Raw genomic sequence first — 72089 nt, 5'->3', positions numbered from 1 at the left:
ATGGCGGCATTTATGAAATCATGGAATTCTGCTTAAATGCCGGCTTTCGAGGGGGATATTTCAGTTGGAAGAGCTTATTTTTATTGATACGCATCAATCGTTAGTTTATAGCACAGTCTATCTTCCCAGCTGCATTTTATCAGTGGGTTTTATTTTCCCTTAAATATATCCACCCAAGTAAAATGTGTTAACGTAGCCAGAAGCAGTTTTACCGAGTGACCTAAATGTTAAATTGTTGGGTCAACATGATGAATTTGAGTTACTGTTACTTAATTACCAACTAGATTTGTAAGGGTAAATGTAAAAAAGACAGCAAGTCCCTTTGGCTGCTCGCTTGTTTGTGCTCGGGGTTGCCACAGCAAATCCAAGGTGGATCTGCAAAAATTGTGCTGATCCAACACAGCAAAGTTAAGTTGACATGTAACTGTACTATTTTAAAAGTAGTTGTAACTACTTACAGGGCAGGGGTGGTGGCCAAGCGGTTAGTGCATTTGGTTTCAGTACGAAACCCATGCCACATTTATCCATGTAATGTGGCATAGGGTGTGAAACCTGTGCCAAATCAACATGCAGATCCACCTCAGATTTGCTGTGGTGACCCTGAGCGCAAACAAGGGAGACGCTGAAGGGACTTACTTTTTATTTGTGTTACATTTACCCTTACAAATCTAGTTGGCCTAAACCACAGTACAACCCCAATTCCAATGAAGTTGGTACATTGTGTGAAATGTACATAAAAACAGAATAAAATGATTTGCAAATTGTCTTCAACCTATATTCAGTTGAATACACCACAAAGACAAGATATTTAATCTTCAGACTGACAGACTTTTTTGTTTTTGTGCAAATATCTGCTCATTTTGAAATGGATGGCTGCAACGCTTTTTAAAAAATCTGGAACAGGGGCAACAAAAGACTGGGAAAGTTGATGAATGCTCAAAGAACACCTGTTTGGAACATTCCACAGGTGAACAGATTAACTGGAAACGGGTGAATGTCATGACTAGGTATAAAAGGAGTATCCCCAAAAGGCTCAGCTGTTCACAGCAAAGATGGGGCGAGGATCACTACTTTGTGAACAACTGCGTGAAAAAATAGTCCAACAGTTTAAGAACATCCATCCATCCATCCATCCATCCATCCATCCATCCATCCATCCATCCATCCATTTTCTTCCGCTTTATCCGGAGTTGGGTCGCGGGGGCAGCAGCTCAAGCAAAGCCGCCCAGACCTCCCGATCCACACACACCTCCCCCAGCTCCTCCTGGGGAACCACAAGGTGTTCCCAAGCCAGCCGAGAGATGTAGTCCCTCCAGCGTGTCCTGGGTCTTCCCCGGGGCCTCCTCCTCTCCAGCAAGGGATCCAAGGGGCATCCGGAAAAGATGCCAGAGCCACCTCAACTGACTCCTTTCGATGTGGAGGAGCAGCGGCTCAACTCCGAGCTCCTCCCGAGTTTAAGAACAATGTTTCTCAATGTTCAATTGCAAGGAATTTAGGGATTCCATCATCTACAGTCCATAATATAATCAGAAGATTCAGAGAATCTGGAGAACTTTCCACACATAAGGATTTTATTTTATTTTTTTTTTCATTTGTTAAGGGACTAATTTTGAGAGACTCTACACCGTGTAGGTTTACACCGGGAAGTTAGTTTTGCTATATTGCTTTTCTTGGACTGTGGATTACATTTCATTTAATATGACAACCGAATTATCACAATCTACTCCTGCACAGGAGTTTAAATTTAGAAATTTTTGATGACACTGAATATAGATCTCATAATATCGAAAATAATATTGATCCTGATTGTGTTTTTTTTTTTTTGTGAAAATATTACTCATCACTGTAAATACTTTACTGAAGAACAACTGAAGGATTATTCTTTGACGAATGGGATTTTCTCCATAATACATTTTAATAGTAGAAGTCTTCCCATGAACTTTTCAAAAATTCAGCACTGCTTAAAAATATCTAATAAACCTTTTTCTATTATTGCAATTACTGAGACTTGGTTGAGAGAGGAGCTGGTCGACTCTGTCCAGATTGAGGGATATGATTTTTTTTTGTGTGTGCCACAAATAGGATGAAAAAAAAAAAAAAAAAAAACAGGGCAGTGGTGTGGCACTTTATGTATGTTCAAATGATCAAAATGAAATTATACAAAACATGACATTTTCTTTGGAAAATATTATGGAATGTGTCACATTCCATAATATGTCAACAACTACTTTGTTAATGTGGGTAAAAACTTATCAAATTCAATTGTATCCTCAAAAATGTGCTATTTGGACAACAGCAAAACAATTACAACTCTGGATTCAATGTATATTAAAGAAACAGATGAAAATGAAATTATTAACAAGCTAAAAGGGGGGGAAATAATCAACTGACAGTGACAACCTTGATATGTTTTTGATAAAAAAAATATTATCGATTGTATTGTTAAACCCATGACATACGACATGACATCGTATTTGTAATTTGTCACTGATGACTGGGAAATTTCCTTTCAAAATGAAAATAGCTAAGGTGATACCACTATTCATATCTGGTGACAAACATTTCTTTTCAAACTACAGGCCAATCTCATTGTTACCACAGTTTTGAAAAATTCTGGAAATGATATTTGTAAAGAGGATGAACAATTTCATATCTAAACATCACATACTCAGTGAACAGCAGTATGGTTTTAGAAAGAAAATCATACTACTTCGCTGGCTTTAATTGATTTTGTTGAACAAGTTACAAATGCAACAGAGAAGAATTTGAAATACACTGTAGGAGTTTTCTTTGATCTGGAGAAAACATTTGATACCCTAGATCACACTTTACTATTGCACAAATTACAGAAGAACGGTCTTAGAGGACTGGCCCTTGATTGGATAGCTAACTATTTACGCAACAGGCATCAGTGTGTTCATTTTGGCTGGACAAATTCTGAATTTTTGAGGATTATGTGGGGTGCCCCAGGGTTCAGTCCTTGGGCCATTAATGTTTCTGTTGTATATTAATGATATAGGTCTGGTTTCCAAGTCTGTGAGATGTATTTTGTTTGCTGACGATACAACTGTGTTTGGAAGTGGGGATCATTTGGGACAGCTCCTGGAATTGATGGAGAGGGAACTACAAAAATTAAAATTTTGGTTTGATTCAAATAAATCATCGCTTCATTTGGGTAAAACAAAATGTATTATATTCGGAAATAAGCCCAGGAACTTAAGTAGAAACTTATTATTGAATGATGTTGAAACTGAAATAGTAACTGAAACCAAGTTTTTTAATCGATGATAAATTAAATTGGAAAACTCATAAATTTTGTTAAATCCAAAATGTCAAAAGTTATCGCGATTCTGTATAAAGCACAATACTTCCTCTCCCAGCATTCATTGGTTACGCTGTATCATTCATTGCTTGTCCAATACATGACCTACTGCATTGAGGTTTGGAGAAACGCATATAAAACAAACATAAACCCAATATTTCTGTTACAAAAGAAAGCTATAAGAGTTATAAGTAAAAAAAAACAAAAAAAAACATATCTTACACATGCTTACACATTTTGAAATTTTGGGACGCAGTTGATTATATAACGATACAGACCATGTATAAAGTTAGCAATAAACTCTTGCCTCAACATGTCCAGGAACTGTTTATAATGAGGGAGTCCTGTTATCACCTGAGAGGAACATTAGTATTTGACAACTTAAAGATTGGAACCACTGTAAAAAGTCACTGCATCTCCATAAAAGGTGTTAAAATCTGGAATAACTGTTGTGATAGTATTAAATTATCTGGTACTTTGGCTGGCTTGAAAAGACTTTATAAAAACAACATAATTACTTATTATAGTACAATAAATTAGGTTAACTGACTTTGTTACTGTTCTTCTGTTTTATCTATGTGTTATACTGCTGTTTGTTCTGCTGTGTATAGATAATTTAGTTTACTGATTAATCTATATTGTCTCTGCTTGTCTTTTTTGGTATTTGTTGTTATGAGTGTACATATATATGTATATAGCAACTGGTGAAAGGGGGGAGGTTTATAAGCTTTTGCTTCAGCCTACACCCTTTTGGCCGCACAAAACTGGGAAACTGTTTGAATTTTTGTTTTCTTTTGTTTTGTATTATGAAAGATTCTTTTGTTAAGTGCATGCCGAATAAAAATTAATTCATTCATTCATAAGCGGCAAGGCCAAAAACTAACATTGAATGCCCGTGACCTTTGATCCTTCAGGCGGCAGTGCATTAAAAACTGACATCATTGTGTAAAGGATCTTACTGCATGGGCTCAGAAAGACTTTGGAAAACCATTGTCAGTTAACACAGTTCGTCGCTACATCTACAAGTGCAAGTTAAAACTCTACCATGCAAAGCAAAAGCCATACATCAACAACATCCAGAAATGCTGCCACCTTCTCTGGGTCCGAGCTCATTTGAAACGGACAGACGTGAAGTGGAAAAGTGTAGTGTGGTCTGATGAGTCCAAATTTCAAATTGTTTTTGGAAGTCATGGACGTCATGTCCTTAGGACAAAAGAGGAAAAAGACCATCCAGATTGTTACCAGAGCTAAGTTCAAAAGCCAGCACCTGTGATGGTATGGGGGGGGTGTAAGTTGCCTATGGCATGGGCAACTTACACATCTGTGATGGCACCATGAGTGCTGAAGGGTACATCCAGGTTTTGGAGCAACACATGCTGCCATCCAAGCAACGTCTTTTTCAGGGACAGCCCTGCTTATTTCAGCAAGACAATGCCAAGCCACATTCTGCACATGTTACAACAGCGTGGCTTCGTAGTAAAAGAGTGCGGGTACTGGACTGGCCTGCCTACAGTCCAGACCTGTCGCCCACTGAAAATGTGTGGAGCATTATGAAGTGCAAAATACGACAACAGAGACCCCGGACTGTTGAACAACTGAAGTCGTACATCAAGCAAGAATGGGAAAGAATTCCACCTGCAAAGCTTCCAAAATTTGTTTCCTCAGTTCCCAAATGCTTATTGAGTGTTGTCTGAAGAAAAGGTGATGTAACACAGTGGTAAACATACCACTGTCCCAGCTTGAAATGTGTTGCAGGCATCCATTTCAAAATGAGCAAATATTTGCACAAAAACAATAAAGTTTATCAGTTTGAACATTAAATATCTTGTCTTTATGGTGTATTCAATTGAATATAGGTTGAAGAGGATTTGCAAGTCATTGTATTCTGTTTTTATTTACATTTTACACAACGTCCCAACTTCATTGGAATTGGGGTTGTAATTGAGTAACAGTAACGCCAATTCATCATGTTGACCCAACAAATTTACATTTAGGTCTACACTTATCGTTTCAAATCTAGTTGGCCTGAACCATGGTAATTAGGTAACAGTAACGCAAATCCATTATTTGACTTGAGTGGAAATACTTTGCATAATTTTTTTTGTTTACTGAGAAAGTTATTTTTTGAGTGTACTGGCGTGTTGCCTGTGGAATGGGTAGTGTTTATAAAATAGGTAGCTGACATTTTTCAAGGGTGGTAATAAATTGTGCAAAGTTTCTATGAGTTGGAATGGTGTGTGATTCCAAAATGTTTTTAGAGCCTTAGTCCTCTACAGTTTTTAGAAGAAGAATTCAGCCCTCAGTGACTGTTTACACCGTACCGAGACCCATATAAGACCTACAAGACCATGACATGTTGTCAACTCCCACAAGTCTTGGCTGGTCTCCAGTTTGATCTGTTATTTGCATTTACACCAAGCATGCATTGCAACTGAACTGTGCAAGTGAATTGTTAATATCCACAATGAGTGATGCAACCCCATGCAGAGTCAATTGAGCATCTATTACGACCATTAGGGTCAGGTTGGGAGTGGGTTGGGACCTGTGAGAGTTAATGTGACGGACTATGAGACCCGTTTATCTTTTAACCGGTTACACAACTGCTGCGAGTGTTTTAAACAGTTGAATACACGTGTTGGAGACCGATGGAGGGTGATGGAGACCAGGAGGGATCTTTGTCCTGACCATGGAGACCCCACTGTGACCAGCCTGCAACACTGGTGAGAGCCAGTGAGAGCAACAGCAGAAAAGTTTCTATACCCTTCTCCAGATTTGTGCCTCAAGATAATCCTGTCTTGGAAGTCTACAGACAATTCCTTTGGCTTTATGCTTGGTTTGTGCTCTGACATGCACTGTCAACTGTGGGACCTTATATATAGACAGGTGTGTGCCTTTCCAAATCATGTCCCATCAACTGAATTTACCCCAGGTGGACTCCAATTAAGCTGAAGAAACATCTCAAGGATTATCAGTGGAAACATGATGCATTTGAGCTCAATTTTGAACTTCATGGCAAAGGCTGTGAATAGTTATGTATATTAAGATTTCTTAGGTTCTTAATTTTTAATAAATCTTGGGGAAAAAAAAACGCTTTTCACATTGTCATTATGGGGTATTGTGTGTAGAATGTTGAGGGAACAAAAATTAATTTCATCCATTTTGGAATAAGGCTGTAACATAACAAAATATGGAAAAAGCGAGCACTGTCAAAGAGCCTTTTCGTATCGTGCACCCACCCTGTGGAACAGTCTTCCTGCGACCGTGAGGCAGTCTGAGTCCGTGGACATTTTTAAGTCAAGACTCAAAACCTATTTTTATTCTCTTTCTTATGAATAGTTTTTATTTTTATTTGTTTTATTCTTTTACTTCTGTTTTTATTTATGTATTTGAATTTTTTTTATTCATTTTTAATTATTTATTCAATTTTATGTTGACTTGTTTTATGTAAGACGCCTTGAGACAGCTTTTGCTGTGATTTGGCGCATTATAAGCTAATTAAATTAATTAAATCACTGTGAATACTGTCCGTGCGCAGTGCATATTATATATATATATATATATATATATATATATATATATATATATATATATATATACACATATACACACACACACACACACACACATATTATAAAGGCCTTCAGAGGTATACATATCACAAAAACATATAAGGCTGATGCAATGTGAACCAATTCTGTGTCATTTCAGTAATTTATGCAGACATTCACATATATTATCAGTGAAGCTTTACTCACCACATGTAAGCAAAGTGCCTTGGTGCTCATCCTTTTTCTTCAGAATCTCAAACACCACAGTCCGCAGTTCATCCACTGGCTACAGTAAAAGAGAAAATGAAAAGAAAAAAACTGAAGCAAAGTTAGGTACTCAACTGTAGAGCTGATTCTGACTGTGCCAATAAATGAAAATAGGAAATTTTGGCTGTATAATAAATAATGTGCTGGAAGATTACATTTTTAATGTTCATTAAAACCCAGACAACATGGGATTACAGATAAATGGCAAGAGCAGTAATGAAAGGTATCTGAGAGCTTATATATATATCAATCAAGTTTAATTTCTATAGCACTTTACAACAGTTTTCACTGAACCAAAGTGCTTTCCAATAGCACCAGCTAGAAATAAAATAAAAAGAACAGTACGAAAAACACAATAAAACACAATAAGAGCATCCAAAATAGAATAAAAATAGACAAAAAAGTGTCAAAGCAATTATGCGCAAAAAGCTGCCCTGAACAAGTATGTTTTTAACTTAGCTTTAAACAGAGGCAAGCTATTAATGGACCTCAGTTCAGGAGGTAATGCATTCCACAACTTAGGACCTGCTACTGCAAAAGAACAGCCACCCCATTGTTTGGACCTGGACCTGGGAACCTCCAGAAAGTTTTGGTCAGCAGACTGAAGTGATTTGACAGGGTTGTGTGTTTTTAACAGGTCACATTAAATAAGAAGGTGCAATGCCATTTACAGCTTTAAAAACAAACTAACAGTTTAAAATCAACTCTAAAATGGACTGGAAGCCAGTGCAGGGAGTAAAGTACAGGAGTGATGTGGCTGTGCTTCCTGGTGTTGGTCAACAGGCGAGCAGCAGCATTCTGGACCAGTTGGAGTCGGTTTAGAGAGCCTTGAGTGATACCAACATAAAGTGCATTGCAATAGTCAATCCGGGAGCTGATAAAAGCATGCATAGCCTTTTCAAGGTCCTTTTGGCTTAGAAAGGGTTTGACTTTTGCCAGGAATCTAAGCTGGAAAAAACTGGCTCTTACCACACTGTCAATTTGTTTCTCAAATTTTAAACAGTCGTCAAACAGCACACCAAGGTTCCTTACCACAGCCCTACGATAAGGAGCCAGGGAGCCAAGATCTGGATCAGAGTTAGTCTTAGCTCCAAACAGAATACTCTGTCATATATATATATATATATATATATATATATATATATATATATATATATATATATATGTGTGTGTGTGTGTGTGTGTGTATATATATATAAAATGTGTGTGTGTGTGTAAAATGCATTTTTAAAGATGCTTGACTTCAGCACGACTTACAAATTATTATTGATACCCTCTCGCATCCTATGCACTTGTAGATGTATGTATGTTGCCACACCATCTCAGGTTTTGTTCAAGTTTGTTTTCCTGCAAACCCTGAATAAAATATCCCACAAATCGTGAACACAAAACTCACAAAAACTTAAGTCACAAAATGTTAATATCCTTCATGATATATATTTTCTTTCACTTTAAGTAGCTTGCAAATTGCAGTTTACGGATCAATTACTTCATGAAATCTTAAACGCAAACCCTATCTCCACAACAATATTTTTTGGGGTGGGTTACTACACCCGGTGAGGTGAGCCCCGAGCGGGCTCTTGATTCTTGTGTTAAATGCCTGACTCCACTGGGCGTGACCCACTCTGGGGTGGGGAGTCTGGTACACCTGTCAAATGTCGATGTCCTAAGGCGAGCTCAGGGAGGACAGAAACCTCCCGTGGAGCAGAAATCTGTTTTGAAGCTTCACTTTTTGATCCTTCGATGTTGACTCTTCCCATCATCATGAATCAGAATTCACCAAGCGTTGGACTGTTCACCCACTAATAGGGAACGTGAAAGATTCCCCACACTGCCGCGCAATTCGTTGTGCCAATGTATCCCACTTTGTCCCCGTTGATGCCTTGTTACACAGAATAATCATTTCGTAGGCAATGACACATTTGCTCTCACAACTTGGCTGATGAAAGTGTTAAGACTGCGCGGGTGAGTTGAGGGTTAGAGTGAAGCCCCGTGGTGCAATCAAAGGGAGAGGCACACAGTCATAATCCCACACATGGCTCGCACCATTGGCTCCTCAGCCAAGCATGTACACCAAATTGTGAAGAAATTCACATTTTGTGAGACCTGCATTCACGTTTCGGTAGCTAATTTTTCAATATTCACATTTTGCAATTCACAGTTTGCAGATAATTCATGATTTGCAGCTGATTCACGTTTTAGGGTTAACATGAATGACACTATATGTTATGAAAGTAAAGAGTGACCCACTTTTGGCCACGGTGTAGTTAATGGTGGTGTTTCAAGAGTAAACCAATCTATCACGCCCTAACTATGACTTGGAAAGATATCTAGATGAGATTAGATTAGGGAGTAGTTTAACAAAGATCAAGGAAAAGATGGGCTGCAAAGCACCTTATTTTTGTATGTCTCAACAACTGAGAAGCCTAGATGGATGATCTAGTGCATACATTGATCAGCAAAAAATTTGTGATTGCCTGGTATGAAGGACTTCACAATGAAGTCACAGAATGAAGTCATACAGGTAAAAACACCATTACAGACATATGGATATTTACAGCAGTGTTCAGAATAATAGTAGTGCTATGTGACTAAAAAGATTAATCCAGGTTTTGAGTATATTTCTTATTGTTATATGGGAAACAAGGTACCAGTAGATTCAGTAGATTCTCACAAATCCAACAAGACCAAGCATTCATGATATACACACTCTTAAGGCTATGAAATTGGGCTATTAGTAAAAAAAAAAGGTAGAAAAGGGGGTGTTCACAATAATAGTAGTGTGGCATTCAGTCAGTGAGTTCATCAATTTTGTGGAACAAACAGGTGTGAATCAGGTGTCCCCTATTTAAGGATGAAGCCAGCACCTGTTGAACATGCTTTTCTCTTTGAAAGCCTGAGAAAAATGGGACGTTCAAGACATTGTTCAGAAGAACAGCGTAGTTTGATTAAAAAGTTAATTGGAGAGGGGACAACTTATATGCAGGTGCAAAATATTATAGGCTGTTCATCTACAATGATCTCCAATGCTTTAAAATGGACAAAAAAAACAGAGACGCGTGGAAGAAAACAGAAACAACCATCAAAATGGATAGAGGAATAACCAGAATGGCAAAGGCTCACCCAATGATCAGCTCCAGGATGATCAAAGACAGTCTGGAGTTACCTGTAAGTGCTGTGACAGAAGACACCTGTGTGAAGCTAATTTATTTGCAAGGATCCCCGCAAAGTCCCTCTGTTAAATAAAAGACATGTGCAGAAGAGGTTACAATTTGCCAAAGAACACATCAACTGGCCTAAAGAGAAATGGAGGAATATTTTGTGGACTGATGAGAGTAAAATTTTTCTTTTTGGGTCCAAGTTTGTGAGATGACCCCCAAACTCTGAATTCAAGCCACAGTTCACAGTGAAGACAGTGAAGCATGGTGGTGCAAGCATCATAATATGGGCATGTTTCTCCTACTATGGTGTTGGGCCTATATATGGCATACCAGGTATCATGGATCAGTTTGGATATGTCAAAATACTTGAAGAGGTCATGTTGCCTTATGCTGAAGAGGCCATACCCTTGAAATGGGTGTTTCAACAAGACAATGACCCCAAGCACACTAGTAAATGAGCACAATCTTGTTTCCAGACCAACAAAATGAATGCCTCACAGATGTGAAGAAATCCTGAAAAACTGTGGTTATACAACTAAATACTAGTTTAGTGATTCACAGGATTGCTAAAAAAGCAGTTTGAACATAATAGTTTTGAGTTTGTAGCGTCTACAGCAGATGCTACTATTATTGTGAACACCCCCTTTTCTACTTTTTTTTTTTTACTAATAGCCCAATTTCATAGCCTTAAGAGTGTGCATATCATGAATGCTTGGTCTTGTAGGATTTGAGAATCTATTGAATCTACTGGTACCTTGTTTCCCATGTAACAATAAGAAATATACTCAAAACCTGGATTAATCTTTTTAGTCACATAGCACCACTATTATTCTGAACACTACTGTACTTGCACATTTATTTTGTGGTGTGTAGAGCGTGCAGGGTATGCATCAGCCCTATGACTACAATTTCAGGAGAAAGCGCAAATAAAATCCTACTTCCCATGTCTTGATATTTTTAAGACTTTTGAAAGACTGATTTAAGACATTTTAATACCAATTTCGACCTTATTTTGATTAACAAAATTCAATGCCTTTTAAGTCTTGTTAGACTTCCAGCGAAAACTTATCTAACGAGAAAGTTGCTGAGCACAGAGCCAACCAACAAGGAGAAGAGGAAGGCTAAAAAAGACGTAGTTTATGAATGTGGTGATGGAGGACATGCAGGTGGTTGATGACAAGATGAGATGGAGACAGATGAGCTACTGTGAGTAGCTAAAAGATGACTAATGTATTACCTCTAAGACAACACGTATGGCCTCTTCAAACATGGGCAGAACATCTAGATTCTCCTGTTGCTCCATCAGACGAGCCTGACAGACCCAGTATTTTGCAAACTTCTGGGACACCGTTGGCAGCCGTGACAGAACCTCCTTCACCTGGTCTGGGGGACAGCCCTGTGGGTCCATGGCGATGCATGTTCATACCAATTACAACAGGTAATTAGTGCCCTTAGTTCATCACTATCAAGCTACATGGAAGAGTCCATCAAAGTAGTTTCCCTTATTGTACTGAGGAAAGCGTCAATGTCTCAATAGCGACATCTGCTGGGAGCCATAAATTATAGCAGGCATCAATACTATTCCAGAGTGTCTGGACACAGTAAGTTCTCATAATTACATTTTGCTGACAGATTAATGATTCAAATATATGAAAATATATGCATATGCTTTTCTTTGACAACTTAAACATAGCAATGTGCTGCTATAATAAGCAAGGCGCTATGGCTTATATTCAAGTTTGATTGTTCTGGCTGCTCCTGCTTTATTTTTTACAATTTTAAAATTAATAATAACTAAATAAATAAAGCCTAAGATGGTTCAACACAAGAACCTCATCCAGACAAAAGGCACTATGTCGACAGGTAGGTTTTGAACCCAAAACCTTCTGAGTGTGAGGCAAGATTGCTACCATTTATTGTTTTTTCTTTAAGCAGTGCAACCATGTCATCTTTAAATTAAATAAATTGTGCAGATGCAGTGGGGGTGGGAGGGGAGTGTTGCTATAATCACAATTTTTTCGGCAGTTGTTGCACATCGTCTTGTAACGGACACCTGGGGCTTATAACTCACAATTCCAGCGAAAACAATACAAGCCTCAGAACAGGGCTTTGTTTCCAACTGTGCTCTGTAGTCAATACAAGCTTCTTTTTCATGACACTAAAGAACCCATCGCTACATCAAATTGTCAGTGAACATCAGAGCCTGATGAACACATAAAACCAAAGGTCTTCCGGAGTTTGGTGACATATGAATTACCTCACTGAGCAATGTGATGCAGTCAGAAAGGGATCTGTCCACGGCGGAGATGAGGGAGTGTGCCTCATCTTCTTCAGTCATTTTGGCCCAGAAAGGATGAGGCAAAGACACAGTGTGCCTGACGCCAGGTTTCAGTGACATGGGAGGACGTTTGTAGGAGATTCCCTTTGCTTCCCGCCATTCCTGTAGCTTTCTCCTTGAGAACAAATCACAGGGAAAGGGACATAGGGAAAGTTAAAACTATTAAATTAGAATTTCCTCAACAGCATAATTGAGGAAGTAAGGACTTTGAATTTTAAAGGTAAGGTTTGCTTGAACTCCATTGAAATCTCAAGTGTGGCAGCACCAGTGAGAATATCACACATTGGATATGCTGAAATGTTAAAATTTGGTGGTTTTAAATTTTGGCTTCCCTGCCATAGTTAGATCTGCAAAGTCATACTCACATTCGCTCCTCCTGGGCAGTGGTAGGTTTCTTTTGTTCAGTCTGGGCAATGACCTTGACTGAGGCCTTAGACATCTTGTCTGTCGCCTGAACTGCTTGGCTGTTGGTCTTGGTAACCTGTGGTGCCCTCTGTGATGTTGCTAGAGCACCTGCTTTTTGTGTGCAAGTGTGTTTTACTTGGACATTTGTTGAACTGTGTACCTTCTTTACATCTGTCTTTTTAAGTCTGTTGGCCCTTGCTCCAACCTCAAGTGACGCAGGAAGTGTAACCCCTCTGACTGCTCTGGAACTGCAGTTTGTTGGTCCTGATGGTGGCCTGGAATTCACTTTACATGGTGGCAATTTACTTGCCTTCAGACTGTCGGATATCTGCTGTGTTGATTTGTTTTTAGGCTGATTCAAGGTCCTTTGTGCAGCTGAATTTGCCATTTTTGTCACAGTTACTGTCCCGGCTGGCTTGATGGATGCTACTGTGCACTTGGAGGAAACAGATCTTTGTTTCAGTTTAGTTGGCAGATAACTCTTACATATAGACTGAGGAAGTTTATCTGTAGCAGATTTACAATTATACTTCTTTGAATCCTCCACTTTAATTCCAGCTCTTGCAGTAGAAGCAGCAGGCATTATCTCACAGGCAGGCTTGTTTGTAAGTGTGGAAGAAAATGATTTCCTGTATTGTGTGTCAGACCTCTGGGAGGCTGAAGCTGATGAAAAGGTGCTGGATCGCACCCTGGCTGAAAGAGAAGCAGTGGCGGTGTTAGCTGGTGGGGCAGTGCTACGCACGTTTGACTGCGTGTTTCGTGGCTGAATCACAGCAGGAATTAGTCCTGTTTTAGTTTTTACAAGAGGGCCAAAACTCAGCCTAAGACTGATGCTCTTTCTGGGACCTGGTTTGGAAGCGTTTGTGGTGCATCGAGATCTCGTGCTTTGCTCGGTTGTAACTGAATGAACTGTGTTTGAGAAAGATTTGCCTAAGGATTGCGTTCTGGTGTCTCGTTGCTTCATGGGATGGACAGCTGCACTCTGCTTGGCTTTGAGGGACGCAATCGTGTATGTTCTGGAAAGTGCTGTGTTTTGTTTAATGTTTCCCTCTGCTGGGCCACAGGGGCCAGGTGGATGTTTGGAAACATCTTCTCCAGCCAAGACGTGACCTCTTACATTTGTTTTGAAAGTAGTACCAAGTACTCTTCCAGAGGCATGTGGGGTGGACTGAGCAGGGCAGCACTCAACATTTTTGTCCCTATATGTCAAACAGACAGTACCTGAAACCTTATTCTCTTTTCCCTTGGCCACCTGCAAAAACAAAAAAGTTAGTTACGAAGACAAAGTTACCCATGATCACATCACATCACAAGAAAACATCCTTTAAAAACTTTTTTGTCTTGTCTACACAAGTAAAAGTCAAATTTCCTCTCTTCACTGTACATGAAAGACTAGACTTCAAAGTTTTGCTGAGGTGGTAATTTTATTTTATTTTTTTTTGGTCACTACTTAAAACTCATCTTTTATTCCAACCAGTTATATTTAGCAGATGTTTTATTTTATTTAACTCTGTGATCACCTTTAACTGGAATGTTGATTTTTGACTCATTCCTTCCAGCTCTTTCTTTTCATTTGTATAATTTTATTGTCCAGTATTTGTATTTAATGATGTATATTGTAAAACACTGAGACATCTAATTTGAAAGTAATTCATAAAGTCACAGACCAACATCTGACTGTATTTAATGTACCACAAGTACCAGACATATGTACTTTCTTTTGTAGGTTAGAGAAAGATTAAAGAAGTCTCCAAACCGTTCAACTTCTGACTTAAAATTCATAATAAATAGGATTGCATCAACACATAGTTGGTATCATAAATGTTTGAATTGTAGTGTTGAAGCCACACAAATGACATGAGCTTAAAAGGTCCAGGACACTTACATGTAATGAAATCAACATATAGGCATATGAATGAGGTATTGTGCAATGTAAACAAGACACCATTTAACAATTTAAATCAGCTTTACTGCAAAACTCATTTTGTCAGATGCTCTGTAGTTTTTCATCACAGTATAAACTTATTAATGGCAAGTTATTTGCAACACAATCAAAATGCCACTTGTAAAATTAACTCCTATTTCCTCATCACATTTGGAATTGTGATGAGCATTTGATGGATTCTTTCTCACACAACATATTTGCACAAAATCAGATTAAACACTGAATCAATCACAGCATTTCGGCAGAGATCTGATATGAAAATGTGGCAAACTCACCTGTGGCCCACATGTTGCAGGTTTCTTAATCTGGCACTTATCACTGAACCTGCAGAGTTGATAAAATAATTTTTCTCCAAAACATCATAAAAAACATACAACGCACTGTGCATGGGTCATCAAGTAGATACATTTTTCTTACTTAGGGTTGGTCTTTCCTTTTGCTGCCAAATATTCCATCAACTTCTGCCTACGCAAATCTGAGAGCGAGAGAATCAGAATTCCAAATTAATAGCTTCGTCTGTGCACTGTAAAATGCAGTGAATGAACAGATAAATGATTATATTCCCTCCAGGTTGTTAAAATGGCCATTATGGTTGCAAAATTTTAATGCAACTGAGAAATAACCCATCTTGCAACATAATTTTGGTTAAAGTAACCAGGATTAATGCAAATTCAGTTGAATTTCTACCCTGAACTGTGCATTCCTCAATATCATGCAGATAATTTCTTGAATCCTATGCACCACCTAATTCAGCCTATCGCATCAGAATACTTTATTAATCCCAGGGGGAAATTGCATAAATGCATGCATGCTGTACAGTGTGGCCTTACGGTACATACGGACCTGCATACTGCATGCAAGAGAACCAGCGCAGACTCAAAATGAATATTTTTCTCTATGCAGTAGCTGATACACAATAGAAATAAATGTGCATACTTTATTGTTTATCCTTTTATTATCATGTTGTTGCATGTTTTATACAAGGACGTGGCTATCGTACCATACGTAGCCGTATTGTATAGTGAAAATCTATTCGTACGTAGCGTCTGTCTCATTGGTCAATATACAGTTGTATGCAAAAGTTTGGGCACTCCTGATCATTTTCATGATTTTCCTTTATAACTCATTAGTTGTCTGGGTCAGAAATTTCAGTTAAATATATCATATAGCAGACAAACACACTGATATTTGAGAAGTGAGGCAGGTGCATAAATTTGGGCACCCTTGTAATTTTATTGATTTGAATACTGTAACACTAATTATTGGAACACAAAATTGGTTGATGAACACACTGATATTTCAGAAGTGAAATGAAGTTTCTAGTATTTACAGAAAGTGTGCAATAATCATTTAAACAAAATCAGGCAGGTGCATAAATGTGGGCACCCTTGTCATTTTATTGATTTGAATACATTTAGAACTAATTATTGGAACACAAAATTGATTTGGTAAGCTCATTGACCCTTGACCTCCTTACACAGGCGAATCCAATCATGAGAAAGGGTATTTAAGGTGGCCATTTGCAAATGTTTCCCCTCTTTGCATCTCTTCTAATGAGTGGCAACATGGGAGCCTCTAAACAACTCTCACATGACCTGAAAACAAAGATTGTTCAACATCATGGTTTAGGGGAAGGATACAAAAAGCTATCTCAGAGATTTCAGCTGTCAGTTTCCACTGTGAGAAACATACTGAGGAAATGGAAGACCACAGGCACAGTATTAGTTAAGGACCGAAGTGGCAGGCCAAGAAAAATCTCATAAGCTGAAGTGAAGGATGGTGAAACAGTCATAGTCAACCCACAGACCTGCACCAAAGACTTACAACATGATCTTGCTGCAGATAGTGTCTCTGTGCATCCTTCAACTATACAGCGCACTTTGCACAAGGAGATGCTGTATGACACTGTAATCCAGAGGAATCCTTTTCTGCATACATGCCACAGAGTTGCTTGAAGTATACTAAAGCACATTTGAACAAGCCAGCTTCATTTTGGAATAAGGGGAAGTGGCCTGATGAAACTAAAATTGAGCTATTTGGACAAAGAAGGGGCGGTATGCATGGCTGAAAAAGAACACAGTATTCCAAGAAAAACGCTTGCTACCTACAGTAAAATTTGGAGGTGGTTCCATCATGCTGTGTGGCCAGTGCAGGTACTGGAAATCTTGTTAAAGCTGAGGGTCCCATGGATTCGAGTCAGTATCAGCAGATTCTTGAGAACAATGCTCATGAATCAGTGACAAATTTGATGTTGCGCTGGGGCTGGATCTTTCAACAAGAATGACAATGACCCTAAACACTGCTCAAAATCTACTAAGCCAGTGGTCCCCAACCTTTTTTATCACCGCGGACCAGTCAATGCTTGACAATTTTACCACAGACCGGGGGGGTACGTAGATTGTTTATATTGCGAAAATAATAATAAGCGTGAATCCACTGTTTACTCGTATGCAACATAACATCTGTTTAACATCAAAGTCTCTGTTAACATCCTCTCTGCCCCTAAATAATTTATTAAAAAATACACATGGAAAAATAAATAAAGAACAAGAACCAGCAATTCCACATTTCTTTCTCTATTATCTAAATATACCTACACAACATTTTAAATTTTATTATTAAACACTCCATGAATGTTAATTTCTTCACTGGGCCTTTTCCCGTTCAAAAAGAAACTTTCCAAAGACGTCTGTTTTTTTTACTCATTTTGCTAACTTGTGGGTTAAATTTTTGGCCCTCAAGTGATAGAGATGTAACCGAGAGAATCCGGTCATTTTTTAAAATAAAAGATTTTTCAAAATAAAAGATTATTCAGACTCAGATAATAAATACAACAGAAATAATTAATAATTTCTTGGCTGGCCGGCGGCCCGGTACCAACTGATCCACGGACCGGTACCGGTCCGCAGCACGGGGGTTGGGGACCACCGTACTAAGCCATTCATGCAGAGGAACAAGTACAACATTCTGGAATGGCCATCTCAGTCCCCAGACCTGAATATTATTGAAAATCTGTGGTGTGATTTTAAGCGGGTTGTCCATGCTCAGAAACCAACACACCTGAGATGTTTTGTAAAGAAGAATGGTCCAAAATACCTTCAACCTGAATCCAGACGCTCATTGGAAGCTATAAGGATGAGCAATGCAGTGAATGGGGTACTGCATACTGGACATGTTCAAAGCTGTTGCTGTCAGTCTAGCTGGAGTAAGAATGGCTGCACATCTTCCTCCCTGTTCTTTTTGGTCTGATGAAAGTGAATGTCATCACACTTCTTTCTGCAGGTGAATATTTTGATGATCTACATTTCAAATTTCTTTAAACAGACCAATAAACACTGAATGCAGTTTTTCTATTGGTATTGATCAGTCTTGTCAGAGTCATGTAATGCTTTTGAATAACACTTTTCAATTTAATGGTTTCTTGTAGGAAACAAGGGGTCAAGCCCATCACAGACTTAGATGATGCAACAAGAGAACTTCTGCTTTGCAGAACAGGCACATCACACAACATCACACTCATCATGCAGGTAGATATAAGCCTAGTAGCCGTGGAAACCTTGGAGAATCCCCCTGGCAGATCTATGTGCAAGCGTTCTGGGGTGTGCCATGAATCATATGAATGCAGTGTGTGCACACAATTAAAATGAAATTGTCATTTCAGCACTAGAAATACATTTGCGAGTGCACAAATTAGCCATAATTGGATGCTTAAATTAACCAGGAAGGAGTTTCATAAAGAAGGCCATATTTATAACACATAGAGTTTTATTTACTGCCCACATGAGCTTTTCTTCTAATAAAATTTGACCACAAAATATTTTATTCAGATTTCAGAGGTTTCTCCCACAATAACTGTTTACCACAGATAGGCCAAATTTACATATTTCATAGCCAGTACAGCTGGCATTAAGGAGCCAAGAAATGGAAAGGCTTCTTTGAGTGTAATGGTATGCTTCAGTGTCTCAAACATGGATGCTCGCAATAGTCAATGTAATATTTTCCATAGTTTGAGCATACATAAACTTCACAGTTTAGTGTCAATGTCTGTTGTTTGACTATAGTCCAAGTCTGGGTGTCCAAGACAACTGCCACAGAAAATTTCAGGCCTCTAAGTCCATTATTTGCTGAGATATTCTACCTTGAACATAGCTCCAGAAATGACGGCCATAATTTTTGCTTAAAAAAAACGGCAGACCCCATGCACACTAAATTGGCCATATCTCAGAAACTACTGGGCCTACAGGACTCAAACTTCAGATTTGTTGTTCTGAATAGTCTGGGAATATTTGATTAAAATTTGAAGAAAATCTGAGACAAAGTGCGTGAGGCCCTCATTGAATTGTCATGGAATGACCCGGTCTTGCCTAACTAACTTGTTAACTACTTATTAGAATCACCTTTATTGTCATTGCAAAGCAATCAGCACAACGAAATTTTCTTGTGCATCCTCAAAAACAGTGCCCACCCTCACTCATAACTTACCCACACACATACTTCAATAAATATTAACATCAGAAGATTCTTTTTAGGGGGGCAAGCTCAGAGACCTCTAAATTACACCATTCCAGTTAGACATTTGTCTCATATTGCACTGATTGCATATTGCACTGATCCCACATTGTCATTGTCCCATATTGCACTTATCCCATGCTTCGCATGTCCCATATTGCAGATGTCTCATACTGCTCATGTCCCTTATTGCACATATCCCTCTAAAACATCAACTAACATTTAAAATACCCAACTTTAATAAAAACCCTTAAATAGCTAAAGAAATAACCAACATTAATAATATACCTAAAAGTTAAAAATAGTTAAAAACAAATATTTAAAGGAATGGACTAGGTTATATGATGAGGGGTTACCCTTTGATACTTTGTATTTAGATTTTCATGCAGATCTCTCTGTTCCAAATGCCAGGTTAATTTATAAGTTAAATAAGTATGGTATTGTTGGAAAACTTAATGCGTAGATTGAGGAGTTCCATAGAGGAAGGAAACAATATATCTTCATAAACGATAAGTCGTCATCATTGAGGGTAACAAGCGGGGCGGAGCCCCTCAGAGATTGGTCCTAGGGCCTGTTTTGTTCCTAGTCTTTGTTAATAATCTGTCAACTGTTCTTTCACCAAAAAGTAAAATTTTTTGCAGATGACATGAAATTGTTTCACCCTATATTGTCAGTAGTCGACTGCAATTGTATTAACAATGACTTAGATAAGCTTTCAGACTGGTCTAATGAATGGCTGCTCCGGTTTAATAGTGAAAAATGTAAGGTAATGAACTTTGGTGGGAAAAAAAAAGCCTTGTTATTTATATGAAAGAAGAAAAAACAGACACTGTTATGGAAGAAAAAATGTAGGTATTTTGTTTCCCAATAAATTATCATTCTCCAAGTACATACGTAATGCAGCTGAAAAAGCTAATCGAGTGCTTGTCTTATCAAAAGGTCATTCAAATATATTAACAAAGAATCTTTTATAGTGTTGTACAAGACTTATGTTAGACCTCATCTGGAATATTGTGTGCAAGTGTAAACCCCTTTTTGCAGATATGTTAGAAAAAGTTCAACACTGCAACAAAAATTGTACCTGGCTGAGAACACTTATCTAATGAGAATAGGTTAAAGGAACTGACTTACTAACACAAGAAAATAGAAGAGTTCGTGGGGACCTTATTGAAGCTTACAAGATATCAAACTGTCATGAAAATGTTGATTAATCAATGTTTCCAATGTAGAGATTACACTTGTGTGTTTTTAGGAATCCGCTAGCTTAGCGCAGCTACTAGCTCTTAGCCGGTTTAGCATGGCGGCTTCTCCTGTCTCTCCTGCACTTTTCTGCTCTGGGTGTGAAATGTTTAGTTATTCCTCGGCCTCCTTTAGCAGTAATGGTACTTGTAATAAGTGTAGCTTATTCGTAGCTTTGGAGGCCAGGCTGGGCGAATTGGAGACTCGGCTCCGCACCGTGGAAAATTCTACAGCTAGCCAGGCCCCTGTAGTCGGTGCGGACCAAGGTAGCTTAGCCGCCGTTAGTTTCCCTCTGGCAGATCCCGAGCAGCCGGGAAAGCAGGCCGACTGGGTGACTGTGAGGAGGAAGCGTAGCCCTAAACAGAAGCCCCGTGTACATTTCCAACCCGTTCACATTTCTAACCGTTTTTCCCCACTCGGCGACACACCCGCCGAGGATCAAACTCTGGTTATTGGCGACTCTGTTTTGAGAAATGTGAAGTTAGTGACACCAGCAACCATAGTCAATTGTCTTCCGGGGGCCAGAGCAGGCGACATTGAAGGAAATTTGAAACTGCTGCCTAAGGCTAAACGTAAATTTGGTAAGACTGTAATTCACGTCGGCAGTAATGACACCTGGTTATGCCAACCGGAGGTCACTAAAATTAACATTGAATCGGTGTGTAACTTTGCAAAAACAATGTCGGACTCTGTAGTTTTCTCTGGGCCCCTCCCCAATCGGACCGGGAGTGACATGTTTAGCCGCATGTTCTCCTTGAATTGCTGGCTGTCTGAGTGGTGTACAAAAAATGAGGTGGGCTTCATAGATAATTGGCAAAGCTTCTGGTGAAAACCTGGTCTTGTTAGGAGAGACGGCATCCATCCCACTTTGGATGGAGCAGCTCTCATTTCTAGAAATCTGGCCAATTTTCTTAAATCCTCCAAACCGTGACTATCCAGGGTTGGGACCAGGAAGCAGAGTTGTAGTCTTACACACCTCTCTGCAGCTTCTCTCCCCCTGCCATCCCCTCATTACCCCATCCCCGTAGAGACGGTGCCTGCTCCCAGACCACCAATAACCAGCAAAAATCTATTTAAGCATAAAAATTCAAAAAGAAAAAATAATATAGCACCTTCAACTGCACCACAGACTAAAACAGTTAAATGTGGTCTATTAAACATTAGGTCTCTCTCTTCTAAGTCCCTGTTAGTAAATGATATAATAATTGATCAACATATTGATTTATTCTGCCTTACAGAAACCTGGTTACAGCAGGATGAATATGTTAGTTTAAATGAGTCAACACCCCCAAGTCACACTAACTGCCAGAACGCTCGTAGCACGGGCCGAGGCGGAGGATTAGCAGCAATCTTCCATTCCAGCTTATTAATTAATCAAAAACCCAGACAGAGCTTTAATTCATTTGAAAGCTTGACTCTTAGTCTTGTCCATCCAAATTGGAAGTCCCAAAAACCAGTTTTATTTGTTATCTATCGTCCTCCTGGTCGTTACTGTGAGTTTCTCTGTGAATTTTCAGAACTTTTGTCTGACTTAGTGCTTAGCTCAGATAAGATAATTATAGTGGGCGATTTTAACATCCACACAGATGCTGAGAATGACAGCCTCAACACTGCATTTAATCTATTATTAGACTCAATTGGCTTTGCTCAAAATGTAAATGAGTCCACCCACCACTTTAATCATATCTTAGATCTTGTTCTGACTTATGGTATGGAAATTGAAGACTTAACAGTATTCCCTGAAAACTCCCTTCTGTCTGATCATTTCTTAATAACATTTACATTTACTCTGATGGACTACCCAGCAGTGGGGAATAAGTTTCATTACACTAGAAGTCTTTCAGAAAGCGCTGTAACTAGGTTTAAGGATATGATTCCTTCTTTATGTTCTCTAATGCCATATACCAACACAGTGCAGACTAGCTACCTAAACTCTGTAAGTGAGATAGAGTATCTCGTCAATAGTTTTACATCCTCATTGAAGACAACTTTGGATGCTGTAGCTCCTCTGAAAAAGAGAGCTTTAAATCAGAAGTGCCTGACTCCGTGGTATAACGCACAAACTCGCAGCTTAAAGCAGATAACCCGTAAGTTGGAGAGGAAATGGTGTCTCACTAATTTAGAAGATCTTCACTTAGCCTAGAAAAAGAGTCTGTTGCTCTATAAAAAAGCCCTCCGTAAAGCTAGGACATCTTACTACTCATCACTAATTGAAGAAAATAAGAACAACCCCAGGTTTCTTTTCAGCACTGTAGCCAGGCTGACAAAGAGTCAGAGCTCTATTGAGCCGAGTATTCCTTTAACTTTAACTAGTAATGACTTCATCACTTTCTTTGCTAATAAAATTTTAACTATTAGAGAAAAAATTACTCATAACCATCCCAAAGACGTATCGTTATCTTTGGCTGCTTTCAGTGATGCCGGTATTTGGTTAGATTCTTTGTCTCAGATTGTTCTGTCTGAGTTATTTTCATTAGTTACTTCATCCAAACCATCAACATGTCTATTAGACCCCATTCCTACCAGGCTGCTCAAGGAAGCCCTACCATTATTTAATGCTTCGATCTTAAATATGATCAATCTATCTTTATTAGTTGGCTATGTACCACAGGCTTTTAAGGTGGCAGTAATTAAACCATTACTTAAAAAGCCATCACTTGACCCAGCTATCTTAGCTAATTATAGGCCAATCTCCAACCTTCCTTTTCTCTCAAAAATTGTTGAAAGGGTAGTTGTAAAACAGCTAACTGATCATCTGCAGAGGAATGGTCTATTTGAAGAGTTTCAGTCAGGTTTTAGAATTCATCATAGTACAGAAACAGCATTAGTGAAGGTTACAAATGATCTTCTTATGGCCTCAGACAGTGGACTCATCTCTGTGCTTGTTCTGTTAGACCTCAGTGCTGCTTTTGATACTGTTGACCATAAAATTTTATTACAGAGATTAGAGCATGCCACAGGTATTAAAGGCACTGCGCTGCGGTGGTTTGAATCATATTTATCTAATATATTACAATTTGTTCATGTAAATGGGGAATCTTCTTCACAGACTACGGTTAATTATGGAGTTCCACAAGGTTCTGTGCTAGGACCAATTTTATTCACATTATACATGCTTCCCTTAGGCAGTATTATTAGACGGCATTCCTTAAATTTTCATTGTTACGCAGATGATACCCAGCTTTATCTATCCATGAAGCCAGAGGACACACACCAATTAGCTAAACTGCAGGATTGTCTTACAGACATAAAGACATGGATGACCTCTAATTTCCTGCTTTTAAACTCAGATAAAACTGAAGTTATTGTACTTGGCCCCACAAATCTTAGAAACATGGTGTCTAACCAGATTCTTACTCTGGATGGCATTACCCTGACCTCTAGTAATACTGTGAGAAATCTTGGAGTCATTTTTGATCAGGATATGTCATTCACAGCGCATATTAAACAAATATGTAGGACTGCTTTTTTGCATTTATGCAATATCTCTAAAATTAGAAAGGTCTTGTCTCAGAGTGATGCTGAAAAACTAATTCATGCATTTATTTCCTCTAGGCTGAACTATTGTAATTCATTATTATCAGGTTGTCCTAAAAGTTCCCTGAAAAGCCTTCAGTTAATTCAAAATGCTGCAGCTAGAGTACTGACGGGGACTAGAAGGAGAGAGCATATCTCACCCATATTGGCCTCTCTTCATTGGCTTCCTGTTAATTCTAGAATAGAATTTAAAATTCTTCTTCTTACTTATAAGGTTTTGAATAATCAGGTCCCATCTTATCTTAGGGACCTCATAGTACCATATCAATCCCAATAGAGCGCTTCGCTCTCAGACTGCAGGCTTACTTGTAGATCCTAGGGTTTGTAAGAGTAGAATGGGAGGCAGAGCCTTCAGCTTTCAGGCTCCTCTCCTGTGGAACCAGCTCCCAATTCAGATCAGGGAGACAGACACCCTCTCTACTTTTAAGATTAGGCTTAAAACTTTCCTTTTTGCTAAAGCTTATAGTTAGGGCTGGATCAGGTGACCCTGAACCATCCCTTAGTTATGCTGCTATAGACTTAGACTGCTGGGGGATTCCCATGATGCACTGAGTGTTTCTTTCTCTTTTTGCTCTGTATGCACCACTCTGCATTTAATCATTAGTGATTGATCTCTGCTCCCCTCCACAGCATGTCTTTTTCCTGGTTCTCTCCCTCAGCCCCAACCAGTCCCAGCAGAAGACTGCCCCTCCCTGAGCCTGGTTCTGCTGGAGGTTTCTTCCTGTTAAAAGGGAGTTTTTCCTTCCCACTGTCGCCAAGTGCTTGCTCACAGGGGGTCGTTTTGACCATTGGGGTTTTTACGTAATTATTGTATGGCCTTCCCTTACAATATAAAGCGCCTTGGGGCAACTGTTTGTTGTGATTTGGCGCTATATAAATAAAATTGATTGATTGATTGACTTGTCTGAGAGGCCACTCGATTATGTTATTAGCTCACACAATTAAATGTTAAATTTTTTTTTCTTATAGGATCATCACTTTGTGGAACAGTTTATGAACAAAATTAAATTATGGTTTTTAACCTTGGATGTGTGTTTTTACATACTACTTGTACAAGTTAATACGAGTGAAGCACTGCGAAACTCGCTCTATGGTAGACAAAGCCACAAACCAGAAATGACATGGTGAGATGCTGAAGAGCTTCGCTCCTTCATGTACGTGACATATAAACATTATATTATTATGGCTTTTAATTATTATTATTGTAATTTTTGAACTTTTGATGTGTGCTTTTTTTGTACTATCTGTACAAACTTTTTCCTCACACAGTAAATGTTATGTTAATTAATTAAATCAAATAATGTCAACTCATCTCATCTTCAACCGCTTTTCCGGGTTTGGGTCACGGGGCAACAGCTCCAGCAGGGGACCCCAGACTTCCCTTTCCCGTGCCACATTGACCACCTCTGACTGGGGGATCCCAAGGCGTTCCCAGGCCTAGAGATATAATCTCTCCACCTCGTCCTGGGTCTTCGCCGGGGTCTCCTCCCAGATGGACGTGCCTGGAACACCTCCCTTGGGAGGCGCCCAGGAGGCAGCCTTACCAGATACCCAAACCACCTAAGCTGGCACTTTTCAAAGCGAAGGAGCAACTCTACTCCGAGCAGCGACTATAATGTCAACTCATAAACAATAAATACTACACAACCCCCACAACAACATTTCCTTCTTGTTTAGCAACATGCTAACCAGTAATTAGAGCCCGACAGATATGGATTTTTTTGAGGCCAATGCCGATAACGATATTTGGATGAAAAAAATGCAGATAATCGATAAAATAAAATGTTCTTTTTTGGACCCTTAACAAAAAAGGTATGAGCTAAAAGCTGAAGCTTTGTCCTCATATTGATTAACTTTATAACAGAGAAGAATTTTCAAGTTCAAAAAATGCAAACATGCAATTGGAGCAGTTAAGGGGCTATTAAAACAGGCCAACTAGTAAGATATCACTCCTGAAAACGATCTTTGCCATATCACATGAGGTAAATCTGCCCTATGATTGGATTTTGGAAAACCATGTGACGGAGAACCAATTTCGATTGTTCACTCACATTGCGCATGTCATCATACATACATCTTCTATGAGGAGTACCAAAATGGCCGACGGTGGATCGAAAGTCCGCGGAGTTAGCTTTTCAGCAAAAAAAAAAAAAAAAAGAAAAAAGTAAGTTTCTCAGCCTCAGAGGGTCAATGGCGAACGGCAGTAATTCCCAGAACCCTTCTGGACGACCAGTAAATCTGAATGTTTCAACCTCTTAGCAGTAAATGAAAGTTTTTCATGCTAGAAATAAGGTCTACAGAATGTGGGCTTAATAAAAAGTGTGACCGACGCATTGAAGCACATTTGACACATTACTACATAAACTGAGTTAATTAAACTGAGTTGAACTGAAATGGGAGAAATGTGGGGTGAATGTAATCGCAAAGTTATTACAAGCAACATCCTTATAAACTTACTTGTATGCTTTTGACAGCCGATCAGTGCAGTGTGACGGCAAACTACGGGGGCCGGTGATGAACACATTTAAGCAGGGGTGTAAGCAGCTCTCAGTTGAATGGAGTCAGAGCTCCATCTACTGGACAAACGGTGCAAGAACATTTTACATTATTGACACAAACATTATTTCAGTAACTGTTTTGTTTATGAGAAATTATTGGCGTTCTGTCGGCAAAATTTCAGCCGATAGTGAGTACTCTGAAAAGGGCTTATATCGGCCGATAATATCGGTCGGGCTCTACCAGTAATCAACGGTTTACATTCATAGACATGGACAATTCGTAGACACAAAAAGGCCATTCATAGACATATAGAGAACCATTAATTTTTTTTAAATGTAACACATAACCAAAACCAAAATATAGCACTTTATTAAAACACTTAATTACTCATTTTACTGATGTTCTGGTCTGACAGCAGCTGGACATAGATAAACTTTATTGATCTCACAGAGGAGAAATTCACGTTACGTCAGCTCTTAAACCAACACACAAGGTGGGTGCAAGTAGAGGAAAATGTTCATCGAACAGCATGTGCAAGGATAAGCAATAATAATAATGCTTGTAACAGCACAAGACATAAGAAATGAGGTAGAAATAGAATATATATATATATATATATATATATATATATATATATACACACACGAGTTGTTATTGCACATGATATGTGCACATAAAATTGCACGTGATTTGTGGACATATTATTGCATGTGGTTATTTCAAAGTGTTATTGTACAGCCTGACCGCAGCAGGGAGGAACGACCTGCGGTATCGTTCCTTCTTGCACTGAGGGTGCCTCAGTCTGTCACTGAACGAGATCAGTAAAAGGATCTTTTCATGAAGACATCTGTCAGCTCTCGTAAGAATCTGGAGGTGAAGATTAGAGGTGGGCAATACCGATACTTTTTCATATTTAAGCTTCATAGATCCAAAGGATCCAAAAGACCTAGGATAAAATTTCGCCAAACATTGTACGTGACAACAAAATACTTTATTATTATCACAATCAACATTTTTGTCTAAAAAAAAAAAAATCACTCAACACAACTTAAAACTAAATCTCCTGACAAACCACAATACACAGGTGTGCTGCTCCATGTTGTGTGACACAGTGCAGCGCTACTCTTACAGAGAGAGTAGAATTTGATGAATCTGCGTGCGCAGCAGTCAGTGCATGCGGGAGAGAAAAAAAAAAGCTTGAGTATCGATCTTTTTACACGAGGATCGTTCAATATCAATACCGGCGTTGGTATCGATATTATCCATATTAGAATCGATCTGCCCACCTCTAGTGAAGATGACATCAGTGGCTTCTTGGTGCAGGATGTGGATGAGGACACCGAGGTTAGGTTAGTTTGATATTCGATATTCAGACATTCGAACTTCACCACGGTGATGAGGACGTACATATTGGCTCTGTAGTATGTCACACTTGAGATGATTCTGGTCACAGCTGTCACAGGTGATGACTGTGAACTGGTTTATGACAGGTGATGCAGGGATATTCCATGGCGTTAGCTCCCACTTCACCGCGGTGCGTCAGTTTGAGTAAATCGTCGCACCCACTTGTCTGGTGCAGCTCTCTTTGTATACGTATGTGACACTTCCTTTAACACAGGTGTGATCTCTCAGAAGGGAGTTGATACTTTGACACATTCGTTCAGTAAATAATATTAATTTATGAATGGTCTCTTTTTTTTTTGTCTGAGTTTTGCACATTCGTTGCGTCCATGAATGGTCCATATCTATGATTGTCCGGTTACCGTAATCAACAAGTCAAGGACAAAAATGATCTGAGCTCAACAGTTTTTATACCAAAAGTTCGTAATACACAACAGTAACGCATTGAATTTAAATCTTTATCTATAAACTTAAGTTGATGTTTTCAAATACACGAAATAAGATCGTCAGCATTAGCTACTAGCGCTAACTAGCTTTTCGGCTAACGTCAAAACAAGCTTGCTAACCTTTTCTGGAAAGCCCAAGTACGGTTCCTCTTTCTTCCGTGTTCATCATAATCCAGTGCTTTATACGTTTGACCCGATTAACTGAAGCAGTAATACTCCGCAGTGTTTGTTGTGACAGTTTACGTTAAACACAACTCTCGCTCTGCTCATTTTCAAACAAATCGACGTTATATTGAATTTACCGGGTTGTACTTGTCTCGTTCTCTCATTGGACGATTTGAATCGACCCTAATAGGCGGATGCGCAGATTATTGGCTGGTGGACGCAAACCGGTCTCCTCAAATGAACAAGTCTGGCGCGTGGAACCGATGACGTCATCACTACATGCGTGGTTTTAGCTCAGCTGCATGCAGAGCAATATTTGAGAAAAAAAAAGAATAAAATCTGTTAATGATATTTGAGGGGAAAATAATCTGGCTCTTTTAGCTCAGATGCATGCAGAGCTAAACCAACACATTCCCATCATTAGTATTTTCATTAGGGGCCGACCAGAATATTTTCGTGGGGAGCAGTATATTTGAAAAAATAAAAAAAGCTGTCTCTGATTTTTGAGGAAAAAAATAATCTGGCTCTTAGATCTTCAGAAAAAAAATCTGGCCTTGGGATGAACGCCCATGAAAGATATTTGTCGTAAAATTATATAATTAAAAAAATGTCTTTTTGCCATCAGAATTGAAGGGTGCTACCCAGATAGAGCTAAACAACCCTGTAAATAGGTACATACTGGGTGCCTGTATTAGGCCTGTACATTAGGCTGCAATCAGACTTGGAGGGTTGTGACCTAAACAAGCCTTAATAACCCTAAGTAGGCTTATACTGAGGCTTTATACTAGATAGGGCTTTTTGCATTTTAATTTGAAGTTGTGGACCTAATAATGGTCTTTTCTTATAATGTTTCTAGGGGTCACAAAGCATTGTATTTTTGTGTTAAGGGGCCGACCAGAACATATTCGGGGTGGGGGCCCAGTAAATGACCTCCGGGCAAGGATTTTTTTTTTCTTTTTTATGAAAAGTCGGAGAAAGATTATTTTTATCCCCGAATTTTTTTTTTAATGATACAATTTTATGGCAAACTTTCATGGGCTTTCATGCCGAAGCCAGAATTTTTTTTTTTCTGAATATCTAAGACTCAGATTATTTCCCTCAAATATCAGATGCAGATTTTTTTTTTTTTTTTTTTATTTACCCCCTGAAAATCTTCTGGTCAGCCCCTAATAAAAATAATTTTAATATATGATTGGGATGTGTTGGGTGCTCTGTTCTTCATGCAGCTGAGCTAAAACCACGCACGTAGTGATGACGTCATTGGTTTCCACGCACCAGACCACCCTGCTCAGAGTGCCGCTGTCATTGGACCGACATCTCTGCTGTTTAGGACTTGTGGGATAGCTCGTGCCCACAGGTTATGCTTGCCGGACTACTTTCGCCACACTGCTCAGTAGAGGTGGGTGATACCGGGAATTTTGGTATTGATCCGATACCATGTAAATACAGGCCCACTATCGCCAATATCGATACCGATACTTTTTCATATTTAAGCTCTATAGATCCAAAGGATCCAAAAGACCTAGGATAGAATTTCGCCAAACATTGTACGTGAAAACAAAATACTTATCACAATGAACATTTTTGTTTAAAAAAATATCACTCAAAACCTTAAAATCTCCTGAGGTAGAGGGCTGATAAACCACAATACAAGGGTGCGCTGCTCTGTGTTGTGTGACACAGCGCAGCGCTGCTCTTACAGAGAGTAGAGTTTGATGAATCTGCATGCGCAGCAGTCAGTGCGTGCGGGGAAAAAAAAAAATCTTGAGTATCAATCAATATCAATACCAGCGTTGGTATCGATATTAGGATCGATCCGCCGACCTCTACCAGTGTGCCGCTCTCGTTGGAGCAACAACACAAACTGTCTCTCCCAGTGCAGTTTCTTGTTATAACTTTTAACACCCAACTCTTTTATCGCCAACTGGAAATGGTCATCAAAACATTCCGAGTGTATCTTTCTGAACTCTTCCACATCAAACTCCGTCGTGTCAATGTTTACAGTGTGCTTGAGTGCTTAACTGGCGAAGTTGCTCATAAACTTTAAGTTTCTTAAATATTTATTACGGCTACTCTTCAGTTATCTTTGTAATTTTATTACTGGTAAATCTTAAAATTAATTTAGATGAGATATACTCATTATCTCACAAGAATTATCACAATTATCTGGGAACTACTTTTTGCGCAGGAATTCATCAAGCGGAAGTTCGGCCAAAACGAGAGCGTCCACTTTTAGCTTCCTATAAGCTAAGCTAGTGGCGTCGTGAGAGCTGTGGCACCAGACTTAGAGTTGTTAATTACAGCCCGCCTCCTTCATGAGAGTTGAAAAGGACATTTTCATAATCTTAATGGGATAATTTAAATTATAAAATTTGAGTCTGCCTATTTTCAGTGGTGAATTTATAATGACACTTTTCAGTCCAAAACTGACGTCATACACGTATCTTAGCTCTCCTTTTACACGTGTTAGACAGACAAAATGCATTGAAGATAAAGATTTAAATTGTAAATGATAACTATTTTTAGCCCATTGTCTAAATATTTATCGCTCTGTGAGTCGCAGCAGGCTCATACCATAAAGATAGAGTTTTGAAATATTCCAACCCACAATTCGTTGCTCCTTTTAGACCAAGGGGGTGACAACACAATGTTACGGTGTTTATTCAATTACCGGACACTCTGATTAATCGGTTTTTAGTTTCATCCTCAATTTGCACCCGAATGTCACATTAGTTGCTTGATGCTGCTCATGGCACCCCTACACTGTAATGGAACACGAAAAATATTTGATTATTAAGAACTGGAGTTCTCGGTGAAATTGAATTGCATTGATGGTAAGTGCAAGGAGTCAATGAGAGAGAGAGAGAGAGAGAGAGAGAGAGAGAGAGAGAGAGAGAGAGAGAGAGAGACTTTCCATCAGAAATGTACTAAATCAAAGAAATCAACCCTTATTTTCAGATTATTCAGTAGAGGCTGTGTTATCTGTGTTGTGTCTCTGACTGCTACCTGAGTGAACTTTAAAAAAAATCATCATCCACAAAATATCATTTCAGTTGTCAGAGTATTTTATTTAATCTTTTAAATTATAGAATTGTTATTTTATTATAACAATCGTTAATAATCAAACTTCAGTGAAATAAATAGCTTTAAAATAATGTTTGTTTTTATCATAAATAGATAAATAAATAATTGCCCAAAAGTAAAAACAATGTCTTGACATTCCATACAGTAAATTGTACACAAACATCTCACCAGACAGCACAGTACTGCCATCTTGTGGTGAAACCTGTCTATGTCAGCACATTCATGTACTTGGTACATACCATAAATTCTGTAAAATATGCACCTGTTTGTTTTTAAAAACAAGTGATTCATTTACTCGTCACTTTGGTCACCGGCCCTTGTGGTTGCAGAGGGGTCCACCAGACGCTGCATGTTGAAGATTTGGTGGCGGCTGGAGGTCGACTGGCACAGAGCCACCGGCTTGTTGTCCTGCTCTGCTGTGCTGATGTACCAGCCCGGGTAACTTGCAGACATCAGGGTGTTCATGTTCAATCCACTTTTCCGTTTGTAGAAGAGGAAACGCATCATGTCGCTGTCTGGACTGATTTCAGTCAAAGTGGATTTGTCTGCCACCGTCTGATGGGAAATAAATTGAACATCAGGAGTTTTAACGGGAACAGCAGGCCCACTTTAGGTTTTCATGAAATGGATAATAGCAGAGTGACCCTCAGAACCATGTAAGAGTTTTACCTCCAGGTGTAAGGTTGGTGTTTCACCATCTTTGTGGCAGGACAGGTACAGAGCTGTGTTCTTGATGCAAAGAGCTACAGGTCTGGCATCGGTGCTGGGTGTGGGGTGCACGTAGGTCGACATGTTCAGGTGAACTGAGTCAAAAACAAAAGACACAGGTTCATATTTGACGGCCATCTGCCAGCATGTTGACTGAAAGGACACTTGGAGTTTTGCACATTGAATTTCCAAAGTGATCTGAAGAATTTAAAAGTAACCACATGCAATTCTGATTGGTCTCTGAGCCACGCCCACTGAGCAGGTGTGCACTCTTTGTAACACGCCCACAAGGTCTGTGAGAGCAACCCACCAACCTCACTCCACCCCTTTTAGTGTGAGAAGGTGTGGCGAGCTGCACCTACCTGTCCATTTAACATTGAAAACGCCATAGACACGCTAACGCGTTCGCATCGGTCCCGTTTTTAAGTTATAAATACATCTGTCAACTGTTTCAGAAGACCATAACAGGTCGGTTTAACATAAAAATATTAAATATTACTCACAGACATATGCTCTTCGGGGTTTTAGCAGGGAAAAATTAGGATAAAGTGAAATTAAACAGTGAATCCACGAATCGTAGATCGAAGCACTGCTTCGATCTGCAAATCACTGCTTTGATTGGTTCAAGGTTCAAAGCAAAGCCGCGTTGCAGAAAAGTTTATTACAGACCTGCTGCAGGTCTGTAATCAATGTAGAGAAATTATCATTTTCCTGACAAACACCCCCAAGTGCGCAAGTGCACAACTGCAAAAAAGCCTACCAGACATGCCTCATGACAAATCTGCTTGACTTCGTTGCAGTCACTAGTTGTCTCTGGGTGAAAACACAACTTTTGTGTGTGTGTGTGTGTGTGTGTGTGTGTGTGTGTGTGTGTGTGTGTGTGTGTGTGTGTGTGTGTGTGTGTGTGTGTGTGTGTGTGTGTGTGTGTGTTGGGGTTTTTTTTGTAATGAGTATCTGTATGGCGCATAGAAAATGTATCGGAGTAGAAGTATGCAATTAACGTCGGAAATGTAGTGAAGTAAAAGTGAAAGTAAGCTGAATTAAAAAAACTCAAGTAAAGTACAAAGTCTCCCAAAACGTACTTAAGTACAGTAGTGAAGTATTTTTACTTCGTTACTATACAACACTGCTGTCCACTCCTTGCTCAGACTTGCTCTCAGATACCTCTTGGATCTCTCTTTGGCTGAGATTCCTTGCCGGGAATTTTTAGGCTAAGTTAGGAGCTGTTTAAGAGGGCTTAGAACTGCTTTGCGGATATGGGCCCTGGTCTCCGAGGCTACTAAGAACATTGTTATCATGGAGTTGACGGCGCCATGGGAAGGCTGTTTGGGGGAGGCTCACAAAAGGAAGATGATCAAATACGAACATCAGACCAGACCTATGTCAAGTGTGCGTTGCATGTTGGGACCTTGAACAACCCAATGTAACTTTTAGTTACAAATTTTAATATGTTTCTAAAAAGTGCTTGATAGCTGTTTATAAAAGGAGCTCAGTATGTGCCGTGAACAACATGCCTAATTCTGTTGTGGTAACATGAATTACCTTTGAGGTCACTCTGGCCTCCCTGCAGCATCACGGCGTGGAGTTCCATGCTGCTCTGAACCATCAACAGGTTCCTCTTTTGGCTGTCAGTCACAGTGTACGTGTTTTCCGATCTCCTGATGAACTGATCCACTGGACTCGAATCCACCTCACATACATATTCTGCAGAAAAAGGAAGAACTTTTTAGGAGTGATGTTGGGACCATTTCACTTGGCTTTCTATGTCAGAAGGTCCCGTGTCTATTTTTATTACTGCCGCCTTCTTACCTTCTATAAAGTTGTCGATCATGAGGTCAAGCAGGTGCTCATCCCTGAACTCGGAGCTCAGCACGGTTTCTGGCTGGCCGACCTTTAATCTCTCCACGGCGATGATCAGACTGGCCACTTGCTTCATTGTCAGTGGATGATGGGAAATTTGCAAACCCAGTCCTTGAGGCATTTTAAGGCTCTGCATGTCAACAGTGTTGGATTTGACTTCAAAGTCCTTGTTTTCTAAATAAAGGTCGGCAGAAAAGAATATGTTCTACTTCTGATGCATTCTGTTAAAAAATCTAGAAGACCTGAATAGCGCTGTGTCAAATTTAAATTTATCTCTTATTTATATGACTCTACTACTTATTTGACTCCACTCATTCTTTTGCATCACTCTAAAAAATGTTGCTCATCATTTAAGGTTAAAAGCACCAAATATTTTATTAAAAGAAGCTTACAAGATACTTTTCATGTCAAAATACTGAATAAAGACCCATTCTATATAAGCCTCCCAGCTGAATTATAGAGTGTGTAAGGAGAGTCACTTTACCTGGTGAACTTGCTGTGAAGTCTTGTTCGCAGTGAGTGTGTTTGATTCCGGTGTCTGCAGTTCTTTGTTTTTATAGTCTTTCACTGGAGGAATTTTGCACCACACACAGGAAGTGGGGGCGTGTCCCTTTCTATGTCTGATGGTGAAATGCTGTACTTCTACACAAAGTGTAATTATGAAATCCACAATGAGCTACACTTATCAGTGCAGCACAGACTGTTACTGTGAAATTTACTGTATGTTATATACTATTACATATTTGACAGCACAGTATATCTGCTGTTGTTTTCAATTTATTCCGGTTCATTCCCAAATATAATAACAATAATTAATACTCAGTATAATCATAGAGGTATTTATATTAGCAGCCGTACTCTTTACTGAGCTGCTGAAAATGAACACAACACTATAATACTGTTAATACTATAATAGGAATACTGCAATGATGCATCATATAATTAAAATAATAGCTAGTTGGATTAGGATTGTGTTGTGTGTGTGTGTGTGTGTGTGTGTGTGTGTGTGTGTGTGTGTGTGTGTGTGTGTGTGTGTGTGTGTGTGTGTGTGTGTGTGTGTGTTTGTGCTTTAAATACTATACAGCCATGTATTTTAGCTAATAATTAATTTTTAAATTTTAATTTCTTACTTTCTTAATCTTTTGTGTTGTCCTCGGTATCGAACAGTCTGACAATATTTTAACTAACACAAGGTCTCCAGAGGGCATAGTTTTATCATCTTTTTACATTTGCTCGATTGGTGGATATCAGAAATCTCAGATTGTTCTTGTTTAGTTATATTACTTAAAAGTTTTACTATGCTTTTTAAAAATTGAAGTGTCTTGAACAAAATTTCATGATAACCTTGGACTGACTCAACTTGCCCCCCCCCCCCCCCAAAAAAAAAAAAAATAGAGATCCCAAGTGTGGAAAAATACACAAATGTGTAAAATGTTTTATTTCATCATATGAAATACTAAATTTTCTTAGTTTTCATTTCTTCTACTTTTCACATTTTAAACAGAGTTTTTGTGGTTCATTTTGTCGTAGGAAAAGAAATTCCGTTTTCCTGCTCAGACTTGCCTGTTTATACAACCCCTGGCAAAAATTATGATGAAATCATTTTTCAAGATGATAATGCATCTTGCCATAGAGCAAAAACTGCAAAAACATTCCTTGCAAAAAGACACATAGGGTCAATGTCATGGCATAGGGTCAATGTCAATGAGCAGATCTGATTTGATGCAGGTGTTAATTGGGGGGATGAAAATTTACAGGGTGATTCCATAATTTATTCCTCAGAATTGAGTGATTCCATATTTTTTTTCCTCTGCTTGGTCTAAAAAAGTAACCGTTACTGACTGCCACAATCTTTTTTTCTTGATTTCTTATAGTGTTTCTTAAAGCCAGAAAGTTGCCATTTGAAATGACTTTAGTTTTGTGTCATGTCTGTGATCTGCTTTTTTTCTACAAAATTAAACAACTGAATGAACATCCTCTGAGGCCGGTGATTCCATAATTTTTGCCAGGGGTTGTAGTTGTGAAGCTTGGTCTAAAAGTAGTGTTGCATCACTTCCTTATGAAGTCAAGCAGTGAGTCTCGATTTATGCAGCGATATTCAGATGGTGGTGTCTGGATTTGGCTAAACAAAGTGAAGGCACAGCACAGTCCTGACTAATGATGTGGCAACTGTGTGACACTATACTCGTATATGGATCCAGAACTCTGAGGAGGAGTGTTTCACCCACAATTCTATCTATCCCAAAAAGAATTAAAACCCTTTAAGCCATTCTGAAGGCAAAAGGGGGTTCACCCCAGTACCAACAAGGAACTGTTGTGTACCTCATATAGCGGCCAGTGGGAGTGTACAAATTAACTAGACAACTACCTACTAACTACCTACCTACTAGTACCATACTGTTTGTGTTTATTACTGATTGATAGTGAGTCACAGCAGGCTGATAAATAATATATACTTTTTAAATATTCCAGCCGCAATTCGTTGCTCCTTTTTCTATTGTCAAAGCTCAAGGGGGTGACACAAAACAGCACAACATTATGGTATTTCTTCAGTTACCGGACACTAATTAATCAGTTTTTAGCCTCATCAGATTGCACTCTACCATTTTTCATGACAAGGTGAAGAGTCAAAGACTGTCACATTAAATAAGCAGCTGTTTGATGCCACTCATGGCACCTTTTTTTTTTTTTTTTGATGAGGACAATGCACATTAATGAACACTGTACATTTTCATGACATTGTGCAAATATGCCAGATTTAGCTAAAAGCTACTTTCCATCTATAGTCCTCAGACACACAACAACAAACAACAATTGCAATAAATATAAAACATTAAATTATATACAATACATCTCACCTGTGTTGACAGGTTTGATTGTTTCTGAGCCATCTGTTAAGCTCATTTTTAAAAGCACTCGGGATGGAACTGTCTCATATAGTTGTTGGAAGGCTGTTCCAGTTTGTATAACCCTTCACAGAAATGGTGTTTTGTCCAGTGGCAGTTCATCTAAAGGGTACCTCACAGTCCCCTCTAGAAGCAGACCTAGTCCTGAGGTTACTATCTGTATGTCTAATAAATCCCTCCAGACGAGGAGGGGCTAGGGCCCTGGGGTGGGCAATCATGTGCCATGAAGAGCCGAGACACTGCAGGGTTTTCCTTACTATCAATCACCTCAGCAGGTGATTTCATTGATAATCAGGTGTTTATGTTCAGGGGGAGAAGCTCATCAGCAACCCACCTGCTGAGGTGATTGGTTGCAAGGAAACCTGCACTGTCTCGGCCCTCGCTGCCCACCTGGGCTAGGCCATGGATGGTTTTATAATGAGACAAGCACGCTTAAAAATTATAAAATTGTTAAAACTTAAAAGATGGTATTTCTCTATAATTTCACAGTAATGAGTGGAATATGCCTTTTTAGTCAGGTTCCTTATGTATTTTCGCTGGATTTTTTTGGAGAGTTGGAAAACTATATATTTTTGAAAAGTAGATTGTATAAGCAATCAGAAAACCAATGTTTCCATTTGCACAGGTGTCTGCATGGCGGCCATCTTGGATTTTTCAAAATGGCGTCCGAAAAACCTAAATTTTGTGATTTCTCAGCTTCTGAATAAGCTAGGACTTTGATTTCAACACCTAAATCTACATTTTCAGGGGCAAGGAATCCAATGGCACCAAAATAAATTGGCTAGGTCTTACCAAAATGGATTTTAATACAGAATTTTTCTTTTATTGATTGTTTTACAGACATGCGCATATGGTTTCAGTGTAATGGAATGTTAACTTGAATTCTTGTATGTCTTTTGACAGTCTTTACGCCTCATCGTCGTCACTTTCATACGTGATGTCTTGAGAGTCCTCGTCATTCTGGCAGTGGCTGCCACACTGACAGAGATCTGTACAGGCTAAGTTCTTTGTTCTGCAAGAGCACCTAGCAGAGGAACAGTCTGATTTGCACTGACATCTCACCATCTTGACAATGGCTTTCGGAGCTGGAAGGACCTCTGTGGTGGTAGGTTTTAGCTGACCATCTGAGTCTTTGAAGTACCCATTTTCCAGGGGATCCAACTGTGGATCCTGCTGAGCGATGGCTGCCTGTCCCCACACCCGTGTTTGGATATGGGCTCTCAGGATGTGCTGTTTCAGAGCTCCGATTGTTGGAGGGAGTTTGTCACCTTCTGCCATGTGCTTGCAGAAGAGATGCCAACGTAGGTCAGGGATTGTCTTGATGCTGATGCCCTTGGGTGTGTAGGCTGCACATACAAAGGTAGCCAGTGTTGAAAGCATTCCCTCTGTCACTTCTGCTTCATCCAGAAGCATCTGCAGAGCACTGATGACATCCTCATCAGCTTCGAGGTACACCTGGAACCATGTTGCCTTGCCTATGCGAGAGATTAGTGAAGGTTACAAATGATCTTCTTATGGCCTCAGACAGTGGACTCATCTCTGTGCTTGTTCTGTTAGACCTCAGTGCTGCTTTTGATACTGTTGACCATAAAATTTTATTACAGAGATTAGAGCATGCCATAGGTATTAAAGGCACTGCGCTGCGGTGGTTTGAATCATATTTATCTAATAGATTACAATTTGTTCATGTAAATGGGGAATCTTCTTCACAGACTAAGGTTAATTATGGAGTTCCACAAGGTTCTGTGCTAGGACCAATTTTATTCACTTTATACATGCTTCCCTTAGGCAGTATTATTAGACGGCATTGCTTAAATTTTCATTGTTACGCAGATGATACCTGGCTTTATCTATCCATGAAGCCAGAGGACACACACCAATTAGCTAAACTGCAGGATTGTCTTACAGACATAAAGACATGGATGACCTCTAATTTCCTGCTTTTAAACTCAGATAAAACTGAAGTTATTGTACTTGGCCCCACAAATCTTAGAAACATGGTGTCTAACCAGATCCTTACTCTGGATGGCATTACCCTGACCTCTAGTAATACTGTGAGAAATCTTGGAGTCATTTTTGATCAGGATATGTCATTCAAAGCGCATATTAAACAAATATGTAGGACTGCTTTTTTGCATTTACGCAATATCTCTAAAATTAGAAAAGTCTTGTCTCAGAGTGATGCTGAAAAACTAATTCATGCATTTATTTCCTCTAGGCTGGACTATTGTAATTCATTATTATCAGGCTGTCCTAAAAGTTCCCTGAAAAGCCTTCAGTTAATTCAAAATGCTGCAGCTAGAGTACTAACGGGGACTAGAAGGAGAGAGCATATCTCACCCATATTGGCCTCTCTTCATTGGCTTCCTGTTAATTCTAGAATAGAATTTAAATTCTTCTTCTTACTTATAAGGTTTTGAATATCAGGTCCCATCTTATCTTAGGGACCTCATAGTACCATATCACCCCAATAGAGCGCTTCGCTCTCAGACTGCAGGCTTACTTGTAGTTCCTAGGTTTTGTAAGAGTAGAATGGGAGGCAGAGCCTTCAGCTTTCAGGCTCCTCTCCTGTGGAACCAGCTCCCAATTCAGATCAGGGAGACAGACACCCTCTCTACTTTTAAGATTTGGCTTAAAACTTTCCTTTTTGCTAAAGCTTATAGTTAGGGCTGGATCAGGTGACCCTGAACCATCCCTTAGTTATGCTGCTATAGACTTAGACTGCTGGGGGTTTCCCATGATGCACTGAGTGTTTCTTTCTCTTTTTACTCTGTATGCACCACTCTGCATTTAATCATTAGTGATTGATCTCTGCTCCCCTCCACAACATGTCTTTTTCCTGGTTCTCTCCCTCAGCCCCAACCACTCCCAGCAGAAGACTGCCCCTCCCTGAGCCTGGTTCTGCTGGAGGTTTCTTCCTGTTAAAAGGGAGTTTTTCCTTCCCACTGTCGCCAAGTGCTTGCTCACAGGGGGTCGTTTTGACCGTTGGAGTTTTTACGTAATTATTGTATGGCCTTGCCTTACAATATAAAGCGCCTTGGGGCAACTGTTTGTTGTGATTTGGCGCTATATAAATAAAATTGATTGATTGATTGATTGAACCTTCCAGTGTTGTCAGCCCCTGTGAAAGCATGGAAGGCAGGCAAAGCCTTTGCTCTTTCTGGACCTAGAGCTCTCCACAGTGGTTCATTTTGCACAACACCAGATGTCATAGAAATGGAAGTGTTCTTCAGCAGGACGTCATAGTTTGCTGTGACCAGCACCAGGACATCTGTGTCTGGTGAGAAGAACACCAGCTGTGCATCAGGTGGGTTTCGCTGTGATGCTAGCACTGCCTGGTGGATCAGCAGTGTGTCTGCTTCTTCGTGGTTGTTGTCCTCAAAGAGCAGGTTTTTGTTGCTCCTAGTGTGCCCAGAAGCAGATGTGATGATCAGCTTGGTGGATCCCATGTTGTACTCTAGGATTTTGGCAGCAAGGAAGCTGGTCAAGTCAGCCTTTGTTTTCTCATGAGAGAGGAACCTGCTCATCGGGATGTGCTTGATGTTGGTGTCGTCTCTGACTTTGTACTGGACAGGAGCTTTGCCTTGTCTTCGTTTGTCTCTGGTAGCACTCTACAGAGAGTCTTCTAGGTAGGTGTCAAACACGAGAATGATCTCATCATAATCTCTTGTTAGAGACATCAGGCGGTCATTGAAATAGCCACTCAGATCCTTGACTGTCACTACAGTCACTGGTTTCTTGGTCAGCTTCTGCACAAGTACCATCCCATCCACAAGTGCAATCTTCCGGCTTGGGGGATCAGTAGATGTGGAGTCTGTGATTCCCATGTCCATTGCATCTTGGCTGGTGGCATTCTGAGCTTGAGACTGCTGAGAGTCTTTCTCAGGCATGTCTGTTCTTGCCAGCTTATCCAGGAGATGGATTAACTTCGACTTGTCATGGCATGGCAGGACTGTTCCATCAGGAGCAAAGAGTGCCCTTGGTGTTAGAGTGAATTCATAGTTCCCAATGGCCTCTTTCTGGTTGATGTCTCTGCTTGACCTGGCAAGTACCATCAGCCTCCCATACAGGTCCTTGGTCTCCTTTAGATCTACAGTCTTGTCTCGGAGTTTAACTGTTGTATTCTTGTTCCCAGACAGGAACATCTTGTTGTTCTCCTTCTTCACTGGGGCCCAGACACTGACATCGCCATTGATCCTCTCTGCCACATAGTCTTCATACAGCTTCTGGCCAGTGACATCAGCATTCAAGATCTGCGGTACACACTCATCTGGAATGTAGGCATGGGTGATGATGTTGTACAGCTTGTCACCATCAGCTGTAAAGGGGTTTCCATGACTGACTATGGCTGCCTTGATTTTGTCGAGTGCATGATGTGCCCTCTTGACAGTACTTGGCCCAAGCTCATGGTGCTCTGTGGTTCCATCAGTTTCCATGTCAAACTGGCTCTTGAACTCCTTCGACAGGTGTGCAAGTTCTGGTGTCACCATGAAGAATCTCTGCCTGGCATTGGCATTGTTGGAGATGCCTGTGAGTCCAGAGTGGATCTTCATCAGCCTGTTCAGCTGTTCACATGCGTGAAAGGTGGTATGTTTTATTATGTATTAATTTAACCATTTAGAAACACCTATGATAATAATAATGACGATGATTCTATATTACTTAAGAGTCTCCCTGCCCCTCCGCAACCCCCTCTGACTAATCAGACTTTTCCTGCAGCTTGGGGAATTGGTCGTTTTTTGTTGTTGTTGTTGGGGGGCGCTGAACTCAAACTCGCCTAGGGCAGCAAATCAACAAGGGCCAGCCCTGTATGGTGGGCTTGACAGACATGCATCTACTTGTAAATACTATAAATCACCAGTTCAAATAAATTAGTGTGGTAACAAAATGTCTGAGAACATCAAAACTACCACCATTAGATTCAGTGACCCTGAAAATGTAGGTTTAGCAGTTAAAATCAATGTTCTAGCTTATTCAGAAGCTGAGAAATCACAAAATTTAGGTTTTTCGGACACCATTTTGAAAAATCCAAGATGGCCGCCATACAGACACCTGTGCAAATGGAAACATTGCTTTTATGATTGCTTATACAATCTACTTTTCAAAAATATATAGTTTTCCAACTCTCCAAAAAAATCCAGTGAAAGTTAAAATCCAAACATAATGAACCTGACTATTTTGGCAAACACTTTCATGGCTTTTTTTTATAAAGTTGCTCTAAAGGTTTTATTACTGTCATACCAGTAAATGACCATATTGTGCAGCAATATTCAATATGAAACAGGATCATGCAATGAAGGTACGATCGATCAGCATCAGTCGAAATAAAAAGCATGATTTGTTTACAGTTTTGAAAGTTAAATTTTACAGTGTTGACAACATTTTTCATGTTTTTTGAAGGAAAGATTAGAGTCCAAGATGATTCCAAGGTACTTGAAATGGGATACCGTTTCAAGTACCTCTCAACCTATAGACACTTTGAGACTGTTCTGCTCTAATGGTCTTTTTGAAAATGTCATACAGACTGTTTTAGTTATGTTAAGCTTAAGGCAATTATCATTAAGCCAGTCTTGTACCTTGTTTAAAATATTGGTAAGTTTGTAAGATATTATATCAGTTGTAGAACCACAGGTGTAAATGACTGCATCGTCTGCATACATTTGAGTATTAAGATCACAGCATACCTCTAAAAGGTCATTTATGTATAATGAAAATAATAAGGGCTCCAGGAATGACCCCTGTGGGACACCTACAGGACAACTATGAAAAGAAGATTTGACTCCGTCAATTGTAGCACACTGAGTTCTATTTAAAAGATACGACTCAAACCACTGAACTGCACCAGGTGAGAAATTAAAGTGTGAGAGTTTATTAAGCAAAACTTTGTGACTGACAGTGTCACATGCCTTCCTGAAGTCAAGAAACACTGTACCTACATCGGAATACTTATCCAATAGACACTTGCCCCCAATCTGAATTCTCTTTTGTTCCCCTTCCCCTTGGCCCTACCCCTACCCCTTCGCCTACCCCTTTAAAGCAAGGGGTAAGGCGAAGGGGTATGCCTCTAGCCCTATGAATTGAGACACCCCTCCGCCTTAGGAGAAAAAAAAGTGCCGTCTCAAACTGCTGTCTTCACTGTTTGTTAACATGGCAATCAAAATACAACTTGTTGCAGTAGCCTGTTTGCTCTTTTTATTTTCTCGCCTTTCTGCGTAAATGCAAAGAAACAGAAGAAGTCGCAGATTTCTTCGATGCATCACAATCATGTCATGTTATTTAATTTAATTAATTTGTAATTTATAATAATAATAATAATTAATTTATTTAGTAATTATTAATGTTAATATACTAATAATTAATCAATAATAGTAATTAATATTGCTTGATTACTCATTAATTGATTGATTAGTAATTAATTCATTAGTAATTAAAATAATTTATAATAATAATAATTTATTAATTTATATAGTGCCAAAATCATGACTAATCGCCTCAAGGCACTTCACAAACATCATTTAAAAGCAGAATAAAATGAAATAAGATTAAAACACAATAAAAAAATTTAAAACATAAATAAATAAAAGAAGTAAAATAATAAAAAGAATTTAAAAAAGACAATCATATAAAATACTAATGATAAAACAGGAAACAGTTTATTTATTTAAAATAAACACGAAATATATCAGTCTGTGTGCAATGAATGTATATATTATACATTTTTCACTTTTTGAATGGAGTTACTGAAATAAATAACTTTTTCATGATATTCTAATTATATGACCAGCACCTGTATGTATGTTATGGGCTGCATCTAGTTCTGGTATATTTCTTTTTCAAATTCTCCCCATTTTTTGCATCCAGCCCTATTTCCTTTAGGAAATGTCCTTGACAAATAATATCAGTCTATTAGGACATCAGGTTATGTGTTACACATATACATGTGTGTGTATATATTTTCCAACTTCTTCCCACTGATGAAACTTCTCATTTTCTGCCTGAAAGCTTATTCGGAGATGGGTGTGTTCAGGGCTCCGTTTGTTTACAAAATACGAGGTCTGTGAGAAAAGTAACGGACCTTATTATTTTTTTCAAAAACTATATGATTTTGAATCACGTGTGATTACATCGACATGCTTGAACCCTCGTGGGCATGCAAGGTTTTTTCACGCCTGTCGGTTACGTCATTCGCCTGTGGGCAGTCTTTGAGTGAGGAGTCGGCCACCCTCTCATTCGATTTTTTTTCATTGTTTAGGAATGGCTCAGAGACTGCTGCTTTGTTTGATAAAAATTTTGTCAAAACCTGTAAGGCACAACGAGTGGACACCATTCGATAAATTCAGCTGGTTTTCGGTGAAAATTTAACGGCTGATGAGAGATTTTGGAGTTTTACTGTCGCCGTAAGGACGGCCCACGGCGCCTGATGGCGATCTGCGCTCCGAGGCGGCGTCTCGCTGTTTCAAGCTGAAAACTTCCTAATTTCAGGCTCTGTGGACCCAAGATGTCGTGAGATAACAGAGAACTTTCAGAAGAATTCGGGATCAGGAGTTTATCCAGACATTCCACTGTTAAAGGAGATTTTGTAATGAAAGAACATGCGGGCAGATTCGCATGTCGGGCCGGACCCGACCGCGGGAGGTCGCCACAGGAAAAAACACCTCCGTTGGAAACCTTAACGGACAAGTTGGAACATGCCCAAGCTGTTAAATAATTTCTCAGATACTCACTTGTTGAAAGCCATCAAAAGCCGCCTGAATTTTACAAATGGTTTTCAACACGGAGGTGTTTTTCATGTCGCGGCGCAGACGGATTCGCCACGTCGTCACGGATCCGACTCGGCGAATTCGTCCGCACGTTCTTTCATTACAAAATCTCCTTTAAATTAGGATGTTTTCAGCTCGAAACAGCCAGACGGACGCCACCTCCGACCGCGCCGCGCTGATCCACTTTGTGGGCTGTGGTTAAAGCGAAACAAACTCCACAATCTCTCATCAGCCGTTAAACTTTACACCGAAAACCAGCTGAATTTCTCGAATACTGTCCACACGGATATCCCTCACCGGTCCTGAAAAAATTTGATAAAGCAACGCACGTCGTCTCCCTGCAGCTTCTCAGACAAAGAGATTCCGACGGGAGGGGGAGTCCACACCTCACTCAAAGCCTGCCCACAGGCGAATGACGTCACCGACAGGCATGACAAAACTCACGCATGCGCACGAGGGTTCAAGCTTGTCTGACGTAAAAATATATGAATCAAATCCATTTATTTTTTGAAAAAAATAAAAAGGACCGCTTTTTTTTTATCACAGACCTCGTACACACCTTACAGATCTTGAAATCCAACAGCAGGGATTGATATTATACAAAGATTTATGACCATACAAATTAACGTGCTTATCCTTTATCATGATTTTCTCCATTGTGAGATATAAAAGTGTCTTATCGTAGCTGTTGTGAAAGTGTAGTGACACGGACCCACAACAGGGGGCGCAAATGAACGGTCAATAGATGAGCCAAAAAAGTAACAATTTAATGTTGTGAAGGTGCACAACGAATATACAGACAATCTCAGAATCTGATAACAGTCAATCCACAAAGGTGATGTGTGGGCAGGCTCGAGGATAGAAGACGTCTGTCCTGAGAAGAGCCGGAACCACACGATTTCCGCCGCCACCGAACCTGGTGAATACTGGAGCCGCCAAGTCCCGAATTCCCAGGTGATCACCGTCCCCGACTGTCGGATCTGGTACTGCTGGCGAAGAGCAAAGACAGTCAAGTGTGGGTGTGTGTACACCCTGTAACAACAACGGTGGGAATGCCACCTCCACCTTTAACACACACTCGTGCAGCGTCTGTTTAACCACTTATCTGACGGGACGTAGGACAAAACAGTCGCGACCCACACCGGTCCACTGGTTGACAGCTGCAACACAATAGCTCTTGGAATCACTTAATGCTGGCAGAGAAAGTTACCTCCATAGAAGTACGATATCTCGGCGATGAGGTGGAGATGACGTCTGGGTTTTATGGAGTGAGATGATGAAGAATGAGTGACAGCTGTCAGGAAATAATGAGTGACAGCTGTCACTCCCGGCTGTGTCCTTGGCGGCAGCGCCCTCTCGTGCCTGAAGCCCGCACTTCAGGCAGGGCGCCCTCTGGTGGTGGGCCAGCAGTACCTCCTCTTCTGGCGGCCCACACAACAGTAGCGTTCGTGTGTATGTGCATTATAATGCCTCAGCGCACGAGCGAAGTTACGATATTCCTCAGAACAACAATATACGCAACATGCATCCAGCTGCATACACGCTGCTGTCATAGACAACTGCCTGTAAAGTTTTTTGGCAAGTTATAACTTTCTAAACAGCGTAATTTGTAATGAAAGCCGCTTCATTTGTGCGGCTCTTTCGGCGCCATTTTTGTTTTTTCGAAGACAGCGGTAAGCTCCTCCTACCCCTCCAAACAGAGTAGATTCACTCCAAACGGAGGGGTTTGAAGCCCTTCGCCTACCCCTCCGCCTCGCTCCAAAAAGAGAATCGAGACACCCCTCCGTCTCTCGTGCCCGCGCAAAACGGAGGGGACGGGGTAAGGGGAAGGGCCAAGGGGTAGAATTGAGACTCAGCCTTAACCTTTTCAGTTAACATACAGTTAGCTGTTTCAGTTGAGTGGTGTGACTGAAACCCAAACTGCATTTGATGTAGTGGTGTGAAGCCTTTATCAAGGTGTTTGATCAGCTGATTTCCAACCCCTACACTGTAGTGGAACACTAAAAATATTTGATTTTACCATTAATGCAATTGCTGGTAAATGGAAGGGGGGAGAGAAAGAGAGAGAGAGAGAGAGAGAGAGAGAGAGAGAGAGAGAGAGGAGAGAGGAGGGAGAGAGAGAGGAGAGAGGAGATGAGAGAGAGAGACTTTCCAACAGATATGTACGAAATCAAAGAAATAAACCCAGAATTTGATAGTATCTCACGAGCTGTGCTGACGAAACTCGTAACGTCTATTAAAAGCACAACTTGCTTATTTCATCCTGTACCAACAAAACTGTTAAAGGACCTGTGGCCCACTCTTGGGCCAACTGTACTGGAAGTTATTAACCTCTGGATCTGTTCCTAAATGTTTCAAATCTGCAGTGATTAAATCATTACTTAAGAAATCTAATCTTGATCCTATTGAAAAACTATAGGCTGGTATCAAATCTATCATATTGCTCTAAAATTCTGAAAAGTGGTTTCACAGCAGGTCATGGTTCACCTTACTGAGAACAATCTTTCTGAGCCACTGCAGTCTGCTTTTATATAATATTCCACAGATACAGCTCTCACTAAAGTAGTGAATAATCTTCTGCTTGCAATAGATTTGGACACCACTATGGTTTTGGTGCTGTTCGATCTCAGTGCTGCGTTTGATACCGTCGATCATCATATTCTACTCAATAGGCTGGAGAATCATTTTGGGATTGTATGGTTGACATCATACCTGACCAGTCATTCTCACTTTGCTTTGTACAACAACACCACCTCTAACCTCAGTGACATGAAATTTGGGGTTCCACAGGGGTCTGTCTTAGGCCCCCTGCTTTTCTCCCTTTATATAGCACACCTTGGGCACAAATTGTGGCATTTTGGGATTACCTTTCATTGCTACGCTGATGATACTCAGTTCTACATGCTGATAACTGCTGGTAATCTCATCCACATAAATTCCTTAGAAGATTGCCTTGTACCTTGATATAAAGACTCTGCTGAAGGTGAAGAAGAGAGCCTTTAAGTCAGGGAACCGAGAGGCCCTGAAGAATATACAGAGAGAACTGAGGAAGGAAATTTGCAAGGCACAGACCACCTACAAGAGGAAGTTGGAGGAGCAGCTCCAACACCAGAACATCCAGGGGGTGTGGAGCAGCTTGAAGACCATCTCTGGGTTCAAACCCCCTCCCAAACAGGCGGAAGGTGACGCATCAATGGGCTAACGACCTCAACAAGCACTTCCTGAGGTTCGACCACAACCCCTCCTCCTCCTCCCCCCTGCTCTGTCTTCTGTGCCTCTGCCCAGTATCCTCCCTCCCCCTCCTTACACTTCCGCTCACACCGCCGCCACAGACTGCTTCATTCCCAATACACATCCTGGCACCAGCCAGACCTCCTCCCCCTCCTCCACCCCTACCTTTCCCCCCACCTGCTGTCTACTCTTCATGGCAGACCAGGTCAGGAGTCAGCTGAAGAGACCGAAGAGGAAAAAGGCAGCAGGCCCAGACAAGATTAGCCTGAGGCTCCTCAAATCCTGCCTCAGATGAGCTGTGTGGGGTCATGGAGCGGGTCTCAACTGAGCGTGAATGCCGAGGATGGTGCCACACCTCTGGAGAAAAACGTCATGTGTGGTCTCAGTGCTCAAAACACCGCACGCCAAGGACCTCAACAGCTTCAGGCCAGTGGCACTTACATCCCACCTGATGAAGACCCTAGAGGCCTCGGTCCTGTGTCACCTCCGCTCCACAGTGAGCTCTGCTAGGGACCCACAGCAGTTTGCTTACCGGCCCGGCATCGGATTGGAGGACGCCATCATACTACCTGCTGCAGACTGTTCGCTGTCCCACCTGGAGATGCCCGGCAGCTCTGTGAGGATTCTTTTCTTTGACTTCTCCAGCGCTTTCAACACCATCCAGCCGTGGCTCCTGAGGGACAAGCTGGTGATTGCAGGAGTGGATGAGGATCTGGCTGAGTGGGTCCTGGACTACCTAACAAACCGGCCCCAGTTTGTGAGGACCAAGAACTGCGTGTCTGACCTCCTGACCTGCAGTGTGGAGGCCCCCCAGGGGACGGTCCTCGCGCCCTTCCTCTTCACTCTTTACACTGCAGACGTCAGACACAACACGGACAGCTGTGTCCTGCAGAAGTTCTCTGATGACTCCGCCCTAATTGGACTCATTATGGACGACAATGACGTGGAGTACAGAGGACTAACACAGGACTTTGTGGACTGGTGTCAGAGGAACCACCTCCTCATCAACGCGGGGAAGACCAAGGAGATGGTGGTGGACTTCAGACACCACTCCACTACACACACACACACACACACACACACACACACACACACACACACACACACACACACACACACACACACACACACCCAGTGAACATCCAGGGAAGGGACATTGAGAGAGTGGACTCATATAAGTACCTGGGTGTTCATCTGAACAACAAACTGGACTGGACTCACAACAAGGACGCACTTTACAGGAAGGGTCAGAACTGCCTCTACCTCCTGAGGAGGCTGAGGTCTTTTGGAGTGAGGGGACCACTCCTGAGGACCTTCTATGACTCTGTGGTGGCTTCAGCCATCCTGTACGGTGTGGTCTGCTGGAGCAGCAGCATCACAGAGAGGGACAGGAAAAGATTGGATAAGATCATCAGGAAATCCTGCTCTGTCCTGGTCTGTCCTCTGGACTCTGTGCAAAAGGTGGGGGACAGGAGGGTCCTGGCTAAACTTACATCTACGTTCTGTCTGCTCTGAAGAGCAGTTTCAGTGACAGACTCATCCACCCTCGCTGTGTGAGGGAGAGATTCCGCAGATCATTTCTCCCGGCTGCTGTCTGTGTGCTGACTGTACAGTGAACAATGCTAGTACTATGGTAATCATAGCAACCAGGACAATAATCATGTCATTACCTGCTGAATTTATTAGGTGCAATAATTTCACTTATGGTGCAAACTCAAGTCACTTTACCTACTATATTTTAACCTGTCCATATTGTAAATATCAGAGTAACTTATCGTACATTTCACGCTGAAGTCACTTTATCTGATCACTTTTACATCCCGACAGTGTATATCATCCCGGCAGTGTAGCACTGAACTGAACAATGGTAGCCTTAGCTTTACCCGGCACTCAGTGCTTTTTTAGTTCTTGTTTTTTAAGAGATGCTTGTTTGTTTTATTGCATGCCCTTCTGTCTACTCCTAATGTTCTATGCTGCGATGTGACACTGAAATTTCCCCACTGAGGGATGAATAAAGGCTTTTCTTATCATCTTATCTTATCAGTGAAAAGCTGGCATCTCTTCACTGGCTTCCTGTCCCTGTGAGATCAGATTATAAGGTTCTGCCACAAACCTATAAAACTGTTCATGGACTAGCATCTCCCTACTTACCTGAACTACTTAAATCCTACGTACTGGCCCGGGCTTTGCGTTCTCAGGGTGTAGGACTACTTTGTATCCCTAGGGTGAATAAAAAGTCTGTAGGTCATAGAGCTTTTCTTATCATGCACCTGCTTTATGGAATGATCTCCCTGCATCAATAAAACAGTCAGATTCTGTAGAGACTTTCAAGTCCAGACTTAAGATGCACTTACTTTTCCCTTTTGTATGGCTAGCATACTGATATAGTATGGTACTATGCTTTTTACCCTTTTAAATTCATTTCATTAGGAAACGGAGTGGGCCACGGCCTCAACTTTATTTAAAGTCTGGGTCTTTTAGTGAAGCTTAGGGCTAGTGGCTGGCGATCACCTTAGTATTTCTTGTGCTTTTCTTGTTGCTTAATGCTGACAAATTGTACTGCATTTGTTGTTTTCTGGGAGCTTTTTTGGGATATTATACTGGTCATGGGAGCTTCAGAAGATCCCATGACCAGTATAATATCAAGGACCGAGATGTCACCCTGGAGCCAGGCCTGGGGTTGGGGCTCGCGCATGAGCGCCTGGTGGTTGGGCCTTAGCCCATGGGGCCCGGCTGGGCCCAGCCTGACAGACTGACGTGGGCCCGTCCTCCTGTGGGTTCACCACCTGCAGAGGGGGCCATGGGGGTCGGGTCTGGAGGGATTGGGGTGATTGGGAAGCACGGCCTCCCCAATCTGAGCCCAAGTGGTGTTCAGTTGTTGGACTTCTGTTCTAGCCACAGTTTGTCTATCATGAACACCATGTTCGAGCGCAAGGGTGTCCATAAGTGCATGTGGCACCAGGACACCCTGAGCCGGAGGTCAATGATCAGCTTTGTAGTTGTATCATCTGACCTTCGGCCACGTGTCTCAGACACTTGGGTGAAGAGAGGGGCTGAGCTGTCAACTGATCACCACCTGGTGGTGAGTTGGATCCGCTGGGACTGGAGGAAGCCGGTCAAACCTGGCAGGCCCAAAGGAATCATGAGGGTCTGCTGGGAACAACTGGCGGAACCCTCTGTCAGTGAGGTCTTCAACTCCCACCTCCGGGAGAGCTTCTCCCAGATCCCAGGGGAGGTTGGAGACATGGAGTCCGAGTGGACCATGTTCTCCACCTCCATTGCCAATGCGGCCGCTCGCAGCTGTAGTCGGAGGGTCTCTGGTGCCTGTCGCGGCGGCAATCCCCGAACCTGGTGGTGGATGCTGGAAGTAAATGATGCTGTCAAGCTGAAGAAGAGTCCTACTTGTCTTTGTTTGCAGGTGGGACTCCGGAGGCAGCTGACAGGTACCGGCAGGCCAAGCGTGCTGCAACCTGTGCGGTCGCAGAGGCAAAAACTTGGGTCTGGGAGGAGTTCGGGGAGGCCATGGAGGAGGACTATCAGTCAGCCTCGAAGAAATTCTGGTAAACCATCCGACACCTCCAGAGGCAGAAGCAGCTCTCCACCAACACTGTCGACAGTGCGGGTGGGGAGCTGTTGACCCTGACTGGGGATGTTGTCGGGCGGTGGAAGGAATACTGTGGGGGGTGCTCTGGGAGTACGGGGTCCGGGGTCCTTTGTTAAGGACTTTCCGGTCCATGTACGACCGCAGCAGGAGCTTGGTTTGCATTGTCGGTAGTAAGTCAAGCCTGTTTCCAGTGCACGTCGGCCTCCACCAGGGCTGCCTTTTGTCACCGGTTCTGTTCATTACCTTTATGGACAGAATTTCGGGGCAGGCAGGGTGTAGAGGGGGTCCGGTTTGGGAACCACAGAATCTCGTCTCTGCTGTTTGCGGATGATGTGGTTCTGTTGGCTTTGTCAAATCGGGACCTTCAGCGTGCACTGGAGCGGTTTGCAGCTGAGTGTGAAGCGGCCGGGATGAAAATCAGCACCTCCAAATCCAAGGCCATGGTTTTCGACCGGAAAAAGGTGCCTTGCCCTCTTCAGGCCAGTGGAGTGTCCTTGCCTCAAGTGGAGGAGTTTAAGTGTCTCTGGGTCTTGTTCATGAGAGAGGGACAGATGGAGCGTGAGATCGACAGACGGATCGGTGCAGCGTCTACAGTGATGCGGTCGCTGTATCGGATCGTCGTGGTGAAGAGAGAGCTGAGTAGGGGGGCAAAGCTCTCGATTTACCGATCTATCTACGTTCCGACTAGGGCTGCAGCTATTGAATATTTTTGGAATTGAGTATTCTATTGATTATTTTATCGATTAATCGAGTAATCGGATAAAAAAAGTACTTTTGTATTTTTGAACAATATCAGTAGTGGCAGGGCTCTCCCTGACTGTGCCTTCATGCAAATTTTTAAGTTTAGGATGTTCCCTCTCTCTGTTTTCCCAGGTAATTATTTATTTTTTCACATTATTAAGTTTTGGAGCTTTGCCAAACCATAAGCCCAGGCACTCTGTGAAATCTTCAGTCTGCAGACAGGACATTCTTTTTTTTTTCTTATTGCACATTTCATTTGCACTTTTTATTGCTGTGATTTATTTAGTGCTTAGTGTATATTTCTACATGCCATACAGAGCAGCTCAAACCGAAGTCAAATTCCTTGTTTTCTGTGGATACTTGGCGAATAACAAAGCCTTTGAATAATCGGCTGTGGAGTGCAACATTTCCACAACAGCTGCACTGATAAATTAACTCTACATCCTGTTGATAAAAATTCTTATCAAATCTGAAAAAAAAAACCATTTTTTTAATAATTAAACATGATTCATTTAAAGTGCGCTTCCTTTCGCTTCATCTGTGGAGGTGGAGAGCAGCCAGTGGAGCAAACCACATTTTAAACATATATATGTATATATATAAACACACTGCTTCACTTTAAACAGCTTTAAACAAAGCTTCAAGGCAAAGAAGTTGCCTCGAACATTTTTTGCAATCGAATTATTCAAATTACTTGATTAATCATTTCATCCCTAGTTCCGACCCTCACCTATGGTCATGAGATTTGGCTCATGACTGAAAGAACAAGATCGCGAGTACAAGCGTCCGAGATGTTTCCTCCGCAGGGTGGCTGGGCGCTCCCTTAGAGATAGGGTGAGGAGCTCGGTGACTCGGGAGGAGCTCGGAGTCGAGCCACTGCTCCTCCACGTTGAAAGGAGCCAGCTGATGTGGAATGGACATCTTTTTCAGATGCCCCCTGAACACCTCGCTGGAGAAGTGTTCCGGGCACGTCCCATTGGGAGGAGGCCCCGTGGAAGACCCAGGACACCCTGGAAGGACTACGTCTCACAGCTAGCTTGGGAACGCCTCGGGGTTCCCCCGGAGGAGCTGGGGGAGGTGTGTGTGGATCGGGAGGTCTGAGCGGTTTTGCTTGAGCTGCTGCCCCCGTGACCAGACCTCGGATGAAGTGGAAGAATATGGATGGATGAATGGATGGATGGATGTTGTTTTCTGCCGACTGATTCTGTTTGTCTCGCTATTTAAGGTGCGGCTCCATCCAGAGGTGGGAGTGGGTGTCTTCTTCTGCAAGCTTCCCGTCCTGTGCACCAGCATGGACTCCCAAAAGTTCCTGCATTTGTTTTGTCAATTGTGTCGGTAGCATGGCCCAAGCAGAGGGTCACCCCTTTGAGTCTGGTCTGCGTGAGGTTTCTTCCTCAAATCATCAGAGGGAGTTTTTCCTTACCACTGTCACCTGTGTGCTTGCTCTGGGGGTTGGTAAGGTTAGACCTTACTTGTGTGAAGCGCCTTGAGGCAACTTTGTTGTGATTTGGCACTATATAAATGAAATAAATTGAAATTAATCTGTATTGTGTCTCTGACTCCCTGCTGCCTGAGTGAACTTAAAAAAAAATATCATCATCCACAAAATATCGTTTCAGTTCTCCGGGTATTTTATTTAATCTTTTAAATTACAGAGTCATTATTTTATTATAACAATTGTTAATCAAACTTCAGTGAAATAAATAGCTTTAAAGTAATGTTCATTTATGGTATCTTCTTGCCCACTCCAAGGTTTGTCGGCAGCGGAGAATGAGACTTAGTGCGGATGGAACAGGAGAAGTGGACACTGTGTGTTGTGTGTTGGGGGGTTTGGCTGGACATTGTTTGCTGTTTTTGTGTTTGTTTTCCTTCCCAGGTGGTTTGGGGCTGATCTCTGGGGAGAGTGTGCTGCAGAAGAGTCTCTCACCTCTGTCACAGTGATCTGCTGCACCTGTTGCATTCACGTGCGGCTCTCCATCAGGACGATCTCAACACCTGTGGCACTCACGTGCGGACCTAAGGACTCTCAGCTGGTGCCAATGAAGAAATGAAGAACTGCATTTAAGCCAGCAGTGATCAGGGCTGAATTGCCGGAGAATACGACCTTGTGACGACCGTTTGTGGGACGCTGAGGGCCGCTCCAGGTTCTGACATCGCGCCTGTGAAGGAGGACGAGGTTGAGAGGCAAATGCTGTCAGCACACGTCAGAGGTGATTATTCTTAAGAGATCATTTGTGATTGTAATTTGGTTTTGCGCAGCTATATTCAAATATTGGTGAAAATTGTCTGGTTTGCGCCTCACGGCTGTGGCGCATGGATCAGTAATCCTCCACTGGCTGTGAGTAGCTGCCCTTTTAAATTAAGTCCGAAGTCAGACCTGAACGTGTTGCTGATAAGTGTGCCTCTAAATAGTAATTCTTGGTAACAGTGTTGAATAACCTCACCTCTGTTCCTCCTTCGCAGCGTACAGTCCTGGAAAAGCCACCTGGGGGTGTCGGCGGGGTTCCTGAGTCCAGAATGTTCGGGCTCCGATCCGTTGTGACGCTGAGAGAGCGCGCCGCCTCTTCACCTTACCAGATGTCTTATTTAGTATTTTGTGTACAGCACAGGGGAAAGAAAATAAACTTGTTTTCTGGAATTGCTTTGGTTATTTAATGCTGGGTTCAGTCAGACGCTGGATCGGTTCTCACCAGTGTCCCTACACATAACACTGTGGGTGGAAACAGAGAAGGTTGATGACCAAAAACAACATGGAAAGGACAGTAACCAGTGGAAGCAGACAGTAAGTGATTGTGTGCAAGCTCAGTCCGTGGGAGTTGAGATAACCATGAGGCGAGGTGTTGTGAGGCGAGAATGCGGAGTCCTTTTCCTAATTCCTGATTGAATCTTTCAGATTGTGAAAGCATAACTTCAGCTGTTTCTTTAGACGAGGGCAGTTTAGGCAAATTAATGAAATGAGCCATTTTCGACAACCTATCTACCACAGTCAATACCACCTTGTTGCCCCTAGAGGGCGGAATACCGGTTACAAAATCTACCGTTATGTGCAGGCTAGTCTCACTTTTTTTTTTTCATCCTCCTGTCACAAAATAATTCAAATTTTCATGATGTTTTTTTTAAACTCACTATTACTAAACCTACTCCTACCCCCTACCCTAACCTTAACCATAACCTAACCCTACTCCTTCCCCTAACCCTAACCATAACCACCCTGACTCCCCCCCCCCCCCCCCCTCCCACTGCACTTTTAATTACGTGCAGCCATCGCAAAAAGAATTACACTCAACAAAAATATAAATGCAACACTTTTGGTTTTGCTCCCATTTTGTATGAGATGAACTCAAAGATCTAAAACTTTTTCCACATACACAATATCACCATTTCCCTCAAATATTGTTCACAAACCAGTCTAAATCTGTGATAGTGAGCACTTCTCCTTTGCTGAGATAATCCATCCCACCTCACAGGTGTGCCATACCAAGATGCTGATTAGACACCATGATTAGTGCACAGGTGTGCCTTAGACTGCCCACAATAAAAGGCCACTCTGAAAGGTGCAGTTTTTTTATTGGGGGGGGATACCAGTCAGTATCTGTGTGACCACCATTTGCCTCATGCAGTGCAACACATCTCCTTCGCATAGAGTTGATCAGGTTGTCAATTGTGGCCTGTGGAATGTTGGTCCACTCCTCTTCAATGGCTGTGCGAAGTTGCTGGATATTGGCAGGAACTGGTACACGCTGTCGGATACGCCAGTCCAGAGCATCCCAAACATGCTCAATGGGTGACATGTCCGGTGAGTATGCCGGCCATGAAAGAACTGGGACATTTTCAGCTTCCAAGAATTGTGTACAGATCCTTGCAACATGGGGCCGTGCATTATCCTGCTGCAACATGAGGTGATGTTCTTGGATGTATGGCACAACAATGGGCCTCAGGATCTCGTCACGGTATCTCTGTGCATTCAAAATGCCATCAATAAAATGCACCTGTGTTCTTCGTCCATAACAGATGCCTGCCCATACCATAACCCCACCGCCACCATGGGCCACTCGATCCACAACATTGACATCAGAAAACCGCTCACCCACACGACGCCACACACGCTGTCTGCCATCTGCCCTGAACAGTGTGAACCGGGATTCATCCGTGAAGAGAACACCTCTCCAACGTGCCAAACGCCAGTGAATGTGAGCATTTGCCCACTCAAGTCAGTTACGACGACGAACTGGAGTCAGGTCGAGACCCCAATGAGGACGACGAGCATGCAGATGAGCTTCCCTGAGATGGTTTCTGACAGTTTGTGCAGAAATTCTTTGGTTATGCAAACCAATTGTTTCAGCAGCTGTCCGAGTGGCTGGTCTCAGACGATCTTGGAGGTGAACATGCTGGATGTGGAGATCCTGGGCTGGTGTGGTTACACGTGGTCTGCGGTTGTGAGGCTGGTTGGATGTACTGCCAAATTCTCTGAGACGCCTTTGGAGACAGCTTATGGTAGAGAAATGAACATTCAATACACGAGCAACAGCTCTGGTTGACATTCCTGCTGTCAGCATGCCAATTGCACACTCCCTCAAATCTTGCAACATCTGTGGCATTGTGCTGTGTGATAAAACTGCACTTTTCAGAGTGGCCTTTTATTGTGGGCAGTCTAAAGCACACCTGTGCACTAATCATGGTGTCTAATCAGCATCTTGATATGGCACACCTGTGAGGTGGGAAGGATTATCTCAGCAAAGGAGAAGTGCTCACTATCACAGATTTAGACTGGTTTGTGAACAATATTTGAGGGAAATGGTGATATTGTGTATGTGGAAAAAGTTTTAGATCTTTGAGTTCATCTCATACAAAATGGGAGCAAAACCAAAAGTGTTGCGTTTATATTTTTGTTGAGTGTAGAATGAATTTGTGCTCTCATGACGAAAATTTAGCACTTTTCATGACAATGATGAACCAATAGATTAATGTATATTTCGTGCTGCTGAATCATGGCAATCCGTGAGACTGGGTTGGTATGTGAGACCAGGGATGAGAGGGTAAAGGCAATGGCTGTAAATGACTTGCAGGCAGACAATTAGATGACTTGTGAGTAGCACATATTTGACAAGCATTGAAATATTCCATAACATCTTTTGCCAAACGGGCTACCAGAATCTCTGCTGAATTACAAACATAGTCTTTTTAATACCTGGGTGGCATGAGAAGAGACTGTTGTGAGCCCGCCTGATCACATCCCCCCTGAGAGCTGCTGGAACAAAAAGTTTGTCACTGGGACAACCCGGGGGAACAGGAGCATCACCCGCAGCAGACTGGACTTTGGACTCAATTTCCAATGTTAATGCCAAGACAAAACGCTGGTAAAATGGTTCCCGGATCAGACGGGTGTCAACCAGATTGCCCTGATGGGATAACATGTCCGGTTTGCCATTTTTTGAGTCCGGCCGATAAGAGAGAATGAAATTGAAACGGCTAAAAACATTGCCCACCTAGCCTGATGAGAGCTGAGACACTTCACGGTACGCAGGTATTCCAGATTTTTATGATTGGTGAAAAGCAAAACGGCATCTGTGCCCCTCCACCAGTGGCGCCATTCCTCCAAGGCCACTTTCACTGCCAACAATTCTCGATCTCTGATGCTGTAGTTGCACCCAGCTACGGTCAACTTCTTGGAGAGATAGACGCTTGGATGCAACCTATTGTCAGTGGGATTATGTTGCAAGAGGACCGCACCCAAACCTACATCAGAAGCATCGACCTCAACCATGAACTGTCGAGCGGGGTCAGGCAGGAGCAACATGGGGGCCGCAGTGAAGAGTTTCTTTAAGACCCTAAAAGCCTCATAGCACTCCGGCGTCCAGACAAATGGCCAAAGGGACGATATGACTTCATAGAGTGGAGCGGCGACAATGCTGACGTTATGAATGAATTTACAGGAGAAGCTGGTGAAGCCCAAGAATTTTTGTACTTCCTTCCGCAAGGTTGCAACCACCCAGTCACACACAGCCACCACCTTATCTGGGTCCATCTTAATCTCCTTCTGCTTTGACAAAACTTAGTAATGAAACAGTAGTTTTATGAAATTCACATTTTTCAGCTTTGACAAACAGGCTATGGTGCAGCAAAGTCTGCAATACGGTGCGCACTCAACCGATGTGGGTTTGGGGATCAGGAGAAAAATAAGTATATCATCCAAGTATACCAAAATGAATGTATTTAAATATTCCCGCAACACATCATTAACTAAATTCTGGAAAACAGCAGGAGTGTTGGTGAGGCCAAAAGGCATGACTAAATGTTCGTAGTGACCAGACGGGTGTTAAAAGCGGTTTCCATTCATCTCCTTGCATTATTCAGTGGGGGCAATCTTGTGCCATGAAGGGCTGAGACACTGCAGGTTTTCCTTGCTACCAATCACCTCAGCAGGTGATTTCATTAATGATCAGGTGTCTCAGCAGGTGATTTTATTGACGATCAGGTGTTTATGTTCAGGGGAGAAGCTCATCAGCAACCCACCTGCTGAGGTGACTGGTTGCAAGGAAAACCTGCAGTGTCTCGGCCTTCGTTGCTCACCCTGTACCTAACTAGATGGTAAACACTACAAAGATTGAATTTTGGTGAAGATTATGGCCCCTTAATAATTTGAACGCCGTACAGATGAGTGGCAGAGGATAACGGTTCTTAACTGTAATGTCGCTAAGCCCACGATAATCAGTACCCTGGCGCAGCGTTTTATCTTTTTTCTCAATGAAAAAGAACCCGTCCCTGTGGGCAATGACGATGGTCTAATCAAACCTGCTGCCAAAGACTCCTGTATGTATTCGTACATGACGTTGCTTTCAGGTGCCGACAGAGAAAAAAAGCTTTCCTCGAAGTGGGCCTGCCCCAAGGAGAAGCTCAATAGTGCAATTGTATTCCCAATGAGGAGGCACAGATTTGGCTTTGCTTTTGCTGAATACTGGAGCCAAATCATGATAGCATGGCGGCACCCACGCGAGATCTTGTTTGGATTCTGGCTGAGAACGAGTGGGTTTTAACATGCAGGACTGTGTACAGACAGGCCCCCAAGAAACAATTTCACCTTTAGGCCAATTGAAATTAGGACTGTGTTGTTGTAGCCAGGGGTGCCACAGGATTATTGGGTGAGTCATATTATCAAATACATGAAAGCTGATTAATTCTGAGTGGTTCTCCGACACTATCATAGAAACTGTCTATGTCCTGTGAGCAATACAACCCAATTCATGGCCATCTGTAGCGCGCACCACCAGAGGGCACGCGAGCTTAAACAGTCTAAGGTGCAGGGACCTGGCAAGAGAGGACAATATCAAGTTAGCATCAGAAATGGAATCAACAAAAGCTGAAGCATTTTCAGAGGATAATTTAGCAGGAATTATATTTTGTGCTTAGGATGGGAGATTAGAGTTTTGACTCACCCGTAAGTTGGACTTTGGCTGCACAGTGGCACCCCTGGCATAACAATTGGTTATCGAATGACCACAGTAAAAAAAAAGTTTGGCTTCTCGGTGGTGATGTCTCTCGGCTGAAGACAGACGGGTGTGACCCAGTTGCATGGGTTCCTCCATGCTACGATGCGGTGATTCTGCTCCGACGTGGGTCGAGGAAGTCGAACAGATAGGAGGCGTGGCGGAGCCACCAGCTGGAACGGGTCTGAGCTGGCTGTGTCCATGGTTGGCCAGATTGTTCTATTAGGCTGGATGGTCAGGAATTGGACACAAATGCAAGGCTCAAAGAAACAGCTCTGGTTGTAAAAGGCTTTACTCGGGTGGATAGCAGAGGTCGGTACACAAGTAGGCAGAACAGGAAAAGCAGCAGTACAAAAAACATCAGGCTTAAGGCATGGACGTTGCAACAGGCTGGAGGTTAGGAACACACAAGGAGTCTAGCAGGACTATGGAACGTAGGTACAGAGCTGGAATGAAGGCACAAGGGACGACAAACTGGCAAGGAACTAACACACCCAGTGAGCTTATATAACCCCAGGTGATGAGCAGCAAATCAAGAACAGGTGTGCATGGACAGCATCAGAACAAGGGTGTTGCCAGAGAGAGGGAAACACCCAACACCAAGAACCAAGCAACAGACAAGAGAGATAGAGACAGACAGACCCAAACAGAAAAACCCAGCAAGCGAATCAACATACAGAAATCAAAGAATCAGAAAAATAACAAACAGACCAGAAAATAAAAAAAACTGATAACTAGACAAACTCAAACCCTGACACAAGAGTGTCAATACACGTGTAAAAATACACATGTGTAAAAATACATACATGTGTAAAAATACACAAGTGTGTCAATACACAAGTGTGTAAAAATACATACGTGTGTAAACACAGTGTGTAAACATTTATGATTTCATCATATGAAATCATAAATTTTCTTATTTTTCATTTCTTCCCCTTTTCACATTTTAAACTGGGTCATGAGAGTTTTGTGGTTCATTTGACGTAGGAAAAGAAATTCCCTCATCCTGATTGGACTTGCCTGTTGTTTATAGTTGTGAAGCATGGTCTAAAAGTAGTATTGCATCACTTCCCTATGAAGTCAAGCAGTGAGTCTCGATTATGCAACAATATTCAGATGGTGGCTTACAGCATGAAGGCACGATACCATCCTGACTAATGATGTGGTAACTATGTGACACTATATATGGATCCAGAACTCTGAGGAGTGTTTACCTGCCTTTCTAGCTATCTCCCCCAAAATTTTAAAACAGTTTAGGACATTCTGAAGGCAAAAGGGGGCTCAGCCCAGTACCAAATAGAACTGTGTACCTCATAAAGGCCAGTGGATGTGTACAAATTAATTAGAGGACTACCTAGACAGTCTTGTGGATAGTTTAAACTCAGTGCTCAAAACTACACTTGACATGATTGTGCCACCTATATTAAAACCACGCCTGCACAAAACACACTCATCTTGGTTCAATTACTTGCATGACGTCAAGCATTAAGGCTAGAGGTCCAGACGAAAATGGCGTAGTCAAAATTAGAAGTATTCCACCTTACGTGGTGTGATGCTATCTCAGACTATAAGCATGCACTACTGGCTACAAAGCGGACCTATTACTCTGATTTGATCAACAAAAACAAGCATAACTCAAAGTTTTTTTTCGACACATTGGCAACACTTATAACATGGACAACACCTGTAGTTCACTCTCCTTTTACAGCACAAGATTTCTTGGATTACTTCGGGAAGAAAATAGAAGACATTAGGTTAACTACACACTGCTATTGAGGTGGGTGCCATTACTGAGGTATATATAGATTTACAGAATTTGACAGTATCTCACCAGGCATGCTGACAAACCTCATAACGTCTGCAAAAAGCACAACCTGTTTATTTGATCCTATACCAACAAAACTGTTTAAGGACCTGTGGCCCACTCTTGGGCTGACTGTTCTGGAAATTATTAATCTCTCATTAACTTCTGGATCTGTTCCTAAATGTTTCAAATCGGCAGTGATTAAACCAATACTTAAGAAATCTAACCTTGACCCTGGTGTATTGAAAAACTATAGGCTGATATCAAATCTATCATTTTGCTCTAAAATTCTGGAAAAGTGCTTCACGGCAGCTTGTGGACTATCTTACTGAGAATAATTTTCGAGCCACTGCAGTCTGCTTTTAGAAAATACCATTCTACAGAGACGCTCTCACTAAAGTGGTGAATGATCTTCTGCTTGCAATGGATTCAGACACCACTACAGTTCTCGTGCTGCTAGATCTCAGTGCTGCATCAGTGCAAAGCAAAAAAGGCATCTGTGTCCCTCCACCAGTGGCGCCACTCCTCCAAGGCCACTTCACTGCCAACAATTCTCGATCTCTGATGCTGTAGTTGCACCCAGCTACGGTCAACTTCTGGAGAGATAGACGCTTGGATGCAACCTATTGTCAGTGGGATTATGTTGCAAGAGGACCGCACCCATCTACATCAGAAGATCGACCTCAACCATGAACTGTCGAGCGGGGTCAGGCAGGAGCAACATGGGGGCCGCAGTGAAGCGTTTCTTTAAGACCCTAAAAGCCTCATAGCACTCCGGCATCCAGACAAATGGCCAAAGGGACGATGTGACTTCATACAGGAGCGGCGACGATGCTGACGTTATGAATGAATTTACAGGAGAAGTTGGTGAAGCCCAAGAATTTTTGTACTTCCTTCCGCAAGGTTGCAACCACCAGTCACACACAGCAACCACCTTATCTGGGTCCATCTTAATCTCTCTTCTGCTTTGACAAAACTAGTAATGAAACAGTAGTTTTATGAAATTCACATTTTTCAGCTTTGACAAACAGGCTATGGTGCAGCAAAGTCTGCAATATGGTGCACACTCAACCGATGTGGGTTTGGGGATCAGGAGAGAAAATTAGTATATCATCCAAGTACCAAAATTAATTTATTTAAGTATTCCCGCAACACATCATTACTAAATTCTGGAAAAAGCGGGAGTGTGGTGAGGCCAAAAGGCATGACTAAATGTTCGTAGTGACCAGACGGGTGTTAAAAGCGGTTTCCATTCATCTCCTTGCTTTATTCAGTGGGGGCAATCTTGTGCCATGAAGGGCCGAGACACTGCAGTTTTCCTTGCTACCAATCACCTCAGCAGGTGATTTCATTAATGATCAGGGTCTCAGCAGGTGATTTTATTGACGATCAGGTGTTATGTTCAGGGGAGAAGCTCATCAGCAACCCACCTGCTGAGGTGACTGGTTGCAGGAAAACCTGCAGTGTCTCGGCCTTCGTTGCTCACCCCTGTACTAACTAGATGGTAAACACTACAAAGATTGAATTTTGGTGAAGATTATGGCCCCTTAATAATTTGAACGCCGTACAGATGAGTGGCAGAGGATAACGGTTCTTAAACTGTAATGTCGCTAAGCCCACGATAATCAGTACCTGGCGCAGCGTTTTATCTTTTTTTCTCAATGAAAAAAGAACCCCGTCCCTGTGGGCAATGACGATGGTCTAATCAAACTGCTGCCAAAGACTCCTGTATGTATTCGTACATGGCGTTGCTTCAGGTGCCGACAGAGAAAAAAAAGCTTTCCTCGAAGTGGGCCTGCCCCAAGGAGAAGCTCAATAGTGCAATTGTATTCCCAATGAGGAGGCACAGATTGGCTTTGCTTTTGCTGAATACTGGAGCCAAATCATGATAGCATGGCGGCACCCACGCGAGATCTTGTTTGGATTCTGGCTGAGAACGAGTGGGTTTAACATGCAGGACTGTGTACAGACAGGCCCCAAGAAACAATTTCACCTTTAGGCCAATTGAAATTAGGACTGTGTTGTTGTAGCAGGGGTGCCACAGGATTATTGGGTGAGTCATATTATCAAATACATGAAAGCTGATTAATTCTGAGTGGTTCTCCGACACTATCATAGAAAACTGTCTATGTCCTGTGAGCAATACAACCCAATTCATGGCCATCTGTAGCGCGCACCACCAGAGGGCACGCGAGCTTAAACAGTCTAAGGTGCAGGGACTGGCAAGAGAGGACAATATCAAGTTAGCATCAGAAATGGAATCAACAAAAGCTGAAGCATTTTCAGAGGATAATTTAGCAGGAATTATATTTTGTGCTTAGGATGGGAGAATAGAGTTTGACTCACCCGTAAGTTGGACTTTGGCTGCACAGTGGCACCCTGGCATAACAATGGTTATCGAATGACCACAGTAAAAAAAAGTTTGGCTTCTCGGTGGTGATGTCTCTCGGCTGAAGACAGACGGTTGTGACCCAGTTGCATGGGTTCTCCATGCTACGATGCGGTGATTCTGCTCCGACGTGGGTCGAGGAAGTCGAACAGATAGGAGGCGTGGCGGAGCCACCAGCTGGAACGGGTCTGAGCTGGCTGTGTCCATGGTTGGCCAGATTGTTCTATTAGGCTGGATGGTCAGGAATTGGACACAAATGCAAGGCTCAAAGAAACAGCTCTGGTTGTAAAAGGCTTACTCGGGTGGATAGCAGAGGTCGGTACAAAGTAGGCAGAACAGGAAAAGCAGCAGTACAAAAAACATCAGGCTTAAGGCATGGACGTTGCAACAGGCTGGAGGTTAGGAACACACAAGGAGTCTAGCAGGACTATGGAACGTAGGTACAGAGCTGGAATGAAGGCACAAGGGACGACAAACTGGCAAGGAACTAACAACACCCAGTGAGCTTATATAACCCCAGGTGATGAGCAGCAAATCAAGAAACAGGTGTGCATGGACAGCATCAGAACAAGGGTGTTGCCAGAGAGAGGGAAACACCCAACACCAAGAACCAAGCAACAGACAAGAGAGATAGAGACAGACAGACCCAAACAGAAAAACCCAGCAAGCGAATCAACATACAGAAATCAAAGAATCAGAAAAATAACAAACAGACCAGAGAAAATAAAAACTGATAACTAGACAACTCAAACCCTGACACAAGAGTGTCAATACACGTGTAAAAATACACACATGTGTAAAAATACATACATGTGTAAAAATACACAAGTGTGTCAATACACAAGTGTGTAAACATATATCACAAAAATATAAATGCAACACTTTTGGTTTTGCTCCCATTTTGTATGAGATGAACTCAAAGATCTAAAACTTTTTCCACATACACAATATCACCATTCCCTCAAATATTGTTCACAAACCGGTCTAAATCTGTGATAGTGAGCACTTCTCCTTTGCTGAGAATCCATCCCACCTCACAGGTGTGCCATACCAAGATGCTGATTAGACACCATGATTAGTGCACAGGTGGCCTTAGACTGCCACAATAAAAGGCCACTCTGAAAGGTGCAATTTTGTTTTATTGGGGGGGGATACCAGTCAGTATCTGGTGTGACCACCATTTGCCTCATGCAGTGCAACACATCTCCTTTGCATCATCCGTGAAGAGAACACCTCTCCAACGTGCCAAACGCCAGCGAATGTGAGCATTTGCCCACTCAAGTCGGTTACGACGACGAACTGGAGTCAGGTCGAGACCCCGATGAGGACGACGAGCATGCAGATGAGCTTCCCTGAGACGGTTTCTGGCAGTTTGTGCAGAAATTCTTTGGTTATGCAAACCGATTGTTTCAGCAGCTGTCCCAGTGGCTGGTCTCAGACGTCTTGGAGGTGAACATGCTGGATGTGGTCTCCACGGCGATGATCAGACTGGCCACTTGCTTCATTGTCAGTGGATGATGGGAAATTTGCAAACCCAGTCCTTGAGGCATTTTAAGGCTCTGCATGTCAACAGTGTTGGATTTGACTTCAAAGTCCTTGTTTTCTAAATAAGGTCGGCAGAAAAGAATATGTTCTACTTCTGATGCATTCTGTTAAAAAATCTAGAAGACCTGAATAGCGCTGTGTCAAATTTAAATTTATCTCTTATTTATATGACTCTACTACTTATTTGACTCCACTCATTCTTTTGCATCACTCTAAAAAATGTTGCTCATCATTTAAGGTTAAAAGCACCAAATATTTTATTAAAAGAAGCTTACAAGATACTTTTCATGTCAAATACTGAATAAAGACCCATTCTATATAAGCCTCCCAGCTGAATTAGAGAGTGTGTAAGGAGAGTCACTTTACCTGGTGAACTTGCTGTGAAGTCTTGTTCGCAGTGAGTGTGTTTGATTCCGGTGTCTGCAGTTCTTTGTTTTTATAGTCTTTCACTGGAGGAATTTTGCACCACACACAGGAAGTGGGGGCGTGTCCCTTTCTATGTCTGATGGTGAAATGCTGTACTTCTACACAAAGTGTAATTATGAAATCCACAATGAGCTACACTTATCAGTGCAGCACAGACTGTTACTGTGAAATTTACTGTATGTTATATACTATTACATATTTGACAGCACAGTATATCTGCTGTTGTTTTCAATTTATTCCGGTTCATTCCCAAATATAATAACAATAATTAATACTCAGTATAATCATAGAGGTATTTATAGCAGCCGTACTCTTTACTGAGCTGCTGAAAATGAACAACACTATAATACTGTTAATACTATAATAGGAATACTGCAATGATGCATCATATAATTAAAATAATAGCTAGTTGGATTAGGATGTGTGTGTGTGGTGTGTGTGTGTGTGTGTGTGTGGTGTGTGTGTGTGGTGTGTGTGTGTGTGTGTGTTGTGTGTGTGTGTTGTGTGTGTGTTTGTGCTTTAAATACTATACAGCCATGTATTTTAGCTAATAATTAATTTTTAAATTTTAATTTCTTACTTTCTTAATCTTTTGTGTTGTCCTCGGTATCGAACAGTCTGACAATATTTTAACTAACACAAGGTCTCCAGAGGGCATAGTTTTATCATCTTTTTACATTTGCTCGATTGGTGGATATCAGAAATCTCAGATTGTTCTTGTTTAGTTATATTACTTAAAAGTTTTACTATGCTTTTTAAAAATTGAAGTGTCTTGAACAAAATTTCATGATAACCTTGGACTGACTCAACTTGCCCCCCCCCCCCCCCCAAAAAAAAAAAAATAGAGATCCCAAGTGTGGAAAAATACACAAATGTGTAAAATGTTTTATTTCATCATATGAAATACTAAATTTTCTTAGTTTTCATTTCTTCTACTTTTCACATTTTAAACAGAGTTTTTGTGGTTCATTTTGTCGTAGGAAATTCCGTTTTCCTGCTCAGACTTGCCTGTTTATCAACCCCTGGCAAAAATTATGATGAAATCATTTTTCAAGATGATAATGCATCTTGCCATAGAGCAAAAACTGCAAAAACATTCCTTGCAAAAGACACATAGGGTCAATGTCATGGCATAGGGTCAATGTCAATGAGCAGATCTGATTTGATGCAGGTGTTAATTGGGGGGATGAAAATTTACAGGGTGATTCCATAATTTATTCCTCAGAATTGAGTGATTCCATATTTTTTTCCTCTGCTTGGTCTAAAAAAGTAACCGTTACTGACTGCCACAATCTTTTTTTCTTGATTTCTTATAGTGTTTCTTAAAGCCAGAAAGTTGCCATTTGAAATGACTTTAGTTTTGTGTCATGTCTGTGATCTGCTTTTTTTCTACAAAATTAAACAACTGAATGAACATCCTCTGAGGCCGGTGATTCCATAATTTTTGCCAGGGGTTGTAGTTGTGAAGCTTGGTCTAAAAGTAGTGTTGCATCACTTCCTTATGAAGTCAAGCAGTGAGTCTCGATTTATGCAGCGATATTCAGATGGTGGTGTCTGGATTTGGCTAAACAAAGTGAAGGCACAGCACAGTCCTGACTAATGATGTGGCAACTGTGTGACACTATACTCGTATATGGATCCAGAACTCTGAGGAGGAGTGTTTCACCCACAATTCTATCTATCCCAAAAAGAATTAAAACCCTTTAAGCCATTCTGAAGGCAAAAGGGGGTTCACCCCAGTACCAACAAGGAACTGTTGTGTACCTCATATAGCGGCCAGTGGGAGTGTACAAATTAACTAGACAACTACCTACTAACTACCTACCTACTAGTACCATACTGTTTGTGTTTATTACTGATTGATAGTGAGTCACAGCAGGCTGATAAATAATATATACTTTTTAAATATTCCAGCCGCAATTCGTTGCTCCTTTTTCTATTGTCAAAGCTCAAGGGGGGACACAAAACAGCACAACATTATGGTATTTCTTCAGTTACCGGACACTAATTAATCAGTTTTAGCCTCATCAGATTGCACTCTACCATTTTTCATGACAAGGTGAAGAGTCAAAGACTGTCACATTAAATAAGCAGCTGTTTGATGCCACTCATGGCACCTTTTTTTTTTTTTTTTGATGAGGACAATGCACATTAATGAACACTGTACATTTTCATGACATTGTGCAAATATGCCAGATTTAGCTAAAAGCTACTTTCCATCTATAGTCCTCAGACACACAACAACAAAACACAATTGCAATAAATATAAAATTAAATTATATACAATACATCTCACCTGTGTTGACAGGTTTGATTGTTTCTGAGCCATCTGTTAAGCTCATTTTTAAAAGCACTCGGGATGGAACTGTCTCATATAGTTGTTGGAAGGCTGTTCCAGTTTGTATAACCCTTCACAGAAATGGTGTTTTGTCCAGTGGCAGTTCATCTAAAGGGTACCTCACAGTCCCCTCTAGAAGCAGACCTAGTCCTGAGGTTACTATCTGTATGTCTAATAAATCCCTCCAGACGAGGAGGGGCTAGGGCCCTGGGGTGGGCAATCATGTGCCATGAAGAGCCGAGACACTGCAGGGTTTTCCTTACTATCAATCACCTCAGCAGGTGATTTCATTGATAATCAGGTGTTTATGTTCAGGGGAGAAGCTCATCAGCAACCCACCTGCTGAGGTGATTGGTTGCAAGGAAAACCTGCACTGTCTCGGCCCTCGCTGCCCACCTGGGCTAGGCCATGGATGGTTTTATAAATGAGACAAGCACGCTTAAAAATTATAAAATTGTTAAAACTTAAAAGATGGTATTTCTCTATAATTTCACAGTAATGAGTGGAATATGCCTTTTTAGTCAGGTTCCTTATGTATTTTCGCTGGATTTTTTTGGAGAGTTGGAAAACTATATATTTTTGAAAAGTAGATTGTATAAGCAATCAGAAAACCAATGTTTCCATTTGCACAGGTGTCTGCATGGCGGCCATCTTGGATTTTTCAAAATGGCGTCCGAAAAACCTAAATTTTGTGATTTCTCAGCTTCTGAATAAGCTAGGACTTTGATTTCAACACCTAAATCTACATTTTCAGGGGCAAGGAATCCAATGGCACCAAAATAAATTGGCTAGGTCTTACCAAAATGGATTTTAATACAGAATTTTTCTTTTATTGATTGTTTTACAGACATGCGCATATGGTTTCAGTGTAATGGAATGTTAACTTGAATTCTTGTATGTCTTTTGACAGTCTTTACGCCTCATCGTCGTCACTTTCATACGTGATGTCTTGAGAGTCCTCGTCATTCTGGCAGTGGCTGCCACACTGACAGAGATCTGTACAGGCTAAGTTCTTTGTTCTGCAAGAGCACCTAGCAGAGGAACAGTCTGATTTGCACTGACATCTCACCATCTTGACAATGGCTTTCGGAGCTGGAAGGACCTCTGTGGTGGTAGGTTTTAGCTGACCATCTGAGTCTTTGAAGTACCCATTTTCCAGGGGATCCAACTGTGGATCCTGCTGAGCGATGGCTGCCTGTCCCCACACCCGTGTTTGGATATGGGCTCTCAGGATGTGCTGTTTCAGAGCTCCGATTGTTGGAGGGAGTTTTGTCACCTCTCGTCTGCCATGTGCTTGCAGAAGAGATGCCAGACGTAGGTCAGATGATTGTCTTGATGCTGATGCCCTTGGGTGTGTAGGCTGCACATACAAAAGGGTTAGCCAGTGTTGAAAGCATTCCCTCTGTCACTTCTGCTTCATCCAGAAGCATCTGCAGAGCACTGATGACATCCTCATCAGCTTCGAGGTACACCTGGAACCATGTTGCCTTGCCTATGCGAGAGATTAGTGAAGGTTACAAATGATCTTCTTATGGCCTCAGACAGTGGACATCATCTCTGTGCTTGTTCTGTTAGACCTCAGTGCTGCTTTGATACTGTTGACCATAAAATTTTATTACAGAGATTAGAGCATGCCATAGGTATTAAAGGCATCTGCGCTGCGGTGGTTGAATCATATTTATCTAATAGATTACAATTGTTCATGTAAATGGGGAATCTTCTTCACAACTAAGGTTAATTATGGAGTTCCACAAGGTTCGGTGCTAGACCAATTGTATTCACTTTATACATGCTTCCCTTAGGCAGTATTATTAGACGGCATTGCTTAAATTTCATTGTTACGCAGATGATACCTGGCTTTAGTCTATCCATGAAGCCCAGAGGGAAACACACCAATTAGCTAAACTGCAGGATTGTCTTACAGACATAAAGACATGGATGACCTCTAATTTCCTGCTTTTAAACTCAGATAAACTGAAGTTATTGTACTTGGGCCCCACAAATCTTAGAAACATGGTGTCTAACCAGATCCTTACTCTGGATGGCATTACCCCTGACCTCTAGTAATACTGTGAGAAATCTTGGAGTCATTTTTGATCAGGATATGTCATTCAAAGCGCATATTAAACAAATATGTAGGACTGCTTTTTGCATTTACGCAATATCTCTAAAATTAGAAAAGTCTTGTCTCAGAGTGATGCTGAAAAACTAATTCATGCATTTATTTCCTCTAGGCTGGACTATTGTAATTCATTATTATCAGGCTGTCCTAAAAGTTCCCTGAAAAGCCTTCAGTTAATTCAAAATGCTGCAGCTAGAGTACTAACGGGGACTAGAAGGAGAGAGCATATCTCACCCATATTGGCCTCTCTTCATTGGCTTCCTGTTAATTCTAGAATAGAATTTAAAATTCTTCTTCTTACTTATAAGGTTTTGAATAATCAGGTCCCATCTTATCTTAGGGACCTCATAGTACCATATCACCCCAATAGAGCGCTTCGCTCTCAGACTGCAGGCTTACTTGTAGTTCCTAGGTTTTGTAAGAGTAGAATGGGAGGCAGAGCCTTCAGCTTTCAGGCTCCTCTCCTGTGGAACCAGCTCCCAATTCAGATCAGGGAGACAGACACCCTCTCTACTTTTAAGATTTGGCTTAAAACTTTCCTTTTTGCTAAAGCTTATAGTTAGGGCTGGATCAGGTGACCCTGAACCATCCCTTAGTTATGCTGCTATAGACTTAGACTGCTGGGGGTTTCCCATGATGCACTGAGTGTTTCTTTCTCTTTTTACTCTGTATGCACCACTCTGCATTTAATCATTAGTGATTGATCTCTGCTCCCCTCCACAACATGTCTTTTTCCTGGTTCTCTCCCTCAGCCCCAACCACTCCCAGCAGAAGACTGCCCCTCCCTGAGCCTGGTTCTGCTGGAGGTTTCTTCCTGTTAAAAGGGAGTTTTTCCTTCCCACTGTCGCCAAGTGCTTGCTCACAGGGGGTCGTTTGACCGTTGGAGTTTTACGTAATTATTGTATGGCCTTGCCTTACAATATAAAGCGCCTTGGGGCAACTGTTTGTTGTGATTTGGCGCTATATAAATAAAATTGATTGATTGATTGATTGAACCTTCCAGTGTTGTCAGCCCCTGTGAAAGCATGGAAGGCAGGCAAAGCCTTTGCTCTTTCTGGACCTAGAGCTCTCCACAGTGGTTCATTTTGCACAACACCAGATGTCATAGAAATGGAAGTGTTCTTCAGCAGGACGTCATAGTTTGCTGTGACCAGCACCAGGACATCTGTGTCTGGTGAGAAGAACACCAGCTGTGCATCAGGTGGGTTTCGCTGTGATGCTAGCACTGCCTGGTGGATCAGCAGTGTGTTCTGCTTCTTCGTGGTTGTTGTCCTCAAAGAGCAGGTTTTTGTTGCTCCTAGTGTG

At 41.5% G+C, this 72089-nt stretch overlaps 2 protein-coding genes across 3 annotated transcripts in view; both read right to left on the bottom strand.

Annotated features, from left to right (window-relative positions):
• ckap2l (cytoskeleton associated protein 2-like) overlaps window positions 1-28937 on the bottom strand; it is a 33479-nt gene extending 4542 nt beyond the window's left edge. The window contains exons 1-7 of the mRNA XM_034170819.1: window positions 28738-28937; window positions 15404-15461; window positions 15262-15310; window positions 13002-14293; window positions 12556-12751; window positions 11536-11694; window positions 7078-7156 (exon numbers count right to left, since the gene is read on the bottom strand). Of these exons, the coding sequence (XP_034026710.1) occupies window positions 7078-7156; window positions 11536-11694; window positions 12556-12751; window positions 13002-14293; window positions 15262-15310; window positions 15404-15461; window positions 28738-28786 (1882 nt within the window). The 5' untranslated portion in view covers window positions 28787-28937. The remainder of the gene's footprint in view (window positions 1-7077; window positions 7157-11535; window positions 11695-12555; window positions 12752-13001; window positions 14294-15261; window positions 15311-15403; window positions 15462-28737) is intronic.
• Window positions 28938-31891: 2954 nt separating this feature from the next.
• On the bottom strand, window positions 31892-65944 carry LOC117510917 (interleukin-1 beta-like). Of its 2 annotated transcripts, XM_034170817.1 has the most exons (5): window positions 65878-65944; window positions 34384-34529; window positions 34117-34278; window positions 32536-32669; window positions 31892-32421 (listed from the first exon to the last, which is right to left on the bottom strand). In XM_034170817.1, exons 1-5 carry the CDS (start codon window positions 65916-65918, stop codon window positions 32158-32160), a joined length of 747 nt encoding a protein of 248 aa, XP_034026708.1. In that variant the 5' UTR covers window positions 65919-65944; the 3' UTR covers window positions 31892-32157. The 2 variants fall into 2 exon arrangements, with proteins under 2 accessions (XP_034026708.1, XP_034026709.1); XM_034170818.1 differs by lacking the exon at window positions 65878-65944 and having other exon boundaries at window positions 31893-32421; window positions 34384-34626.
• Between the last annotated feature and the right edge of the window lie 6145 nt (window positions 65945-72089).

Source organism: Thalassophryne amazonica, chromosome 5 (genome assembly GCF_902500255.1).
Source record: "Thalassophryne amazonica chromosome 5, fThaAma1.1, whole genome shotgun sequence".
NCBI lineage: Eukaryota > Metazoa > Chordata > Actinopteri > Batrachoidiformes > Batrachoididae > Thalassophryne > Thalassophryne amazonica.
Note: the sequence above shows the minus strand (reverse complement) of the source record. Positions and strands in the feature narration are given on the sequence as shown.

What these genes read in the sequence shown, in the direction of transcription:
- LOC117510917 (XM_034170817.1), bottom strand. Translation starts at nt 65,918, where the DNA reads ATGCAGAGCCTTAAAATGCCTCAAGGACTGGGTTTGCAAAT. An exon ending in CAAGGACTGGGTTTGCAAAT is followed by an intron (nt 34,530 to 65,877) that starts TTCCCATCATCC and finishes GGGTTTGCAAAT; the next exon opens with TTCCCATCATCCACTGACAA. An exon ending in GATCGACAACTTTATAGAAG is followed by an intron (nt 34,279 to 34,383) that starts GTAAGAAGGCGG and finishes CTTTTTCTGCAG; the next exon opens with AATATGTATGTGAGGTGGAT.